Source organism: Carya illinoinensis, chromosome 5 (assembly GCF_018687715.1).
Source record: "Carya illinoinensis cultivar Pawnee chromosome 5, C.illinoinensisPawnee_v1, whole genome shotgun sequence".
Classification (NCBI taxonomy): Eukaryota; Viridiplantae; Streptophyta; class Magnoliopsida; order Fagales; family Juglandaceae; genus Carya; species Carya illinoinensis.
Genome location: NC_056756.1, coordinates 19,346,467 through 19,418,173, shown reverse-complemented (window position 1 = coordinate 19,418,173; position 71,707 = coordinate 19,346,467). Strand labels below are relative to the sequence as shown.

The window sequence follows — 71,707 nt, the reverse complement described above, 5'->3', positions numbered from 1 at the left end:
ATTCTTTTTAACAATAGACTTATTAAATTAAAATAGAAATATAAGATGAAAGAATGAGATTCTCCATATAAAAATCTAATTACATTCATTATAATATTCGAAAGAAGAGAAAAGTTTTCTATAATAAAAGAACATGTTTAGATTCATGTGATGACTTGGACTAAAACGTCCCTTTACAAATCCCATGTTGGACTAAAATGCCATTACTATAGATAGTGATCCAATCAAAGTGTCCCCGCAAGAAACCCAGGTTAGTTGAAATTCCCCTACCACATTCGAATTGACTAAAATATCCATACAACAAATCGAATTAAACAAAAACAACTATAATCCAAATCAAACCAGCTGACAATTAGAAATCGTCAAAACCAGCTTTATGTTAATCTTATATCGCACTCCACATTCTCTATCTATCCTTTTTCTTGTTCTTCATTCTTCTATAATTTCTCTTATTCTTCTGCTTCAAACTTCTTCTTCTCCAGAGAATTTGCAGATCCATGTTTATTTGTCCACCATGGTGCAACCCACAACATAAATGAACGATCGTGTCAATGTGAACATATTTGACCATGGCACACTCATAGTCACGCTAGAGATGGAAAAATAGAGTAATTATAAATATCTACACTTTGACACCAGAGATCCACAGCATTGTTATTATCGTTGGTCTAAGATGGAGATTGCTTATGGGTGTTTCTGCCATCGGCTTAATGGTTATAAGATGGAAACTTTTGTGGGTACTTGTTCCATCAACTTGATAGTTTGGAGATGGGTTTTGAGATGAAGATTTCTAGTTGTGATGTTATTGTGGGTTTGAGATAGGCTACAAGCACTCTACTAGGATGCAAGCAAAGTTTTCGCCCTTGGGTGTGAGACGTTATTTCTCTCCATGTAATCAAACAAATTTGATCGTGGGTTGAATATCCCAAGTCATCCAGTCAATTTGATCAAAAGTTAGATATTATTGGCAATTTGGTGCACTTTACATGCTCAGGAGCCGAGCTCCCATGTCATTTGGCCAATCTAAGCAAGGGGTCAAATACTTATGGAGATTAAGTACGCTTTTACATGCTCAGTTGTTAGAGTACTTTTGCTCGAGTTCTGAGGTGTAGGCACTTCTAATCAACATAGTCCTCATGCCCCTGGTGTAAAAGTTAAGGTATGTGATCACACCAAAAAGTGTATCACATGGATTGAATTCTCTCTATGGCGATGGTTCCCGTGTGGCGTATATGTTAAGGAAATGTTAAGAGATACAACCGTTTGATTGAGTCAAACAATTGTGTCACTTGCCAATAGTTGTACTCATTGCCAACTAGTGCCTCGTGGTCAATAAATAGAGACCATTTGTCCACAATTCGTTCACTTAAAGACTCATCTGTTCGTTACCAACTTGTGGGATAAATACCCTCATGGAACTATTACTGTTTTGTCAAAACACCATTCATTTTCATTCTATTTAATCCAACAGTGGTGTCAAGAGTCTTATCATGACAAATGGGTTGTTTTCTTGCTTGACCATCAATAGGCAAGTGTGGTGCTTTGTTTGGCAACCACATTTGCCTATCACTAGGGCTGCAAACAAACAGAACTGTTCGTGAACAATTCGATAGCGACTCATATAACTTCAACTCGAACTCGGTTCATTTAATAAATGAGTTGTTCGTGAATACGAATATTGGTTCGAATATTAAACGAGCAAAACTCGTATAATCTCGACTCGATTCGGTTTAGACTCGTAAACAATATTCGTATAAACTCAATTCGACTCGTTTTGAGCTCGTTACAATACTCGTAATATTTCTCACTCTCTCTATATATATTATATATATACACTCTTACATATATTCTTTTATTATATATATTTTATGTGTTATATGTATTATTTTTGCTACTTTGTATAAGTAATATATTTTGTTACTTTATCTATAACAAGGTGACAAAAGAATAATGTTGAGTATAATATGTATTAAGTTCACAAAAGAATTATTGAATCAAATGTTTATAAATTGTAAGCAATTCTAATTTGACCGCGACACTTTCTTATCTAATTTCATTGTGATTATTTGACCATATTTAATATTATTAGTAAGAGGCGCATGTGCATAGTGAAAAATAGAAATCTATTATAATAAATATTTACATTTTCATATGCTTTTATGAAAATATAATTATTATATAGCATTCACCTAAAATAATTATTAACTATAACATAAAAATGAATGTATGAAAAATAATTAATTTTGTTAAACGATTAATTTTACCTACAATAAAAAATATATATTTACATTTCAAAATCATATATTTAAAGAGATCTAATAAAAGAAAAAAAATAATATATAAGTAACTTAAAATATAAGCAAATAAAATATTACACAATATTAAAATTTATTTTGTTACATGTTAATTCTATCATATTTTTATCAACATTTGGTATTTATTTGAAAAAAAAAAATTATAGTAAGACTAGTAAACTCAAGGGCCTAGCCCGTGTGTTGTAGCCCAACCCTCTAAACCCCACCCAAAACTACATCGTTTGGGGGGTTAGGAAAACAAAAACCCTACTTCATCTTATTTTCCCCTCCCACTCTATGCGCTGCACGAGATCTGCCTCTCCTTCTTCCATTTGTTTTTTCTCCTCCCTGCCACCACCCATGAACTGCTCCCATCGCCCCCATTGCCACCACCGCTACACAATGTGGTCGTGCCTCCTATTGCCTTTAATCACCGCCACAACCTCCCCAATCCTCTGTTCGTTTGCAACACCAAGTGAGCCAAGTTTTCCGCAAGTTTTTCCTAGCCTTATAGTGAACTTGCATAACCGAGGATCTCAAATTCTTGGGTAAAGCAAACAGTTTGGAGTAGCTCAGACTAGTGAATGGCCAACTAGAATCTTGAAATGTTTCATTTGTAGAGAACATGATATTTGTAGTTCCGGAGATGGTAGTGTTCTCTACGGCTTATTTTGATTATTTGATATAATTTCTTCTATATCGCTTCTCTCTTGGTTTTCAATCTCTTTGTTGAAGCTCTATCTTTTCTCTATTGTGATTAATTTTATGTTATTTGCTCTCATCTATTGCTCTACATGCTTCTCTGAAGTGGCTGACCGGTTGGGGGTACTGGGATTCAAAATAAACAGAGCATTGATTTTTTAACAAAAACAGAGTATTTAAATCGAGTGAGTAGCTCGAGATCGAATCAGTTTGTTTGTCTAATTTATACGAATTCGAGTCACGTTTGATCTTAACATGTGTTAGGCGAGCCGAGCTCGATCAAAAGTTTTTAAATTTTGTCAAGCTCGAGTCGAGTTCAATCACATATATGTGCTAATCGAGCTCGAGATCCTCTGTTCGAACTCGGCTCGACTCGGTTCGTTTGCAACCCTACCTATCACAATCACTTATGAAAGATTTCGAACCCAAAGGAAAAACTCTTCCAAATTGTAATGAAATGCCTCAAGTAAATAAGGAATCTACAAAATCCGGTAACAAGTTGCTATTTTGAAGAAAATTATTGGAAGTTTTTATTCAAAGGGGCAAAGAGGCACTAACCGAAACAAAAGAATCCAGGAATTTTAAAAATTCTTTTATGTGCCGATCATTGGAACAAAAGTTTGAAAGTGTCAAAAAAACTTTGAACTAGAGTGGTCATTGTGCAACTCACCGGATGGAAATGAGGATCCAACATTTACAGACGCAGAAGACAGTCAGTGCAAAGAAGAAAAACACTACATTGGTCTTTTTGACCAATGATCAATATAATATAAACCACTCTTGGCTAAACGACATTGTTGTTTAGCCGGTTGAGGAGAAAAACGACCAAAATGACAATGCCGCATTTGAAAATCAAAATCCTACAGTGAACGACATCGTTTTGAGGAATTTGGAAGCTGCTTGAAAGAAACAAAATGATGTCATTTCGAACGAACTGAATGACACTATTTCATCTAGCCTGTAGTGGCATCAGACTGCCCGCAAGTGTGTTTTGATTTCAACCCACTTTGCTAAAACTCACAAAATCTGTTGGACTGGACTTAAAGGCAAGCCCAAGACCAAGTTTTAAGCCCACAAGCTGACCCATTATATCAAGCCACATGCATAGCCATGAGTCGTGCCACAAGCGAATAAAAGCACTGAGCCACTTCTTGCACTGCTGAACGAGCCGTTGACCATCAAATTTCTATGCCTAAACCTGATTTGAACTGCCGACTCCATTTTCTCAACTAGTTCAAACTAGTCTTGGTTTTTTCCTCGTTCTGAGTAATTTCAAGCCTAATTTGATTTGTTCATTATAGGGAATTTGTTGCTCAATAAAGTCGTTAGAAATTCCTTGAAAGAAGAGAAATATCAAAAAGAGTTCGTGGTAATACTCTCGATCAATGCACTGCTTCCATTATTCTCCATTTCTGAAGTATACTAGGGGGATTTCGAGGCTACACATTGGATTAAATTCAAAGATTATTATTATTATTAATTCTGTGATAATTTAATTTTCTCACATGAATTATTGTATTTTGTTTATTTACAATAGAACACATTTATTATTTTTACATTTTGTTGTTCATTTTTAAGGTGTGTTATTTATGGCTCAAAGAAAAGTATTGATCCCTTAGGGATAGAAAAATTAAATAGAAGAAATTTATATGCTTGAAAAAGACATAAATTTTCTTCTAACACATGAAAATGTCTTATACTTAATAATACTGAAACCACCTGAAAATGACATGAATAAAAGTGGAAGTAGTGTAAGAACCAAAGACAAATGGAAAGAATACAACGCATAGGCAAAAGTTTTGATTTTGCATTGCATGAATGATAATGTCATTCCTCTTTTCGAAGATTATGAAACTGCTAAAGAAATTATAAATGCAATTGAAGTTAAGTATAAATTAAGATCTTCTACTTTAATACAAGTATTATTGGATAAGTATAATTGAACATGCATGAAAGAGAATGATAACATAGGCGATCATACTCTAAATGGAATTGATTGGAAAAGAATCATAAGATGCTAGTCATCCCCTTACCAATAAAATTCAAGTTACAATCACACTGAATAGTAAGAGGAGGAATAGAGACAGTGAATCATCAAATTTATTATTAGCTCAAGATAAACGTTTTACATAGAACAAAATAAAGCTAAAGCAGTTTAAGAGAAAGAAATGGTCAAAAAAAATGCAAAGTAGACCATTTACTAGAAACTATTTCAAATGTGGTAAGAATGAGCATTACAAGTTACAATGTCCAAATAAGGAAAAAGCAAAGAAACTGTGATGACAGTTTCAGAAATAATGCTCTTAGATCCAGTATCAGATTCAGAGTGGTTTGACTCTGTAGCAACAAAACATATGTACAAGAACATAAAATTGTTTGCTAATCTTAAAGATGTACAAACTGGTGAGCATATAGTGTATATAGGTTACAACACATCTTGCAATGTCTTGAGGCAATGTACACGTAAATTTAATGTGAATTGTTCTATTATTTTACTTAATATTGTATTATATGTACTTAGTGTTCGTAAGAATTTGGTATCAATGCCTTCTACTAGATAAGAAAGTCTATACCGTTAAGTTTAAATCTAAAACCATTATCATTAGTAAGGGTGATGTATCAGTAAACTGTGTGAAAAATTACAATATATATGTACATAATATTGATATTAATAAAATATCTAAGTCTTATTATTTCTATATGTTAATCAATTGTACATATTTATTTAAAATTATACCATATAAATAAAAATTAGATGGTCAGAATGTATAAAAATTTATTAATACCATAAATAAATTCAAATAATTTTGATATATATGAACAATATATCAAAGGCAAAATTAGTAGTAAATCTTTTTTCAAAAGCTAGAAATCTATAGAATTTTCTTGAAATTGTACATTTTGATATTAGTGGACATTTTAAAACAAAAACTCACAGCAGAATGAAGTACTTTATTGCTTTCACTTATGACTATTCAAAATACTGTCATATCTACTTAGTCAAACATAAATTTAAGTAATTGAAAAATTTTAAAAATATAAAGTAGATTTCAAAACCTAGTTGAGTAAGGCCATTAAAAGTTTGAATAGTAATAGAAGAGGCGAATTTGAAGATTTGGATCATTTCTGCAAATTAAAGTGTATAAGATATATTTATACTATGTTGTATAAGACTCAACAAAATGGCATTATAGAAATAAGAAATAAAACTCTATTCGATATGACAAGATCAATGATGGCATGTGCTGATCTACCAACACATTTTTGGGGGAAAGCATTATCAACTCCAGCATACATATTAAATAAAGTTAAAATCAAAACAAAATCTCTTATCCCTTACGAGATATGGATGAGATAAAAACTCAGACTTAAGTAAATTCAAAATGCGGGGTTTTAAGGCACAAGTGCTCATCCCAAAGCTACTAAGAGATAAATTAAAAAATAAAACTTGAAAATGCAAGTTTGTTGGGTAAGTAAAAAATAAAAATGGCTACAGATTTTATTACTCCAATAGAGGATTGATAAAAAGTAGAGATGTCGTTTTCTTGAAAAATACATATCTAATTACTCTAGTTGATCTGATAGATTTATTAAATGATCATGAAAATCAATGAATCTCCTCAAAATCTAACAGTGAAAAGCTTAACATTACTCAGACACAAAATAATAAAAATAAAAGAAAGTCAGATAAAATCAATTTTCAAATATTGACGGTTGAAGATAGTGGGAGTAAAAGAACCATATGATCATTAGTATTGTTTCAACATCATTATGCTCTAAATACCAAATTGAAAACTTTAGAAAATGATCCCTGTAATTTTTCTGCGGCAATCAATAGAGTCTATTAGGATAAATGGCTTGAAACCATAATAGATGAATTAGAATCGATTAATAAAAACAATATTTGTGAATTTACAAAACTTCCAAAAGGAAGAAAAAAAGCTATTGGTTGCAAGTGGATTCTCATGTGAAAATTTAAAGTTGATTGAAATTTGGAAAGATACAAAACAATATTAATAGCCAAATGATACACTTAACAACTATGTATAGACTTTGTGGCTTTGTATTTGCCTGTGGCGAATTTCACATCTGTAAAGATAATCATGTCTATTGTTGTCAAGATGAATTTGAAATTACATCAATTAAATATAAAGACGATTTTTCTCAATGATTAATTGAAAGACATCTTTATGAATCATCCAGAATCATTCCAAATTGAAGGACACAAAGAAAAAATCTATAGGTTGAAGAATTCATTGTATGGACTTAAATAATTTTCAAGACAATGATACTTAAAATTTCACCAGACAATTTTAGAAATTGAATATGAAATGAGTCCACTAGATCCATGTGTATATATATGGAAAATGATAATAAAGTAATATTATTATCATTATATGTTGATGATATATTAATAGCAAGTAATTGTCTAGATATGATGGATAAAACAAAATAATTTTTTAGATCTAAATTTGTTAGATCTATTTGGTGGAACAACAATTTCTTGGTTAAGTAAGAAACATGGTTGTGTTGTCAAGTCCACAATAGAAGCAGAGTATATTGTTTGCAGTACTGCAGTGAGTAATATAGTGTGGATAAAACGTTTTATTGAAAGCATAAGTTTGGATACATTCACAGAACCAGTCAATGTAATCAGTCCGTCATCTCATTAATAAAAATAGAATTTAAAGGAAAGTACATTGTTGTGCATTATCACTATATTTTAAATATAGTGGAGAGAGGTGAAGTCAATTTTAGTTTTGTATCCTCGACTGAGATGGTAGCAAATCCAATGACCAAGAGATTGTCTATAGAGAATATGTGATCATAATGGGGATGAAAGATACCTAGTTAAAGTAACCTTAGAGTTAACATGCATAACTTAAGAAGTTTTGGGGACGCCTAGACAAATAGAGTTATGAGGAGAGATTTAAAAAAATTACTTTTATTTTTTTTTCTTTAATTTTCAAATCATTTTTGTAAAAAAAGCTTAACAAAGTGCTAGTAAAATAAAAAGATAGAGATAATGAACTCATAACTATTTTTTAGAAATCCCAATTTTATCATTACTCACCCAAAAAAAAAAAAATCTGTGAGGGCAGGGTGTAATTGGTCTAGTCCGGTCTAGGTGGTTTTGATCTGAACTGAAAATTTCAACCTACCCTTTTTTCGAGTTGATTATCCCTATAGATCGGATCAGATTGTTATCCATCGATCTGATCAGTCCAATTCGGTTAGAGCCCGTGTAAAATGGGCCAAACATACAAAAAGTCAAAAATCACTTATAATGTGTATTTCCAGCCCATCTATTCACACAAAAAAAAAAAAAAAAAAAAACAATATTTACACTTTTAAATATCAACTATTTATCCTCATTTGCACATTTTGTACTCGAATATTGCCTCAAAATTTAGAAAAATGATCAAGATTTGAGAATTAGCAATCATCATGATAAAGTTTAAAATAAAAAATTGAAAAATACGATATTATCCAAACTCTAAATATATATGGTCAATTGTGATAAGTTAGATGAAAATTACATAATTAATTTATATAACTATTATATAAAATAATATATATAATATTTTATTATATATATACTTCAATCGATCTGTCCTGGTCAGAAAAATCATACTCCAAGACCGGACCATAAACCAAAATTTTAAAGTTATATGAACCGGACCAAATCGATATACGTCCGGTCTAATCTAGACCAATCCAGTCCGATTAAATTTTCTGGTCGGACCAATAAACTAACACCCTTAGGCGAGGGGACTTAGGGAGTGACTTGAAAGACAAAAGGCGAGGCTTTGAGACAAAAGATGTATGAAAAGAATCTTGAAAAGAAAAGTAACGACTAAAGTTTTATTCCACTTTACCTTTGCCTTTAGGTAATAGGAAAATGCTTAGGCATCAAGAATGGTGCCCACAAGTGATAACATTTTTTTAAAATTTAATAATTGAAGAAGTAATTTTTAGTGAGTTTGTAATTTTTTTAAAATATTTAAAATAATTTAAAAAATATATTTGAAAAAAATACAATTTATACTATAGATACAATATAAGGATCACCTTTCTCGATAGCCCTATCATTACCGTAGGTAATATATTTTGAATTTTGCTACCCAACCACCTATGTTATACACCATATCTATTTTTATTTTAATTTTTATTACTATTAATCTAATCGAGTTATTCTATTCATTATTTTTATATCACATAATTATTAAATAAAAAAGAATAAAAATATAAAAAATTAAATTAAATAAGTAGTGTATGGATAATTAATATAATTTTTTTATATATATTTTATCCTCAAGAAAGACTTTCTAAACTCTCAGGTTCGTTTGGATGTTGAGTTAAATTAAGATAAATTGAATTCTCTATAAATAATAGTGAGTTGAGATGATTGAGTGAATTTTGTGGAACCCATCTAAAATGAGTTTAGATTTATTTATGAGATATTGAAAAAGATTGTGGATCCAGCGTGTAAAGTGATATTAAATTGAAAAAGGTTATGAAGTCTTACATGTAAAGAGGTTTTGAGATGAGATATGTTTAGTGATTTAAGAATTGAATATTTAGATATTAGACTGAACTTAAAATTAAATGTTAGATCGAATTTAAAATTAGATTGAACTGAATTTTTTTAAATAACTTTCAAACAGGGGATCTCATGGTCTAAATCAATTATTAGCCTGCCACGTGATTAGCGATTAGGTTATAAAAAAAGGATAATGATAGGTTTACAACTCTTTCACCATCACTTTACTAATTATAAGATATTTTTTTTCTTTATTTTCTAAAGTATTTTTTTAATATCTTTAATTATTAAAAAAATTTAAAAAATATATCATTTTACTGATAGTTATTTTCTTAATTATTAAATTAAAAAAAAATAGTAAAAGAATAGTAGAATAGTGTAGGCTATCATTATACCTAAAAAAAAAAAAAAAATAATGCCATAAGAAGGTACACTACAGCCTTTCACCTAAGCGATTCTCCTCTCTTCTTTCTTCCCTATCGCTCCCGCAGAAAGGTAAGGGTCAAAAGAGCGTTTGCAACTTTGCATGCACTGCACTCTGAGGGAAACCACACACAATCAAGCGCGCGATCATGGCGTCTGCGCTCGCTCTATTCTTCATTTTCAATCTCGCCTCGTTTCACGGTAAACAAATATTTATATTCAGTAATATACTTAACGGCGACCTTCATCGCATATCTACGACTACTTATTTTATGGCCTTTGAAGTTTCTGAAAATAGTGTTGATTGCCTGTACCGTTTCGCACCTAAACCTTTCGTTATCGTTTTCAGCTCTGCCCGACGTCGTTCTCGAGGACGGGTACACGGTGAGTACAGTGATCGACGGCCACAAGCTTCGCATGAATCCACACTCGGTTCTCCATCGATCTGGTTCTTCGGACCTCGTAGTGCTTGATTCTGCCAATAATACCTTCTACACTGTATCTTTTCCCGCATCCCAAGGTGCTGAAACTGAAACCGAAAGTCTTGGGTTTAATTTTGTTGGTGTTGTTATTTTATTGTATCTATTTAGCTGTGAGTATCGGTCTGATGGAGTAATTGCAGAGAGTGTGGTGAAACGCTTATCTGGAGACGGTCGTCCCGGGTATTTGGACGGGAAATTGAGTTCGGCCCGGTTCAATAGCCCTCGGAGCTTTGCGATCGATCTTAAAGGGAATGTTTATGTCGCTGATATTAAGAATAAACGTACCATTCGAAAGATTAGCGACTCAGGTCCCATCTTTCTCCCACTCTCTATTCGCACTTATACTTAAATCGTTGTCGTTGCTGTTATTGGTTGTTGTTTTGTTATTTTTGAATAATAATTTGGTAATGATTTGAAAGGATTATATAGAATGTAGCCATATAATAGTAAGTATAGGGTGGAATTAGTTTGGTTGTACAGCTGTCATCACCTCTGTCTGTACACGCGCCTTGTGAATCTGTATAAATAGATACATATGCATATGGACGTATGTAGCACTCCCTCATCCCCCAGTCCCAAACTTCTTGTCAGACTACGAGAGGTTCAATCAGCTATAGCCGCAGGGACGAAGCCAAGCCGCACCGCCGCCACCACCCCCCCCACACCCCCCCCCCCCCCCCCCCCCCCCCCCCCCCCCCCCTCTTCCTGCTCTTTCCAATCTTGTCCAATATGTATATCTCCCTTAGTTTTTGATACTTTTGTTCTTGTTCTCGTCCACAATTCATAATTGGGACTGGCCAAGGCCAGTCTTAAGGGGTGCCTTGCAAATTGCTAACAATTTTTTAATAGATCTTTATTATATATCATCAAATTAGAATTTGTTCTCATTTTAAAATTTTATGGTAACTATATTTTGTTTTCCTGTTTTATTTCAATAAGTTAAATTAGAATATAATATTTGCATTATATTATTTCTCTTTTAAATTTTGTAATTATTTTTTTTTCTAAGCAAATTTTGTAATTATTTGGGTGAAACATATTTAACAAAAAACCTCATGTTGACTGGACTACACAGTATGTAATTGTGATACTTAAAAATTTTAGACATATGACGTTATTACTATACATTATTCAGCAAAGTACAAAACTTGGTTTATGGTTTACATATATTACCTCTTTTTATAATTCTTATATAGAGTGTTTTTATAGTTCAACCTCTTCTCTTAATTGCAATATATGAAAAGCTTAGATGCAAAATTACCGGTATTCACTGAAGAATGCAAGTTCGAAATATATTTTTTTCTTTCTTATTTTTGACTTTTTTTTAATCAATTTGTTAAAGGCGTTCCTAAAAATTTTCAATTCAACTATTTATTCTACACCTAACCAGCCCCTCCAAACTTATAATCCTGGCTTTGTCCCTGGCTATAGGGCCAATTGGCCTCCAGTGAATCCAAAAAGAAAATAACTATATAGTATTCAAATAATATCTTGCATAATTGGTTGAGGTGATTCTGGAGGGTTAAAAAAGGATGTAGATTGGACTTTGGAGTAGTAGAATACCTCCTTAAACTTCATTTTTGCATTTGCTCTTCCACTTCAAATGGAGGTTTGGGTGATAGTTGGTAGGCATTTTGCACATGTTAAGCATTCAATTCAAGCCATTACCTTTATGTGAATGATCGCTAAATGGCTACTCTGTACACACTGTGTGCAGTAATTGGTGTTGACACACTAAGTAATTATGCTCTAGGATGACACTGATGCTATGGATGCTACAATTTTTTTGAAAGCGTTAGCAACTTAGCATGTCTCCTTATGGGCATGTGGTACTAAAAAGCTGTTTTATTAATGACTTTGATGTTTAGGTGTGACAACAATTGCTGGAGGATATTCAGAGAAAGCAGGCCATGTGGATGGACCTGCACAGAATGCATCCTTCTCAGATGATTTCGAGATATCTTTTATTCCTGAATTATGTGCCTTGCTAATTTCAGATCATGGGAATCAACTGGTCCGCCATATTAGTCTCAAGGCAGAGGATTGTGCTCGGGGTTCTAATGCTGGTGAGCTTTTAAGGACTATATGTTTCTACTGCAAATGTATGGGATGATTATATTGCATATATGGTGATAGTTTTAGGGGCAGGGGGTGCTTGTTTCGTAATGTTTATAGTTCTAGATTAGCTGTGAGTTTGAGGTCCCATCACAGCAAACTCAGTTAATCTGTGGTATTGCCCATCCAGTTTATCCCTTGTATCTACATATTGCATTTCACTTTCATGACCGTTGGAAATTCTTTTTTTCTTCATATTATGAGTGCATAATATTCTATTTTGTTTCTCAATTGTGAGATCTCTCTGAGAAAGACGCAAATTTCAAAACTTTTTTTGGTTGCATTTTACTTTATTGTAAAAAGACTGTTTTTTTAGTATGCAGGAGATCTGTGAAAAGCATGCGATTCTTTTGCCATTTGCCATCAGGACCAGCTGACAACATTCCCAATTCCCTTTGTGTGTGTGTAACTCATCATATTTCTTAAGGGCTTTTATGGCTGCTTTGTAACCATTTTCCAGTAGCAGATTCAGCCTCCTCACTTTGTTTGTCAAGAAAGAGAGAAAAAGAAAAGAGAGAAGGAAGAGAAAAGGGGGGGGGGGGGGGGGGGGGGGCGGGGTGGTTGTTGTTTGTGTTATAATTGTGCGTGTTATAATTGTGCTTCCTCTGTTTGTTCTTCATTACTGATCTCTTGGCTTCCCATAGTTAAAAAGATTTAGCATCTACTATTTTTTTTCTTCTTCCAGCAATGGGAGCAGTTTCAACATGGCTTCTGGGATTAGGACTTTCATGTTTACTTGGCTTAATTGTTGGGATTGCAGTTCGCCCTTATATCATTCCTAGTGTAAGTGTCGTTCGCATCTTTGTTTTTTTTTTAATAGTTGGCACAGCAAACAATTGCTTACACCTTGTCTGACTAAACTTTGTAGACAGGAAGGCTCCAGGCCCCTCCTTTTCAGCGAGACATGGAAACATCGCCTAATTCTTCTGGGGAAACCAGTACTGATACTCTGCTTCGACATCAAAAGCGCAGCTGCTAGCTCCCCACACTATGCACTCTTGAGGAGACTCTTTTGGTTGAGCCTCTCTCACATATCTCTTACGTTTAGGATTAATAAAGTAAAACCTCTGGTCTTGCACAAGGAAACTATATCTTTGATCGATTCTGATGACATAAGTAGTTGTAAGATAACAAAGTCAGAGATGTATGATGAGCAATTGAGGGATCTGATAACTCTTGATAGTAGTCTGGAGTTGTTAAATATGGCCGACTTCAACAACCATGATTATGATAGCAAGGAGGGAAGTCACGTTTTGTCCAGCCGCAGTGGAAGGGTCGATGCTATGATACAGGATAACATCATGGGTCTTGAGCATCTGGCTAAAGAGACAACTCCAATGGACGGTTCTTTGGTAGCCGCCACTTCAGGTTTGGTTAAGCGGAAATGAAACGAATTGAAAGGCAATTTCCTTGTGATGTGGCTTCTATGTAAGTATTTAGTTCCAATGACTTGTTAATGACTATTTTCCACGCTACTTGTACGCACTGGATTGCTTGGTTCTATCACTCCTTTGTCTGAGGTTTGTTGGTTTTATTGCTTCTTTTCAGAAGAGGTTCGGGCCTTGTTTGTGTAACGTGGTAATTCTTAGATATTTTAAGGTGGACTCAATTTCCTTCTCAAACTTTATTTAAATATAAAACACTTCAAATCTTTGACTTTTTTTATCTAATTATTATTTAATTACTATAATCTTCTCAAACTTCCTAATAAAACATAAAAATCAGGATAAAACTTTTTCAAATTTCAAAAAAGTATTTATATTAAAAAAATTATATTCGCTCTGAAATATTTTTATTTAATTTTTATCTCATTTTTAAAATTTAATAAAACATTTTTAATTTAAATTATTTTATTACTCAAGCCATCTCATCAATTTTCATCTCATTATCCGAACATGTCCTCAGTGTCCAAATAGGCGTTGATCTGATTAATTTACAGTAGAGTTGCCTTTCCAAATATTGACTAACTTGTGAGATGAAAATCAGAAGTTTGGCTTTTGCTGATGGATCTTTTCCAGACGAAGTTTTGCTGTTTGAACTCCTAGTTTGGAAACCCACGCAGTCGAGCTTTTTGGATGTCTTCTCTGTCTGGGCCGACGTTTGTTCTCGTTTAGAAAAAACTCTCTGTCCTTGGGTACCAATAGAAGCATAGCACCGTGAAAAAATAAAGAAATGATTTATTCAAATCTAACGTATAATATCAAATTACGTTTAATAAGATTTAATTTAAAAGGTCTTTTAGATTCTTTTCAGTTGTTTATAAACACACCATCAAAATAATAACTGATTTAATAAATTATACAAAATTTTATTAGACTATTGTTTTTAATTTACAATAAAAATATCTTGAATATTATAAATGATAAGAAATCAAGGAAATACACGATAATTTTCTATAGAAGCCAATCCAAGAATAGCACAAAACGAGGAGGGACAGACGCCAGTGCTCAAACTTCAAACAGTGGCCTTACAATATTTTCGCGCGTCAGAAGAAATAATCGATACCACCTATAACCTAAATATCGAATAATATTCTGATGGAATGGGATCAAAACTATGAATTGTTTATAAGTTTAGCATCAATAGCCATGGCGATAGCCCATAGAATTAATTCGAGAGTTAATCTTGTGATGATTAAACGTGGGATCTCCATAATTGACAGGCTTTATCACCACAGCTTCATGTTTTCCATCCTGCTCCTGAACTGCCCCAAAGACAATCTCATTGGTTTTCTCACAGCTTTGCTCATAGTAAGTGTATGGGATGGATGAATGATGCCTATGATGATGCAGCTGTTTCTGCTGGTGGTGGTGCTGCTGCTGCTGAAGATCACTATCCCACCCATTAGAGAAAACTCGACTTTGCCTCAATTGGTGCATCTTTTCTGCATCCTTGGACATGAAAGGGTAGGTTTTACGCGGAGTGGGAGTTCTGGTGTCAATTGAAGGGGGTGGTTCATCTTCATCAAGTATTACAAAGCTCTCTTGCATGGGCCAAGCATTTGCGTGCTTTTGTTGCTGCTGTTGGCTTTGATATTGATAGGTTATTGGCTTCTTTCTAAACCCCGGAAATATTCCTCCTAGAATCTCCACTACTGACACCCCTGTGTTGACAAGCAGCTTTCCAATAGATCCAAAGAAGCCTTCTTCTTGCTTCTCTGGTTCATCTTCTGTTGGGATTAATGGTGGCCTGACTGACTTTAGAGGCTTCTGATATGGACTTGGTGGAATGTTCTTCTCTGTTGCATCCTGATCCTTCAAAACCATGAGATAAAAGGTGAATGACTGTTCCATGTCGTCATAAAAGGTGCTAGGAGACTAGATTTATGCTAAGGGAATACAGGAGTATTTTGGACTTCAAAATATGTATCTATTTTACTCTCATGCTGGAGTTCCTTATGCAAAACAGTAATATGCATATCATGAAATCATGGTGTGAAACCAGTAATAAAAAAATTACTTTCCTACATCTTACCAAACAGATTTTGCTTACAACAGCTTTTTCTTTAGGTACAAGATGTAAAACTAGACTGGAAGGTATTCCTGGATAAAAAATTTCAACTTCCAAACACAGTCAAGATATCCCCAGCAAGTAGAAGACGGGATTAAATACTCACATTATGGATAGACACAATTGTACCCACTCTACGTTGCAGCAATGCAAGCATGTAACCAAAGAAGCCAGCCCCGACAAGCATTGCAATTCCTGTAACAATTGAAAAGAGTATATCGTTCTGTAGTATAGAAAAATATTGAAGGGTCAAATTTGGATGAACTAGATTACCAAGAGGAAAACCATTTCCATATTGATAAGCACAATCATCAAAATGGAGTTGGATCTCCCTGATAGCCTGGTTTCCTCTGTCGATGACAAGTAGGGAGCAACTGCTTCCAATGTAGACCACATCAAAGTCATCAGAAAATTTTGCATCTTCACTCGGTCCATCAACATGACCCCCTCCACGGCCCCATTTTCCTCCCGCAATTGTTGTAACTCCTACAAGTAGAATTACAACCATATTTGAAATAAATATAACTTCACAACTCTTATACCAATACTATAATCATTTTACAATGATTTAATGGTAATAAGAAAAAACATAAAAAAATGATTTCTACAATCAGATAAAATCCCAAGTCCTTCTGGATAGAAATTATAAAGATAAAAAGAGACGGGGAACATTTGGTCACGAAAACTTGGTTTTGGTAATGGAACTGTTAAACAATACACGTATAGCATTTACCAGCATCACTTATCTTCCTAATAGCCATGTTCATAGTGTCTGCAATATAAACGTTTCCTCTGTCATCAACTGTGAAGCCCTTTGGCTGGTTCAGCCTTGCCTCTCTGGGTTTCCCATCCACATGTCCAGAATAACCTTCAGGTGATCCTGCAACCAGCTTTGGCCTGCTGTCTGCAGTCTCCAAATAAATTTAAAAATCATTACAAGTATAGAAAATTTGCAGACAATAAAAAGGCCAGTCAAACATCAAATCAATTATAAGATAATGGAGTTTATGGTCATAATCATGAGATAAGCATGACATAAATCTAAAAGTGGGAAGCAATAAACATCGCAGATGCCAATTGACTTATACAACTTTTTTGCTTACTTTAGATGTCAGAGTGATCAAATCTGAAAGAATTGTAGTACGATTCTTATATACTTATGGGCTCGGTTGCGTTTATAATTTTTGTTGGCTAAGTCTAATTTAGAAATTATGGAACTAGAATGCTAATATAGTAGCAAATAGAACACATTCTAGGGTCTAAGTTTGTCCATTGTAGATAAGAAACTTTATAATAACCCCAAATTGATGGAAGGAGGTATTCCTTTTTTTCTTAAACTAGACTCCCAGATATAAACTACTGATGGTAATGTATTCCAAGAACATATACTGATACTGATATCTTGTTCTGGTAGTTATAAATATATAAGCCTCACGTTATTGAGGGGCTTGTTTGGAAAAAGTTTTCATCCCAAAATTCTCATCTCATCTTATCTCATCTCATCCCATCTCTTTCCCAAATATCACTCAAATACAAATACTTTCAAACTAATCAGTACCAACTTTCCCAAACTTTCAAACAAAAAATAAAAAAACAATTCAACCTTTTCAAATCCCCAAACAAAAACAATATTAAAAAACTATATTCTAACAATATTTTAACTTTAATTATAATATTTCTTATTCAACAAAACCCCATAAAACAATTCATACTATCTCATGACTATTCACAAAATTCTCATCTTATCTCACTCCCCAAGCCTATCTTTAAGAGCATATAAAAAACAAATAGCAAAAAAGTTTGAGTAAGAGTGCTATAGGAACTTTGCTATAAGACACATTGTACCTACCTACTGTGTTCAACAGCTAAAGAAAGCTCATGACCAATCATGTGTTCAACAACACAGCCGTTAACCTTGACATTCATATTTATGACAAGAGACTATAACTGAATTAATGAACGTCCGAGATCGAAAGATGCAGAGGTTTTGTGGTTAATTTTATCTAACAAATCAAACCCATTTAAATTTTCAGAATGGGTAGTAACCATAGAAGCAGAAACTCAAGGGAAACCACAACAAAACAAAAATTTTGAACAAAACAGAAACGAATTCACCAAAACATGATGAACCATCAACCAACAAAATTTTCACGCCATTACAGAAGCACCTACTTACATAGAGAAAGAGAGGAAGATATTCTGTAGATATTACTATTGGCAGAGTCCAGAATCAAAAGTTCTCCACTGGGCAACACCTCAACAGAGTAAGGCTCAATTCCAAGCTTGCTTCCGTCAAACACCGTCTCCACAGTATACCCACTCTCGAACTTCATCATCGGACGAACAGAAATCGCTGCACACAAATCCCATTGTCACCCACCATTTCAGATAACATATCGTGATCTCCATAAACCCCTTCATCAAAAACAAAAACCAGAACAGAAAGCAAAGAAAATGTTGCTGCTTCCAGAGATCTATACCTGTTTTGGTTGTTGCTTTGAGTGACCACAACCATTTCATAAACACAGATACCGCATTTGAGAAAAACCCACTAATAATCTCTGCTTCAAGAAAAAAGATGCATAGAAAACTCAGATCAAATAAAAGGCAAGCACTTGAGCTAACGTACACAGAGAAAAACACATAGAGAATGGGTCACTCACTTGCAGGAGAAGAAGTAGTAGCTGATGAGACGCCTCCAAACAGAACCAAAAGAGTAAGACCCAAAATCAACACGTTCTTGCCCATTGCTTCTGTTCTCAAAACGAACCCCAAGAACAGCTCAGACCTGCAGGATTCTAGTTTTCAGCATTACCAGAAACATTAGTCCATGAGCAGAACTGGGTGAGAAGCTCTAGAGCGTGGATGTGGTTTTGAGTTTGTAGCAAAGGGCACTGTGTTTAAGGGTGTGAGAGAGTGGAAGATGGCAAGGAGGAAAGAGACAAGGGAAAAAGATAGAGGAAAAGGAAGGTGAAAAGCAAAGAGTGTTCAGTGCCTCGGTAGGGACAGTGGCAGCGAGCGACAGTGAATGTGTGAGAGAGAATCATATGATGTGATTAATGATGTTGTTGGATTGTGTAATACAATACAAAATGGGCTTTGCTACACGCAGTCGGGAAACGCAGTCGGCGTGCAGTCGGCTGTACGGAATGAATAAAAAAAAATTATAAAAAAATTATTTTATATTCAGGGGGACCTGCATGAATTATAAAAAGCTATAAAAATATTTTTTTTTTTTTCACGTAGGTCCTGTATTAATTTTTTTTTTACAGCCGACTGCACGCCGACTGCATTTCCCGACTGCACAAATCATTTCTCATACAAAATTGTCAATTATATATTATGATTCACACAGCCAACCCTCTCGCATTTACTCTCGAGCTCTGCTATATGCAAGCAGACGGGGGACGAAAATGCGCACCGTTGATGACGTGGCAGTGAAAATATTATTTAAAAAAAATATATTCTTCAGTACCTTCTTTCTGCCATTTTATCTTCCGTTGCCCCTTAACCTACACCCGTCTTCAACCTGCTTTGCGCCACCAGTCCCTACTCTGCGTGACCAGTCCCTCGGCTCCTCCGCGCAACCACCTCGTCCGTACGACCACTATCCGGAAAGGTATTCGGGAAAGTTTCCTTTTATTTAAGAGATTAGTTCCCTCTTGCAAACCACCGAAGGGACGTCGCTTTGCCTTTTCTCCAGAGTTATATGGAGTATAAATGATGGACATGGCCAAATATTTTTTTGACTTTATCTTATGGCCACCAAAAAATTGTATCGGAAATATGCAAGAAGGAACCTTTATCTACTGCGAAAGAGTCAGAATCAGACAAACTCAAACGCACCACACCAGAAATGGAATCATGGAGCTCTTCAACCAACTGGACCGTCATCAGCGGCTCTCTCGTGAATTTCCTCGCTTTCGAGTCCTCTCTTTCCCCGATCGACGACGACAATGACCCAAAAATCACCTGCAATCCAACCCTCTTCAAATCCCCTCTTGTTCTACGCTCTCCTTTGCCAGATTCCGGCCCTTGCGAGATCACAAGTCAGTGCTGCAAATTTCGCTTCTTTACTCCTTTCTTTTGCTTCTATTGGAATATTTTGTCTGATAACTTCTTCCCGAGGAAAAATCAGTCGGCTGACTCGGCTTTTGTTGTTTCCAGTTTATATAAACTATAAGAGTTTTTTCCGCTTAAATTAATTCGCGAACTCTTTCCTGTATTATTTTGCTTTTGTTTTTCAAACGAATTCATGTTTGCAAAAAGGTTCGGTTTTATCCCTCTGTTTGAGAGAACCTTTTTTGTAAGAAAAATAAAATCCGGTGATTTTTCTTCATCTTCTTCTTCTTCCTTTTTATCTGGTTTTAGAAAAAGTATGAAAATGTCGCTTAGCGATCAAAATGAAGAAAGAAAAAACTGCGGAGTCTTCGAGCTTCAGTCTTCAGCGAGAGTGAGTTTTGGGGCAGATTGATGGGGAGGGGATTTTCGATTAGTAGTTTGAGATGGGGAAGAGAGTTGAGAAGAGAAGTTCAGAACCTGGGAAAAACTTGGAAGGAAAACGAAAACGCATGAGAAAATTTCATCTTCCCACTTCACATAAAACGCTTCGTTTCATTTAGTCCACGTCAGCTTTGGTGCGCCGTTTCGTCCGCAAGTGGCTTGCAACAAGAGTTTTCCTTTACTCTCTACCTAAATTCTAGCTGTGGCTTCCAAAGACCAAACACAAAGACTGCCCTTTCTATTCGGCAGGCCAGATTCTACCCCAGCCCTCATTTATTGTCGTTCTTGTTAAAATTGAAAATGCTTAGAGCTTAAAGGACGGGATATGATAGAGTTAATGATTTCGTGTCGACTTTGAACCTTGATAGATGCACAAAAATTTTACTATTATTCATGTAACCGGTATATAAATAATTATTTTAACCCTACACTAACCGCTTCATTTTCTTACAAAAAAATTCTTCTTATCATCTTCACACTTCACACATCATATTTATTTTAATTTTTTATTTTTTCTATAATAAATATGTAGTATATGAATGATAAATAAAATAATTCAATTAATTTAATAAGAATAAAATGAAATAATAAATAATATATAATATTTTAATATATTGAGTTTTGGCTTGATTTCCTGCTGAAAATAAGGTTAGCTCGACTCTCCGCTAGAGCGAACTCATCTAGAGAGTTCCACTCGACACTTCGCTCGATTGTCCGCTCGAGCGAATTCATCCAGAGAGTTCAGCTCGACCTCCGCTCGAGAGAGAATGCAACCCTAACGTGCGCTCGACACTTCGCTCGACGTCCGCTCGAGCGAATGTTCTGAATTAGAGCCATGTGCTATAAATACATCATTTTCTCTTCATTTTGAAGAGACCTCAGCAGCCAAGTTAGAGAGAGTTTTGAGAATCCTTTTGTACACAATCCTAAGAGTCCATTGGGTGTATTGGGGCTTTAGGATTAAGGATTTTGTGATCAATATTCTTGTACTCCATCTTTGTTCATAGTGAATTTGTTGAAACCGACCCCGACAGTTGACGTAGGCTCACATTGAGCTGAACCACTTAAATCTTGGTGTTCTTTGTATGGTTGCTGTTTGTTTTGTTGCTTCCGCTATTATTTACTTCAACTTAACCTTTGTTTATTCGGTTAATTTCCAACATAATATATAAAGTGTATGGTGTAGGATGATGTGTAGCCTTTTATTTGTTAATAGAATTTAGGCTCGTTACAAAATTATTTAATGCCCTTTAAAATAAGAAAAGAATTGCTACAACCATATCGAGATTCTACAAAAATAAATCCATAAACTAATATAATTTCATATGATATGTTATATCTACTATACAATAAAAATAATTTTACATGCTATCTAACGCATTACATCAAGTCATATTAATTTGTAAAATTATTCTGTGACTAAAGTATTTCTCATAAGAAAAAGAAAAAATTGATAACATATTTTCATGCAAAACTTGTAAGATTGCCGTTGAGGTAGAAGTGATTATACTCAAATGTCTTACACAATTAAATGGTTGAGCTTTGAAAAGTGATAGTCTTTTGGACTCTATATCATTCGAGTAATTGTACGTACAATTGTAGAGTGTATAAATACAATACAATTGTATTGAAAAATAGTAAGGTTTACTATTAAAAAATTAATTTTTTTCGTGTGGGTATCATATTTATCCACTTTTTTGAAAGAAATTGTATAGCACTTGTATATTATATGACTGCAAATATGATTTCTTATATCATTAAAGGGTAGTGCTACTGTACCGCCCAAATTTGACCACTGGGTATACCCCTAATGTAAATTGTACTCTTTATTTTTTTGTTTTTTTTTTCCAACATTTTCCATCGTCAAATGTTGTTTGTGTAATTCTACATTAATATTGTATCTATTTCTCATTAGATCGTCCAATTCTATAGAATAATTAGAGAGGATCCAAGTTTTTTTTGATAATATTTTTTTTTAAAAGAAACTATAATCATTTATTCATTAGAGAAACTTACATACATGATTGTATACATTATGGGACCCATATCAAATATGACATCATAAATCAAAATAATGCATTTAGAGCTCCACCAGTACATTATTTCCTTTTATGATTCGTCTAATCTTCACTATTGCTAATACTCTCTACAGATAAACGTCTAAAGACGACACTCTATGTGACGCCCCCAAATCCCCACGCCCGAACACGGGAAAATTGAGACGTCCGGATGGTGACAACCCGGGTCACCATCCCATCGACGGGTGCCGAGTGTGTGCAAGGCAACAGATGTGTACAGAGAAACACGCAGCGGATAATTAAAGTCATAACTAAGTACCAGAATTTTTCTTAACGTAATACAAACTGTTTAAAACGTACCTAGATAAAATATTACAAAACACAAATACAGTTTTAACAAATATAAAAGATAGCATCAGCAACCCGGCGGAGCCGCATCCTCGGGCTCAGCCTCCTCCTCATCGTCCTCTAACTCTGCACCAAAAGCTATGGAACCACGAATGGTACCGCAGGTAAGTAAAACCCAAACACTACCAGATAAAAACACATAAAACTCAAACAAGATGCATGAACCATGCCCAATGCACAAAGCCCATAAAACACCAGTTTTCCACACACGCCAAAAACCCTTTTGGCTCAAAAACACATCCTTTCCGAAAAACACGCCAAAAGTCACATTTGGCCGCCAAAAGTCCATTTGGCCCAATATCTCGCCAGAAGTCCATCCGGCCCAATATCTCGCCAGAAGTCCATCTGGCCCACGCCAAAAGTCCCATTTGGTTTCATAAACCATTATCCAATTTTAACCGTATGCACCATGACCTCCCCTAGGGGTCATCTGCACACCCTGGCTCCAGTGTCACACCGTAGAGTACCACCACGCATGTGACACTTAACGAGCGATGCCCAGTTCCGCGCCCCGCGCGTGCGTAGCCAAGCATCCTCTAGCCCTCGCCAGCGAAGGGCCACGGAGTTGGTGAGTAGGACGATGCCCGGTTCCGCGCCGGGCGCGTTCGTAGCCAAGCATCCCCTAGCCCCGCTCCCGTCATCGCTCTCGACAACTCAGGGGACATCACTCAGTTTATTCCGCTCCCGAGTGACCAGAGGAGCTCCACCGAGATAATAACTCATCCCGGCTTGGGCTCGTGATACACACGCACCCGCAATACACTTACGCCAAAACACAGGCTTTTCACATAAATCCTCAAACTTTAGTAGAGATGGTTAATGCCATGCTTACTAATTCTAGTTTAAAAAATAGTTTTTGGGGAGAAGCTATGCTTACAACACGCTATATATTGAATAGAATACCTCACAAGAAAACTAAATTTTCTCCATATGAACTATGGAAGAAAAGAAAACCAAACTTAAATTATTTTAAGGTTTGGGATTGTCGAGCCATATTTAGATTACTTGAACCTAAGATAAATTAGTTAGGACAAAAAGCCATTGAGTGCATTTTCTTAAGTTATGCACATCTTAGTGTTGACTGTAGGTTCCTAGTTGTGGAAACTAACGATTTTGTTGATGTCAATACAGTGATTGAATTTAGGGACGTCTCATTTTTCAAAAATATATTCAATAACACGTGCATGCACCATGTAATGCCATAACAATGCATAATAAAATAATCCAACAATCATAAATCAAATAAACAGGCAACTCCGTCCTCCATCCATCCGACCCTCGAAACTCCTCGGACTCAGTCCGGAATCAACAACCAACAACAGTAAATAATTGAATGAGCAATATATATTAAAATCTGAAAATAGGGTTTGGAAAATACTTACAGCGCTATATGGCAATTTTAGAAAACAAGCGGCGTTGCAAACGGCGGAAAAACAGCAACGTCACAGTGAAAATTCACTGTGGCCGTGGGTTTGAAAAACCCACTTTTGAACGGGGACAAACTAGGACACGAAATTGATAGGGAATGGTCTAGAGATGGTTGTGAAACTATTGGAAGTGATGAATGGCCGTGGGTGGCGGCGGAATCGCCGGAAAATGGCCGAATTACCCAAAACGGAAAGCTAGCTTGTAGGAGTTGTTCCGGTGGTCGTTGGAGGCCGGAAATGGGTGGGTTAGGACGGCAAGGAGTCGGTGATGAAGTGGTGGCCGGAGGTGGAGCGACGGCGGCGGATCGAAGCCAAAACCGTGCTGCTTTGTTGGGCTTTTTTCGGCCAAATGGCCGGCCGGTTGGGGTGAGCTTGGGTGGGGTGGTGCACCGGAGGGAGGGGAAGAGAATGGGACCGGTGGGGGGCCGAACGGTGGCCGGACGGCGGCGGTCTGGGCTGTTGAAGGGACGCCGGCGTGAGGGAGAGGGAGGAGAGAGAGAGAGCTCGGGGGGGGACCGATCGGGGAGAGAGAAGAGAGAAAAAAGAAAAAGAAAAAAAAAAGAAAAAGAAAAAGAAAGGAAAAAGAAAAGAAGGGAAAAAGAAAAAAAGGAAAAAGAGAAAAAGGAAAAAGATGTAAAAAAGAAATGAGGTACAATCCTCATTCCGGGAAACGAAACTAAACCGCCAAAAAGATTAAAAACCACAAAACAACTTAAAGAAATAAAACACAATATCAAATAAATTAAATTAAATTAAAAACTAATTTTAAAACGCAAATAAATTAAAATAAATAACTGATATATTAATTAAAATAAAAACACTTATTTCAGCGAAAATACACTTAAAAGCGGGGAATCACATCCTCCCCTCCTTAAAAACAATTTCGTCCTCGAAATTGCAAATCAACCACCAACTTAAAGCAAGCCACATAAACGCTCATAAACCAACTGAGATCAAGATTAAAATACATACCTTCATCATTCGAACAAATACGGGTACTGCTCCTTCATGTCCGCTGCTCGCTCCCAAGAGAAGTCTTGAGCTAACGGATCTCCCCAAACCACTTTAACTAAAGGTATCGTCTTGGACCTCAACTGTTGCTCCTTCCAATCCAAAATCTGCGACGGAACAACTTCGTAAGTGAGATCCGGTTGCAACTGAATACCTGCTGGGTCGACGAAACGTGGTTTTTGCTATCCAAAGCTCTTCTTCAGGGATGATACGTGGAAGACATCATGAACATCTCCAAAATAATCTGGCAAAGCAACTCTATAGGCGACGGACCCTACTCTCTCCAGAATCTGAAAAGAGCCGAAGTACCTCGGATCTAGTTTCCTCTTCTTACCAAAACGCTTAACACCTCTCATGGGAGAGACTTTAAGATAAACCCAGTCACCAACTTCAAATGACAATTCTCTCCTCCTGGTATCAGCGTAGCTTTTCTAGCGACTCTGAGCTGCCACCATTTTATCTCTAATGATCCGGACTTGGCTTTGCATTTCTTGAATTATTTCGGGTCCAATTACCCTACTCTCCCCAACTTCATCCCAACACAAGGGCGACCTACACTTTCTCCCATAAAGAGCTTCATAGGGAGCCATCTGAATGGTCGCATGGAAGCTGTTATTGTAGGCAAACTCAATGAGCGGCAAATGATTTTCCCAACTCCTTTGGAATTCCAGGACACATGCTCGCAACATGTCTTCCAGGGTCTGTGTGGTGCGCTCTGACTGGCCGTCTGTCTGCTGGTGATAAGCAGTACTGAACTTCAACTTAGTACCCAAAGCTGCCTGCAAACTCTTCCAGAACTGCGATGTGAACCTCGGGTCTCGATCCGACACTATACTCTTTGGTATGCCATGTAGCCGCACTATCTCCTTGACATACAAACGGGTCAACTTACCCAAAGAGTCGGTGTTATTAACAGGCAGAAAATGAGCGCTCTTCGTTAACCGGTCCACAATCACCCAAACAGAATTCTTTCCACTAGGTGTTCTCGGCAAACCCACTACGAAGTCCATCGTGATGTCATCCCATTTCCACTCAGGAATTGGGAGGGGTTGGAGCATACCTGCGGGTCTCTGATGCTCGGCCTTTACCTGACGGCACGTGTGGCATTTCTCCACATATAAGGCAACGTCATTCTTCATTCCATCCCACCAGTAAGTTTTCTTCAAGTCTCGATACATCTTTGTACTGCCGGGATGAACTGAATACGGGGCCGCATAAGCTTCCGCCATGATCCGTTCTTTGAAATCTGAGTCCTTTGGGACCACTCTGCGATCTCGGAACCGAAGTATCCCATCACTATCCATGCTATAGTGCAACGGCCCTCGAGATTTTCGGACTCTTTTCCTGATGTTCAACAGCTTCGGATCCTTTCTTTGGAGAGCTTTCAATTCTTCAAAATCAATTACCCGAATATCAAGAACTGAAGACAAAATCTCTACTTGCTGCGAACTCTCTATAAGGAGCCTTCTCATCCCATAAAGTAACGAATCCATTTCTGACGGTTCGGCTTCATCCTCCAAATGTGACTTCCGGCTCAAAGCATCAGCAACTATATTAGCCTTCCCCGGGTGGTACTTGATCTCACACTGATAGTCACTGATTAGCTCCAGCCATCGCCTCTGCCTCATATTCAGATTTTTCTGGGAAAACAAATGCTTCAAGCTCTTGTGATCGGTAAATACCTCGCAAGTTTCCCCATACAAGAAGTGCCGCCAGATCTTAAGGGCAAAGACAATCGCAGCCAATTCTAGATCATGCGTCGGATAATTCTTCTCATGGTCCTTAAGCTAACGAGATGCATAGGCTACAACCCGTCCTTCCTGCATAAGGACACAACCCAAACCAAACTTAAACGCATCACTGAAAACTACGAATGGCTTATGCGGTTCTGGGAGTGCTAACACTGGTGCCGTTGTCAACCTGTTCTTCAATTCCTGGAAGCTTCTCTCACATTTCTCTGACCAAACAAATTCTGTATTCTTCCGAGTCAAAGCTGTGAGAGGTCCGGATAGGCGAGCAAAACCCTCTACAAACCTTCGGTAGTATCCGGCGAGCCCCAAGAAACTCCTAATCTCACGTACTGTAGTTGGGCGTGGCCATGACAAAATGGCTTCTACCTTACTAGGATCAACTGCCACTCCGCCCCGGGAAATTACATGCCCAAGAAATTTAACTTCTTCCAACCAGAACTCACACTTGCTGAGCTTGGCGTATAGCTGGTGTTCTCTCAATCTCTCAAGTACCAGACTAAGATGATACACATGCTCTTCAACATCTCGGGAATAAATCAGTATATCATCAATAAATACTACCACAAAGGAATCCAGGTAAGGTTGAAACACCCTATTCATCAAATCCATGAACGCTACAGGGGCATTAGCTAACCCAAACGGCATCACCTTAAATTCATAATGCCCATACCTCGACCTGAAAGCAGTTTTAGGCACATCCTGGTCTCTGATTCTCAGCTGGTAGTATCCCGACCTCAGATCAATCTTAGAGAACACGGCTGCTCCTTGAAGCTGGTCAAACAAATCATCAATCCGCGGGAGAGGGTATTTATTTTTGATGGTCACCTTATTCAATTCCCGATAGTCAATGCACATACGGAGGGTTCCATCTTTCTTCTTAACAAATAAAACTGGTGCACCCCACGGCGACGTACTAGGCTGAATAAATCCCTTCTCTACCAGTTCTTGCAACTGAGTCTTCAACTCTTTCAATTCAGCCGGTGCCATGCGATAAGGAGCTTTATGCACAGGAGCCGCTCCAGGTTCCAAGTCTATAACAAACTCCATCTCCCGAACAGGAGGTAGTCCGGGCAAGTCATCCACAAACATATCGGGGAATTCTTCCACAACTGGAATGTCTGCCAAAGACTTCTTCTCAGACGGCGTGGACACCATCTGCACCAAGAATGCATCCGCTCCCCATGCAATCTCTCGTCTTGCCTGAATCGCCGATATAATTATCGGTTTCTCTTTTAATCTACTCCCCACAAATTCCAGACAATCACCATCTGGAAGCTGAAAGCTAATTATCCGACTTCTGCAATTAATACTCGCAGAATATCGGTATAGCCAATCCATTCCGAGGATAATATCAAAATCCAACAGCTTGAACACCACCAAATCCGCATCCAAGAATCTTCCCTCAAAATTTAACGGGCATCCCAAAGCAACCTTGGAACACCACACCATCTCGCCATCGGGTAAAGCCACTACCATAGCCTTCGGCAACGGTTCCGTGACCAAATTACACACCCGAGCAAACGTGGAAGACACAAACAATCATGAAGCACCGGAATCAAACAAAGTACAAGCATAAAACTCATACAAACAGACTCTTCCTGAACCAAACACACAACCCATGAAATCAAAAAAAAAAACAACGAAGAAACCAAATGCACCAAAAATTAAATCCAACTTAAAAATTAAATTAACCCATACCTGTGATTACTCCAGCATCATGGGTCGCTGGTGCCTCATCATCCACCTCTCCGGGTGTGACAGCATAAACCCGGGCTTGCACTGCTTGTCTCGGGTTGGTTCTTCCACCGTGTCTACCTCCACGGCTTCCTTGAACTCTGACGGGGCAATCCCGAGCAATATGTCCCACTTGGCCGCACCGATAACACTGGAGTCCGCTACTCGTCCGACACTCGCCCTCATGAGCTCTATTACAAGCTCCACAAATAGGCATACGTCCTCCCATGCGAACACTTGAGGATGCTTGAGGTCGAGTTCCGGTCCGCTGAACAAACTTCTGAGGCGAACCCGAGCTGCTTCCTTCACCAGAAAAACTCCGCCTCTTTTGCCCTGGAGGGGAGCCCATACTCAAATTATTTTCCCGCTCTATAAGGGTGGCCACATCCACTAACTCCTGAAAAGTGGATATCCGATGGCTGACCACCATACGGCGTATGTCATGACGCAGCCCCTCCTGGAAACGATCTGCTCGCATCTCCTCAGTGGCGACAAGGTGAGGAGCAAACCGCTCAAGTTCTATGAACCTCCGGGCGTACAGCTCCACTGTCGCGCCCCCTTAGACCAGATTGGAGAACTCTCTTGCCTTTTGCTTCCTTACCGATGCGGGAAAGAAGCGGTCATTGAACTCCTTCTTGAAACGCTGCCAGGTCACCGCAGCGAAACATCCCAGTTCAGATTCCAACAGCACCCTCTTGGTATCCCACCAATCAGAAGCAGTGCCTTGCAAGAGGTAGCTGGCGTAAAGTACTTGCTGTGCCTCAGTGCACCCACACACCTCAAAAGTCTTCTCCAGATCCTTGATCCACTTTCCAGCCTGAAGTGGATCCTCATTTCCAGTGAAGTGTGGAGTCCGATGCATTAGGAAGCGCTCATAGGTGCATCTGGCTTGCACCATGCTACTGGACCCTCCTGGATACATCCAAGGCCCTCCCTGATATGGCCAGGGACCTCCTGGTTGTGGCCAATACCCTCCTTGTTGCGGACAAGGCTCTCCTAACGGTGGATAAGGCCCTCCTGATGGTGGACAAGGTCCTCCTGATGGTGGCCAAGGACCCCCTTGTGGTGGCTAAGGTCCTTGTGGTGGCCAAGGCCCTGCCTGTTGAGACCTCGCACTCTGTTGCATAAACTCCGTCATCTGCCGAATTGCTTCGGCTATGGAGTCATCCCTGGAGGTATTGTCCTGTGGTTCCTGAGTATTTTTCCTTGGTCTCCCTGGTTTCCCCATACTCTTGCCACAACACCACTCTTGACCCTCCTTTACGAAAACAAATAAAACCATCATAAAACCAACAAAAACAAAAACAGCACTACACAGCAAGAAACAAAAGAAACCAGCATGCCAAAACATAACTAAATAAATAAAAACAAACAAACAAACTCACACAAATAAAACAAATAAAGCAACTATACTCAACATAATTTTCAAAACACAACTTTAAAAACATTCTGGTACTACCTACGGGACATGTGGTTTTACCTAGAGCCAAACCGATCTGATACCACCTGTGACGCCCCCAAATCCCCACGCTCGAACACGGGGAAATTGAGACATCCGGATGGTGACAACCCGGGTCACCATCCCATCGACGGGTGCCGAGTGTGTGCAAGGCAACAGATGTGTACAGAGAAACACGCAGCGGATAACGAAAGTCATAACTAAGTACCAGAATTTTTCTTAACGTAATACAAGTTGTTTAAAACGTACCTAGATAAAATATTACAAAACACAAATACAGTTTTAACAAATATAAAAGATAGCATCAGCAACCCGGCGGAGCCGCATCCTCGGGCTCAGCCTCCTCCTTATCGTCCTCTAACTCTGCACCAAAAGCTACGGAACCACGAATGGTACAACAGGTAAGTAAAACCCAAACACTACCAGATAAAAACACATAAAACTCAAACAAGATGCATGAACCATGCCCAATGTACAAAGCCCATAAAACACCAGTTTTCCACACACGCCAAAAACCCTTTTGGCCCAAAAACACATCCTTTCTGAAAAACACGCCAAAAGTCACATTTGGCCGCCAAAAGTCCATTTGGCCCAATATCTCGCCAGAAGTCCATCCGGCCCAATATCTCGCCAGAAGTCCATCTGTTTCACGCCAAAAGTCCCATTTGGCCTCATAAACCATTATCCAATTTTAACCGTATGCACCATGACCTCCCCTAGGGGTCATCCGCACACCCTGGCTCCAGTGTCACACCGTAGAGTACCACCACGCATGTGACACCTAACGAGCGATGCCCAGTTCCGCGCCCCGCGCGTGCGTAGCCAAGCATCCTCTAGCCCTCGCCAGCGAAGGGCCACAGAGTCGGTGAGTAGGGCGATGCCCGATTCCGCGCCCGGCGCGTTCGTAGCCAAGCATCCCCTAGCCCCGCTCCCGTCATCGCTCTCGACAACTCAGGGGACATCACTCAGTTTATTCCACTCCCGAGTGACCAGAGGAGCTCTACCGAGATAATAACTCATCCCGGCTTGGGCTCGTGATACACACGCACCCGCAATACACTTACGCCAAAACACAGGCTTTTCACATAAATCCTCAAACACACGTGCATGCACCATGTAATGCCATAACAATGCATAATAAAATAATCCAACAATCATAAATCAAATAAACAGGCAACTCCGTCCTCCATCCATCCGACCCCCGAAACTCATCGGACTCAGTCCGGAATCAACAACCAACAACAGTAAATAATTGAATGAGCAATATATATTAAAATCTGAAAATAGGGTTTGGAAAATACTTACAGCGCTATATGGCAATTTTAGAAAACAAGCGGCGTTGCAAACGGCGGAAAAACAGCAACGTCACAGTGAAAATTCACTGTGGCCGTGGGTTTGAAAAACCCACTTTTGAACGGGGACAAACTAGGACACGAAATTGATAGGGAATGGTCTAGGGATGGTTGTGAAGTTATTGGAAGTGATGAACGGCCGTGGGTGGCGGCGGAATCGCCGGAAAATGGCCGAATTACCCAAAACGGAAAGCTAGCTCGTAGGAGCTGTTCCAGTGGTCGTTGGAGGCCGGAAATGGGTGGGTTAGGACGGCAAGGAGTCGGTGATGAAGTGGTGAAGAAGTGGTGGCCGGAGGTGGAGCGACGGCGGCGGATCGGAGCCAAAACCGTGCGGCTTTGTTGGGCTTTTTCCGGCCAAATGGCCGGCCGGTTGGGGGTGAGCTTGGGTGGGGTGGTGCACCGGAGGGAGGGGAAGAGAATGGGACCGGTGGGGGGCCGAACGGTGGCCGGACGGCGGCGGTCTGGGCTGTTGAAGGGACGCCGGCGTGAGGGAGAGGGAGGAGAGAGAGAGCTCGGGGGGGACCGATCGGGGAGAGAGAAGAGAGAAAAAAGAAAAAGAAAAAAAAAAAAAAAGAAAAAGAAAGGAAAAAGAAAAGAAGGGAAAAAGAAAAAAAGGAAAAAGAGAAAAAGGAAAAAGATGTAAAAAAGAAATGAGGTCCAATCCTCATTCCGGGAAACGAAACTAAACCGCCAAAAAGATTAAAAACCACAAAACAACTTAAAGAAATAAAACACAACATCAAATAAATTAAATTAAATTAAAAACTAATTTTAAAACGCAAATAAATTAAAATAAATAACTGATATATTAATTAAAATAAAAACACTTATTTCAGCGAAAATACACTTAAAAGCGGGTTATCACACTCTATGCCTAAACAGAAACTCAATCTTTACAGATAAATGTCTGAAAAAATGAACTCTTTTTTTCATTTTAACTAACAATAAGAAAACCAAAATGAAAACAATAAGATATATACGAAAAATGATGGATTGCAGTTTAGACCAACTTCGATAGATTTTAGAATCTATGACGACTCATGAAAGCAATACACTTGTGTCTTTTTAACCACAAAAGTCAGATCTGAAAGGTTTGGGGGTGACGAGTCTGATGATTTGGCGTATGTGTCGAGAAGAGCTGCCGGAAAAGGGTAGCACGTGAGAACCACACAATATGATTTTCGTAAAAACACCACTTTCCTCCAAACAATTTTCGACCTATGAATCTACTTATGACGTATGTCTTATTGGGAGTTGTCGAAAAGTTGTAGATCCGTCTTTTTCGACCTTAAAGAAGGCAAAATAAATTGAGCAAAATAAATCTTGATAGACAAAGTAGGTGAATGGAAGAATGAGGAAATGAAAGGGACAATGAGGAGGAAGCCAGGGCCTCATCTCCCTCTAGCAAAAATCCTATCTGGAGTCCTTAAATTTTTAAGTAGGGGTGTAACCGATTCGGTTTTGGATAAAATTTAGGACCGAACTGTTAACATTGATTTTGTATTTTTTAAAACCAGTGTTTTAAGTACCGTACCGTACCGGCCGGTACGGCCAGTACATTCTGTACTGGTCATCAGGCCGGTACAGGTAAGGTACCTGTTTCGTATAGGCCGGTATTTCGGCTTTTGTTTTTTTTTTTTTCATTTTTTAAAATTATAATCTCATTTTTTGACCTCCAATTCATATAAGACTATTTACAATTTATATATACATATGTATTCATGTATAATTTATTCATATATAGATTATTATTTTGAAATATAATTTTTATATATTTATATATATAATTTATTTATATATCGACTATCCCAAAACGGTACCGGTATTGAAATATTTCGTTCCAATGCCTTGACCGGTACGACATCCGGTATGGTATTCAAAACATTGTTTAAAACCGATTAAACACCAATTACTCATTTAAACCGGTAAGTACTGGTTTTACCGGTTCGGTTTAATTTTTCGGTTTTAATATATTAAGTATATTAATATTACCAATATATTTATAAAAAATATATATATTGAGAATTTATCAATCAATAAAATGGATTTTATATATATTTTATATTTAAAACATATGATCAAATAAATATTTATGTTTAAGATTAAAATATTATGTTATAAATTATAATATGTCATACATAATTATATATATTATATATAATATTAAAAATTAATAAAATATATATAATATGTGAACTGGTTCGGTCCAGTATTGAAAAATATAAAATCAATTCTAGATTGAATTTGATCAATTTTTAAAATAAAATAACCAATTTTAGACCAAACCAATTTTTCAATTTTTGAGTTTATTTTTACACCCCTACTTTTAGGGGAGGCGGAGGATTTAAAACCTAGGGAGGACCCAAGTTGGCAGCACTCAACCCACTCGACTAAATATTTTGCATTGTCGAATAATATATTTGCTGTAAATTATTAATCAGTTATTAAGATTTTGTGTTTAAGATGGGCCAAAAAACGTAAAAATGACAATAAACATTCCCAATAAAATCAATTGGCACGATTAACTCATGCCCTAAAATTATTTGAAAGACAAAAAAAAACTAATAATTATACGAGAAAGAGAGAGTTGGTAATATGATATAGATAAAAGATCCACTCTTTTACTATTCATTTAAATCCTTTTTTAATTTATTTTTAATTTTTATTTAATGGTTAAGGAAGTGACTATTAGTGATATTGTATATTTTAAAATTTTTTCTTAATGCTTAAAGATGTTAAAAAAATACTTAAAAAAAAAATTCAAATACACTATAGAATAGTAAAAAAGTAGTAAGAATATAGTACGCCTATTATTATCCATAAAAGATTCTAACATAAAAACAATATTAATTATATGACATAATGGTAACAAAATAGAAAAGTAGTGTTATTTAAAAAATTTCACACCACACCCTAATCACATGACTTAATGTAATTTGAATAATGTTATGTACAATCGTGGAGTACGTAAATACTGTGTAGTGGTTTTGAAAAAGAGTGAGGTTAATTATTAAAAAAATTAATTTTTTCATATAAGTCCCGTATTTATTCACTTTTTTCAAAAGTGATTGTGGAGTGCTTGCACAGTCATAATTATAATTATCATTTCTAATTTTATTTATAAGAAAAAATATACTCAGCATCCCTACACACCACAAACTACATATAGTTTTTTAATTTTTAATTTTTTTCTCTTACCAAATATGTGATGTATGGATGATAAGTAGAAGAATTCAATTAATTTAAGAATAATAAAATAAAAAATAAAAATAAAAAAGACTGTGATATGTGGTGTAGGAATGATGATTAGTAGCGGTGTAAACCAAAGGCATCGGTGCGGTTTTGGTCCAAAACCGAAACCAAACCACACCGATAGATTATTTGAACTATGATGAAGACCAAAACCTATCTACAAGGAGGGATAGAATTGATCAAAAGCTTATGGCCGGTGGTGATTGGTTCGATGGTCAATCCGTTGGTGATTAATCCATTCCCAAATTCACATCATAATTTCAAAACAAATCAACTCAAAATTTACAAAAAAAAAAAAAAAAATTCAAAAATTCAAAAGAAATTAATTCAAAATTCACAACAAAATCACAAATTAAAACAAACAAACAAAAAGCAGACCTTGAGTCACAGAGACGTTGGAGATTGAGAGTAACAGAGTTGAGAGAAGCTCGGCGATGTGTGGGTTTAACAAACGAAGAGTAGCAGCAATGTGGGGGTCTGCGGAACTGGGGGGCAGCGACTTCATTTTTGTGTGGGTCCTAAGAATCGAGAGGAAGCTGGGATAGTGGAACTTGGGACCTGGGAGGGACAACATTGAGAGGAAGAGGAAGAAGAAAAAGGGGAATAAGAAAAAGGAGAAGAAGAAGAAGAAGAAGAGAGCTAGGGGAGAGGGGGAGGGGGAGGACTAGATGGTGTTATTAAACCTTACTTTGAAACGGTGCCATTTGACCTTTTTTTTTTTAAAAAAAAAATTCATGTTCAAAACGACACGTTTCTTTTAGTCAAGTGAAACAATGTTATTTCATATATAACAAATAAACATATATATACCATCGGTCGGTTCGGCAGTTTGACATTGGTTCAAACTAGGGCTGAATCGACCGACATTGGTTTAAGCAAGTTTCTACTACCAATCGATCGGTTCCGGCTGTTTCTTGACTTCGACTACCGATTCCTGTCAGTTACTGTTGACCTGATTAATTCTTGTACATCTCTAATGATTAGTAAACCCTAATTTATAATATTTAAAATTTATCTTTTAAATTAAATTATAATAAATGAATCATGTACATAGTAATTACTTTGAAATAAATTTTCTCAAAATAGAAATATCGGTAAAACAGATAAATTTGATTGATAAAGGGGAAGTTGATGTGAGTGAGGCAGCGGCCAGTCGTGGAGGGCTGAGCTAGGGGGAGAACAGGCCAATCATATGAATTGAATGCTAGTGACGTGGCAAGTTTCAGTTCCCCACCCCACAGAAAGTCGGCTGGAAGATTCTGAAACCATCCCATGTGATATGAAACAGCGGCAACAAACAATGTGAATGGCTCCTGCATTTTGTTTGGCGTATCCCCTTACGCACCATACCTTTCCTGTTTCGGCTCGAAAATCGAGAATCTCATTCATAGCCAGCTGGAAATAAAGCTTTTTTTTTTTTTTTTAATAGAGCTTTGAGTTTTACTGAATAAAAATCATCTATTCAAAATTATTTACTATTTAATAAATCATATGTATTTTCAGATATAAAATTTAAAATGAATAACGTCATTTTTTAAATCTCTTTGAATAAAAATTTACATAAAAAATTTACTCTCTTCAAATGAAAAAGTATTAATATGTTTTCGTCTAAATTAAAATGTCACTGGACACTAAACTCAAGGGCATGTTTGGTAAGTAATATGAGAATTTTGAGATGAGATAAAAGTTTAAAATATTATTTTTAAGTATTATTATTGTTTTGAAATTTTAAAAAGTTGAATTGAAATATGAAAAAATTGAGTTGTATATTATAATCTGTGTAAAAATTTAAAAAAATTGTAATTATGAGATGAAAAATTTGAATTGAAACATGTTTTTATTTCTGCAGAGCATGATTTTGATTTAAAAAAAAATAACGTTAGAAGGCATGAAGATTACACTTATTGGTACGACTTTTAGAGTACAGTAAAAATTAAAAAAACAAATTAAAAATAGACATCAAAATGTTTAAAAATATTTAAGAATTTTAAAAATTTGTTTGAGATTTAAAATTATGAACTACATACATACATACATACATACATACATACATTTAATTAAAGATATTGAGAAAACCATTATGGCCAACCAAGTTGACTGTTTTAGCCTACATGATGACCCAAGCGAATTGAAATTTGTCAAATTGGCATTGAAGCCAAGCAAAAATCATTGTCAACAAAGGGTTAAATAAGTATACATTGCAGCCGACACCATCCATGATTAAATATATTAATTATAGTTTCAAAGAAACTTTGTGAAAGGCTGAAAGCTATAATCTTGCCAGTGTTATGCTTGATTTAACATCTTGACTTTTTTTTATTTAAGAAATATTTTAGTTAATTTTATAAAAATAAATTTAAAAAGTAATATATTTTGATGTAGTACATCATATTATAAAATTATTTTTATTATAAAGTAAATTTAATAAATCACATAAAATTACGTTAATTTGTGAATTTACTTTTATATAATTATTTTTGTGTTTATAGCATTTTTGTTTGTTTTGGTGTTGTTTTTTACCGTTTGCATTTGACATTATGAAAAAGAACCTCTGTTAGAAGTGGTACCAGTACCATAAGAGTCAGTATCCTTTTTCTTTTTATGGGATTCCCTACCCCACCCTGTCTCCCATCCACTTCTAAACAGGTTAAGTTTTGTCTTGCAATCCAAGATATAAATATGAGTTTAAAGCATTAGCATCCCGCTCCCTAAAATAAAACTTTTAGGGATGCTATTGAGCGTGCAAAGCTACATATTTTCACTACACTTTAGGATGGCTGATTGGAATACTCTTTTTTATGGCTTTAACTAAAGTTTGGCTGAAAAGCTACAGATAATGCCATCTCCAAAATTCATTTACAACTTTAACTGAATTGCTTTTACAAAGTTACCGAGCCTATCAGATTGAAGCAAATAGTTTCTTCCCAACATCAACCTTATTAAGAGGACCATGAAATCAATCCAAAAAGTGGATATATTTACTTTCTTGATCGTGTTTGTGTCGTGTCAAATCATAATTTGTGTCGTGTCAAATCCTGTACAGTTTAGCCGCTAAACTGTTGCATTAAATTTGTTTTTGGCCCAGATAAAAAACTCAGCCAACTTTCAAATTTACGTAGAAGAGAGTAAGTATTAGATATTCTTGGAGTACAGACAAGTGGTACTTTTATCATATCGTAGGATGTCATATCAATTATAATTTATACAGATTGTAATGAAATGATAATATTACACCATCCATACTCCATGAGTACTTAATAATTTTCCAGTAAAAGAAGCTTGTGCTGATGTAATAATCCTTGTTTATAGTCATCTTCGATATCACAATCATCAGCGATATTCAAGAAGAATAAAAATAAGGGCACAAAGAAAAAGGTAAACTAGAATTAACAAAAGTTAGAAATAAGAGACCATCATTTTCACGCCATGAATGGTTGTTTCCATGTCATTCATTCCTTTCACAAAGCGAGGACTACTTTAGGTTGAATGATGCAGAGTGAATCAGTAAAGATCCTTTCTGCTTCTTTAGAAGCAATAAGAATCAGGAAATAAAGCATCTTTGTCCACACAAGACAAAACTGAAAAGACACAAAAAGCCGTGAGCTTAAAATATTTACAAGACATGTATGCTAATTCGGTGGGCACCTAACGCAGATGATTCAGATAACAGCAGACACAGAATATGGTTGGTTTTAACTGTTAGAAATGAACTACTGTGTATCAGATCCAATTGAGTTCATGTATTGATTGTGACAAAGGCAGTGTACCTCCTATACATGTAATGGTGCCCGATCAATTGCAAACAGCCATTATAGACATCTGGAAATATAATCCCGAGGGCAACAGGCAGAGATACAAGATTGATGTCACCATATACAACGACAAATTACCATCAAGTTCTCCATGATCCTCACAAGCCCACCAAATGAACTTCTAGCAAAGTGAAAAACGCCTTTGGGACATCATGAAGGATCAGAATTGCATCCCACAACGTCCTGCTATCGTGTCAGACAGATTAAGTATACCAAAAACTTCTTTCTTTCTTTTTTTCCCGGTCATAGATGAGATCCCTCGGAGCCAAAAAAATAGATCATGTATATGGAACTTGCATATCTGTGCCAGTCACTCGGCTTTAACTTAAACAGTACTCTCAAAAGAAACCTGGATATGGGCAAGATGCCTAGGCTTTGGACTTGAAGCAGTAGCCAGTCCTTGAAGCAACTTCACAACATCGGCAGCATCATCAAGATAATACTTAGCCTTGCTTGGTTTTCGGCCAACAGTGCAAGCATAGATCTCAGGAGCCGTATGCAAGGATGGACTAGAGACTGTGCTTAATATGCTCTCAAACATGTCTTCATCGGATCTATCGTCTCCAATGCACATCACAAAATCTGGTGGCGTCCCATCATCAAACATTCTCAATAGAACCTTTTCTGCAACTAACCCTTTGCTTACTCCCTGCATGTATCAAGACGTTAACCATAAATTTCAGCCAAGCCGGTACAGGTTCACATGTAACAGAAAAACAAGAAAAAGGGCAGGGAGTTGGGTTTGAGGATCAATCATACCTGGGGCTTAACTTCAACAATATGCTGGCCCCTGTTCACAACTGCTGGTTCATTAGAAAGTACACTTTCCAGGTGATCCAACAACTCCTTTGCTTGGCATGATCCAAAGTCAGGGTCTGCATCTTGATGGTGCCATACCAAAGCACTCTCTTTAATTTCTATGTTGGAGCCATCAGTTGCCTCTGTATACAATTGCATCACAGGTTCCACAACATTTTTCCAATCGAGATCAGCAGCCACTGGACTGGTTTCCCACTCAGATGATCGATTCCACCTGCAACAAGAAAAGAGCAAAAGGCATCTCAGATTCTATAGAAAAGAGGCCTACTGGATGTCCAAAGCTCAGTACTAACATACCTCAGGAAGTATCCATGTTCGGCCGCTATTCCCAGCTTCTCCAGTGGAACAAACCACTCACTCAGAGAACTCCGCCCTCTCCCACTAACAATGAATACAGTGTTCTTGGGATCCTTGCACAGAACATTGAGAACGGAAATGACTTCAGGGCTGGGGGATTTAATAATAGAAGAATGTGGAACAACAGTGCCATCATAGTCCAGAAATATTGCTCTTCTGTTGGTTCTTTTATATGCCGAGACAATGTGATCAATGGACAACTTCCTAAATCCAGGAGAAAGAGAAACAACTCTAAATCCCAGACCCAAGCCAACCCCCCAGCATCGCTTACTGTAATGATCCCGGCACGCTCTCTCCAAGTCCTGCATAAAGCTGCGGGCCCAGTAAGCGACATCGTGAGAACTGACATACCGATAGTGTTTCTCATGCCGCATCTGCTGCTCAGAACCACGCATGGTGATGGCCGTTTCCAAGGCATCAGCCACAGCATCAATGTCCCAAGGATTAACCCTGATTGCTCCACTTAAAGAAGGCGAACAGCCTATGAACTCAGACACAACAAGCATGCTTGTTCGAGGAGAATCGGATTTTATACCCATAGTTTCATCCATACAAGCAGTACCCTGTCTGCAAACAATATACTTGTAAGGCACCAAGTTCATACCATCCCTCACAGCATTCACAATGCAACATTCTGCTACTGCATAATAGGCAGACTTCTCAAAACGAGGAACATGACGATCAATAATGACAACCGGTTCATAATTAGGGGAACCATACACCTCATTGATCCTTTTAGCGGTTAAGTAGGTCTCTCTCTTTGCTTCCAGGACATCTTTCCCAGATCCCCTGGCAGGATTCACTATCTGAACCAGAACGATCTTTCCCTGCAGCTCTGGGCGTTGCTGCAATAGCTGTTCCATAGCTAGAAGTTTCAGACTGATGCCTTTAAATATATCCATGTCATCAATACCAATAATCACCTTTTTGCCCTTAAACTGCTCTTGAATTTCTTTAATCTTGGAAGATGTCGAGGGAAGATTAAGCACAGATTCTAGCCGACCCATATGAACACCAACAGGAAGAATTTTAATGTAAACTGTGCGGCCAGAGTAATCTAGTCCAATGTGTCCCCGTTTTGATTCATAGTCCAGGCCCAACATTCTACTGCAGCATGAGAGGAAGTGACGTGCATAATCAAATGTATGGAAACCAATTAGATCACAATTTAGCAGTCCCCTCAAAATCTCATCTCGAACTGTCAAAGTTCGGTATATCTCTGATGATGGAAATGGGCTGTGCAGAAAGAACCCAAGCTTGACTCTATTATACCGCTTCCTCAAAAATGTGGGAAGAACCATTAAATGATAATCATGAACCCAAACAGAATCATCCTCAAAATTAATTATTTCCATTACCTTGTCTGCAAATATTTTGTTTGCGGAAACATAGGCCTGCCAGAGCAAGCGGTCAAAACGATCACCGTGGTCTGGGCACATGGGTAGCATATAATGAAAAAGAGGCCATAGTTGCTGTTTACAAAACCCAAGATAAAACTTTTTCTGGAGGTCTTGTGGTAGAAATGTAGGCACACAATTGAAATTCTCGAGCAGTTTTTGTGCAACCTCTTCTTGTTCATTAGCATCTATTTCAATCTTAAGGGAACCCACATAAAGTACTTCTGTTTCAGGAGAAAAACCATCCTTCAATTGTAACAAAAGTGAATCCTCATCCAAACTGAAGCACCACTTGTCTGTTTCTGCATCCCTTTTGGCATGCAAAGGTAGCATATTAGCCACTATAATTTTCCTCTCAACACAAACATCAGAATCCCCATCATTACTGCCATAACCATCCAAATCAGATATGATTCCTGGTACAGTCATGACCCGTGGAAGAACTCTGGGGGTATGAGGAACATCCAATAGGTCTCCAGAAGCCAAGTCTAAAAAGTTCACACGGGATCTTGATGCCATGAATGACAAGCGATACAATCCTTTCTAGTAAATCATACAAAAGAACACTTGCTAACAAAAATCTTTTCAGCAGAGCTATCCAAAACCCTAGAAAAAAAAAAAAAGATTGCACACATCATTAAGTGGTTATAATCAGAACTCTACAATCCACACAAATATTTTCATCCAAATATTTATTTTAAAAAACAATTTAAAATGTCTGTTGTTTGATTGCTCGGGTGTAGTATCAAGGTGGCCATTCTCAAGAGATATTTTTCACAACTACACCAACTACAATAAATCCAATAAAGATTTATTAAATATTAAAAAAACAGAAAATGTGATTTCATACTTCATATGGCTGCTCATTTTTTACAAGCTCCTTCTGTTCAGTGTGAGTACTGAGTTATAAAGAAGGATTGAGAAGTTATAAAAGAAGCACCATTCACTGATGCACTTCTGAAAATTACTTAAAACAAACCAGGAAAAGGATGCACTTAATTTGCTCAAAGGATAAAGCGGGAAGTATCAGAAAGAATTTCCATTTTGCTTCAAAAGAAGGAAAACGGAATTAGCCAGGAAAAGGTGCTTAAACAAACTATGAACTTTCATCATCTCAAAGAGAATACAGATTTTTTTTTTTTCTTTTTCTTTTTCTTTTTGGTGACAAGAGAAGAGAATACAGAATTATGTAATTTGTTTAACCAATTATCAACATCAGTCCAGTAGGAAAATGTTCAGAAAACCAAAGTAGAACTCGGGATGCCTTATATAAACTAAGGTTAGAGAGCCACCACCAAAATAAGATGGTGCCCATCATGTGATTGTTAGACTAATCATAAATTTAATACGTGCGCCAAAGCTAAAGGGTGGTGAGCAGATATGCCATGTGATGTTAAAAGAAACTTCTAGCTCTTTTATGAGTATCATAATATGGTGATGCACAGTGAACTGAAATACACTCCGGTGATTTCCTTAACTGTGATTTTAATTCTAATCAAATCCACCTGCTTTGAACATGAGACCCCTCTTTAAATTCACTAAATTATATCTTGGTTTCCCAACCTGTTGCTTCTAAAGGCTGCCTCTGTTGGCTGGATGTTGGTCCAGCCTCGATGGTAAACAATTTAACCTCAAAGAGGATAGCAAATACTTTACCAGTCATCAAGGTGGTTGAGTTGGGGTTTCAGACCCATTCGATGATTTGACTTCTGTATTGTAGACATTTTACAGATTAACGTAAAATTCCCCAAATTAAAGGTAAAAGCCGAAATATATTGGCACGACTGCAACGAGAGAAAGCTGATCCAGGTTAGAGGCCAACCCAGGCTCAGCCCAACCTTTTGAACTTAACCCAAACCAACAGAACTAGACCTTCAGGCTGCAGCCTGTACAACTAAGTAGTGAAGTAGTAAAGTTGGGGTGGGTCAGGCTGATTTTCAACTGCATCGAGTTTGGGCTAACGGGGTAGTATTCTGTATTTAGCAAGAAAATAATTTATAAAAGGACTAAATCATGAACTTATCATCTCTTAATTGTCATCGAAATACATTATCTTGACAATATAAAATGGCTGCAAGGAGATGAACTCGAGGACAAAACTTTAAATCTAACATTAAAAAAACCTGTCATATGAATTCTAGACTTGAATATTGATGCTACAGGCTGGATGATGGATTGGGAAGGTTGAGTTTGGGTTGCCCCAAGACCCACCCCACAGAAAAACCCCAACCCAAGCTAGTCCAAAGTCCAGGTTGCGCTCAGTTTGGGCTGGATTAGCGAGCACAAGTTGCGAATGCCTATTTGTTTGCACCAATTTCCAAGTTCAAATTGAAACTAAGAACTTCACAAAATTTCTCACAATACCTTTCATTTAACAATTTTAACTTTATTCAGATGCTAGAATTACATCACATTGGTACCTATAGAATTTAATTTCTATAGGAATGCTTAAAGAAATGGAAATTAGCTAATATTCTCTAGCAAGTTGAAATATGGTCCAAAACTCGAATAACTATTCAAAATGACATTGGAGAAGTGGAGTTATTACTAATTCAGTGTCAACACAAAATGAATATGGCCCTTCCTCTGAAAAAATAAAATACTGAATGCATATATTGAGAGAGAGAGAGACAGAGAAGGATTGGTGTAAACACAATCGTGATATACTCCAAATATGGGAAACAAAGCAAAAGTAAAAGTGAAGAGATAATAATAAATACATACAAGTAGCCAGTTGCGGGTTTTAAAAGCCAAATATATGAAGTTCCAATCTTTAAAAAAAAAAAAAAACTTCAACATTTACTTTGGCCTGAAGCATCACAATCTCTTGTTAACAATTAATATCATGCACGAATGTACATGAGAATTAGAACTCAAAATTTATTATTTATCCTATCAAATAACAATCATCCCACTAAAACACAATATATGCCACGCATAGACAAGCAAGTTTGAGTGTGTTCGAGGACATTAAGGTATATAGTTATTTTAAGCTCCCACCCCCCACAAAATAAGCAAGAACAGTTTCCATCTTTCCACATTTTCCTCAAGAGATGATAATGAACATGAAGAAATCTCAAATGCAACTTATTTAACATTGATCTTAATATTGAACCTCTAAAAACGAACAATCTACCATGTAAAGGGGAAAAAGAATCTTTAAAAACGGTTTATGGCTCCATTTAAGTTTAAGGATGTCTAACCTTGATCGTGCAGGTAATAAAAATACATCCACACATGAAGATTTTTTTTTTTTTTTTATATCAAAAAATAAAGTTTATATGAGAAGTATTTTCCTCAGAGAACGTTTTCTGGCTGCATTGAGGTTAACGGATCTCTAATTTTGAATCTTGCACAAGAGAAATCTTTTCTAACGTAGTAACAATAACTCCACACCAGAAGTTATCTTTTTGTGAACTGCAGTTCTTTCGGAAACTTTTTCCCTCAAAACAAACGGAGCCATAACCGAGAACAGCACAAAACTATGATGGCTCGTGTATCAAAACAGTAGTACTAAACCAAAAAACCACGCAGAAGTACCACAATTCATTATTAAAGCTATCCACTACGATAAAACCTTCAAGATCTCAACGTAACAGCAAGAAAATTATGTTATTGGAAATCAAAGATCTTACCTGAACAAATTCAAACAGATGTCCAATTTTTAAAGTCTCGAGGACACCTTGGTTAGATAAATTCCTGCCAAAACAGTCCATATTACCACATAACCCAGCGAATCCAAACATATAACATATAATATGCGTGTGTAATATATATACATACACGTGTGTGTATATACATACACATAGGGATGTAAGTTTTGGAATCATAGAAAACGCTCTTACGCCCCGTCAGGTTGCCAGGAAACAAAATGAAGTGAGAGACCCTTTATTCTCGTACTTGTGTTCTCCGATGAGACACCAGAGATTAAAAAACGTAAATTTTCTTTCGGTATCTTCGTCTTTTTTGCAGCAATTTTCTCGGCAACCGTACGGGGCGTGAAGGAAATTCAACAAAACAAAGCTCATACCAACTCAAACGTAGATCAGAGGAAAAACACGAGCTTCAACGGTCAAAAACCTGAGCCACAGCTATCCCGCGATCGAAGAAGGTTGCGGCGGCGATAATTTCCGGCCGTAGTTTGAGAGCGGGTTTGGGAAAAGAAGAGAATCGGGAAGGGTGCGTTTAGATCGCTGGAATAATTAGCCAACGACAGAGGACTCGAAATGTGAAGAAAATGGAGATTTTTAAATTTTCCTCGGACGTATATTTATATATAAATATATATTATATATATATATAATTATTCTCTTGGATAAGCTTTAGCCAGTTTTGGCTTTGGGCTTCGGATTGCCTTTCCCATTTTCAACTCTGAGGCTACGAAATTACCAGAATATCCCTCTGTCTTCCCGATCGTGGATTGCCATTTGTCAACTATTCTAATCGACCATAATACGTGTTCCCTTCTTTACCATAGTGGTGGAAAGAAAAACGTAATGGAATTAGTTTGGTTATACAATGATAACGTTAAAATATAATTTTTTAATATAATTTTATTTTAAAATTTTAAAAAATAAATTATTTATTATATTTTATGTAAAAATATAAAAATATTATAATGATTAAATTAAATGAAATGAGATGATTTATATAACTAAACGAGACTTAAATTCTCAACAAACGATATCATAAATTATAATTTTTCTATATTATTTCAGTTTTATAAATTTAACTTTTAGATTTGTGTAAAATGTGAGTAATTCAAAGACCATCACTGTAATTATGAGAACGAATAAAATAACTTTTAATTCATCCTATTTTTTTAATTCATAGCACTAAATGATATATTGTAAAAAGAATTATTTTATCATCAAGTTGGTAGGTAGAGCATACTGTTTACATCACTTAAATAATAAGATTTAATTTATAAAATATAACAAGATGTGGTATAGAGATTTTAAAATAACAATATATGTATTCTTATGAAAATAAGACAAGCAAACATTTTATATTAATAGAAAGTTAGGCCAAAGGATGTAATATAAGATAAAAATTAGAAAATGAGAAAACTCGTGGTAGTTGGGTTAACCTTATACCTATAACCTACTATTTTATAAATGCAAAGGTGGGTCTCCTAGTTGATAAAAAACATTATCCTCCACTGCTTTTTATTTCTTTTATTTTTTTAATTTGGTTTTCAATTTTATATAATATCTAAGGGGTTTCTTTCTCGACTTTATAAATTTTTTAATAGTCTACATGGTTGGTCAAAGTGGAATATGCGGAGATAAAGGCCTTTTTTTAAAATGATTTTCATTATTATATATATATATATATATAAATATATATTTAAATATGATTCCGAACCTACGGCTTGTGGCTCGTGCCAATGAATGTATCTTTTATCGGAATCAAGGAAGAGAAAAGCATCCTTCTATCTTATCATTATATTAATATTATTAGCATAGCATAAGATACAAAAATTCTAGCTAGATTATGCGCAAGCCATCAGTGACCTTTGGAAATATTATATTCTTTTAAATAAATAAAAATAATTTTTTAAAAAAAAGCAACCAGTTATTCAAACAATTTAATTGAAACTAATTTTTGAAATCATTAAAAATAAGTATATTGTAGTCACAAAAAAATTTATAAAATAAACTTACAAACTAACTTGATTTTATATGATATTTTAAATTTAAAAATTAATCTTTTAATTTGATGTATTACATAAAATTGTGTTAGTCTATAAACTTATTTTTTTTAAAATTTTTTTATGCCTAAAATATTTCTATAAAAATAAAAAATAGAAAAACTCAACTCCCTTTTGATTTTTCATATTTTTCAGTTTGGCATTGATTTGGTAAGATACCCAAAGCAAAAGAATAGTTAAATAATGAGTGGAGAAGATGAGTGATGCGTGCGCGATTGTTAAAAATAAACAAATAAATAAAAACCGGAGAGAGAGAGTATATTTATATTTTAATAAATATAATAAAAAAAAGGTAAGTGTGTGAGTGGGGTAAGCGGGGGAGGGAGGGAAGGAAGCAGACAGCATGCCGATGGGACTGGCCGACCGCGCACCACTTCCTTCCTACCTGTCTGTCTGCTCTCTCTAAATTTTGGATATGGATAAGCATTACCTGGTTCACACTCTCCCTCCCAAATTATTACTCCCGTCTTTTCCACTATTTACGAAATTACCGTTAGTCCAACTGCACCGTTTCCCAAAACAGTAGTTCTATACGCAGTCGCCCGATGTAATCGGGATGCAGTCGGCTGACGTGGCGTTGCGCCACGTCAGCCTCCATTTATTAAAAAAAAAAAAAAAAAAAAAAAAAAAAAAACGAAAAACGAAATACGAATGAAAACCAAAACCGGTGCAGATTGAAAGCATTTCCGAAAGGATAGATTTCCCGCTTCTTCCATTCGCGAGCCCCCCAGAACTGAAAGGAGGAAGAAATCCGATCGGCGTGGGTGCAGAGAGCTGTTGCCGTTGGGTGGGTTGATTTCGGGGTGGTCCGGTCTGCGTTGGAGTGGGTCAAAGGCCTGATCTTGTTTGGGTCAGGTTGGTTTCAGTTGAGATTGGGTCAGATCCGTGGGCCATCTGCTCGGGTCCGGTCCGTGGGCCATCGCTCGGGTCAGCTTCGTGGGTCATCAGCTCGGGTCAGTTGAGTGGGCCATCTGCTCGGGTCAGATTCGAGGGCCAGCAGTTCAGCCCAGCATCTCGGGTCAAGGACGTGGGTGGTCAGTTTCGTGGGTCGGCACCACCATGGCCGCACCACCACGGCCGCACCACCACGGCCAGGTTCTGGTTCTGAGATGGATCCATATCTGCATGCTTCAAAAAAAAAAAAATACAGATTTTCATAATTTGTTTGATATATATGTGGCTCTGTTTTGTGGGATTTGAATGAACATGGTAAATATATATTGTTGAACGTGAATCCATAGAGGACTTTGAAAATGTTGTATGCTAATGTGGTTTGGTTTTGGTCGGGTTTGTGTCGTGTAGGAGGCCAATGATATTGGTTTGATGTTTTTTACGTTGGTTGATGACTACAAAATGTAAAGGTGTGATTCAAGTACAAAACCGTGGCTTTAATATTCGGTTATTGATGGCTTTAATATTTGGTTAATGATTTGAATATATATAAATATTTTTAAAGAAATCTTTGCACCATTATTTATTGGCACTTTTCTGTTGGATATGATTTGGTTTAATGAACTTGTTATGCAACTAGTTGGTTAAAGGAGTTTATGTTACAGATTTTACTTGTTGAACGCCATAAGAGAAGAAATTTTTGAATGGAACAATGCAGATATTTAATCAACCAAGATATAGGTTATTTCATAGGAAAGTTACTAATTCCTCATTGTTTACTTCCACTACCTAAATTATAAACTATTAGCATCAATGTATAGATTTGATTACGTCAAAAGTGGGCTGAATACATCAATCTCTGGTAATGAGTTTAATGAGTTTCTATTGTGGTGAAGCTTACATACAAAATTTTTATTTATTTGATAGTGCCATAAAATGATACCAGATTTATTATTTTGTTATGGTCAATTTTGGTTTTTTTTTTTTTTATTTAGTATGCCATTACCAAGTGTTTTCTCGTAATGTGGAGATAAAAGTGAACAACTTTTACAGGGCATGGGAGAAGGGGAAGAACATGCATTTGATAGACAAGAAGAGAGGGAAACTTCATATGGCAGTCCAGGTGAACGTGAAATCGACGATTGCACTCCAGGTACATCACATGTAGTGCCATCGTCGAAAGGTGATGATATGATTGAGGAGCCAAAGTCGGGCATGGAGTTCAATTCATTTGAAGATTTGTTTAGCTATTATAAGCAGTATGCTAAGAAATGCGGGTTTGGGGTGATGACACAAAGGAGTGAGAGGTCAGAAGATCAAAGTGTCAGATATGTTACTATTGGTTGTGCACGGGGAGGGAAGGCACGGATTAAGACATCCAATGTTGCCAACCCACGTCCGACGGGAAAGACAGACTGCAAGGCAAGGATAAATGCGTTGAGAGTCGATGGAAAGATGCAGTTGACAACAGTCAATAATTCACATAATCATGTTATCAGCCCACAGAAATCTCGCTTCTATCGATGTAACAGAGAAGTGAGTGAGACAGTTAAAAGAGTCCTTGACACCAACGATTTAGCTGGTATCCGACTGAACAAGAGTTACGGATCTCTTGTAGTTGGCGCAGGTGGCTTTGAGAACCTGCCATTTCTGGAAAAGGATTGTCGCAATTACATCGAGAAAGCCCGTCATCTACGACTTGGTGCAGGTGGTGCTGGAGCACTTCGTGATTATTTCTTAAGGATGCAATACAAGAATCATGGATTTTTTGCATTGATGGATTTAGACGATGACGGGAGATTAAAAAATGTTTTTTGGGCAGATCCACGTAGTCGGGCAGCCTATAAGTATTTTGGTGATGTCGTGACATTCGACACCACATACCTGACTAATAGGTATGGGATGCCCTTTGCACCATTTGTTGGTGTAAACCACCACGGGCAGTCGATTCTTTTAGGAGCTGGGTTGATTTCCAGTGAGGACACGGAGACGTTTATATGGCTTTTCCAAACCTGGTTGCAATGTATGGACGGAGTAGCTCCGAAGGCGATTATTACTGATCAAGACAGAGCAATGAAAAATGCAATTGCTATTGTCTTCCCAGAAACTCGACATAGATTTTGCCTATGGCATATACTGAAGAAGGCCCCTGAGAAGCTTGGGGCATATGCTGCATATAAAAGTGGGTTGAAAACCGAGTTGATGAAATGTGTATACGACACACAAACTATTGAGGAGTTTGAAAAATGTTGGTCCGTGTTTATTAATACATACCACTTACATGAGAATGTGTGGTTGAAAAGTTTATATTTGGAGCGTGCGCATTGGGTACCCATTTTTCTAAGAGACCATTTTTGGGCGGGAATGAGTACCACTCAGCGCAGCGAGAGTATGAATGCTTTCTTTGATGGTTATGTCCATTCAAAGACAAACCTGAAAGAGTTTGTCGACCAGTTTGACAATGCGCTAAAAAGGAAAATTGAGAATGAAAATCAAGCAGAGTTTCTTTCCTTTAGTGGCACCATTCCCTGCGTATCTAGATCGCCAATTGAAAAGAAATTTCAGGTGTTGTACACGAACGCAAAATTCAAGGAAGTTCAACAGCAAGTTATCGGTGTGCTTGATTTGGATCCATCTTTACAGACAATGGATGGTGTAATGAAGAGTTATTTGGTAGAAGATGAAGTTCGTATTCATGAGTTCACAAAACAGGTTACATATTTTGTGGATTTTAATGTCGATGACTGCAATGCAAACTGTTCATGTGGTTTATTTCAGATGAGGGGAATACTGTGTAGGCATATTTTGGCTGTATTCAAGACAAATGGTGTAAAATCATTGCCAGATCGGTACATTTTAGACCGATGGCGGAAGGACATCAAGAGAAGATACACGTTAATCCGATCTAGCTACGATGCGCAGGATGAGAGGCCAAATGGTAATAGACAATCAATTCTTCTGAATATGTGTTATGAGATGATAGATTACGCGGTGGAATCTGATAACTTCTTTGAAGATGCCAAGAAGAGGATACATGAGATGACTGGATTATATCGTCAGAACCATCGACCCAATTCTAGCGGCCAAACAGGTTTAATACTTTGTATTTTGTATTATTTTATTATTTTGTATTTTGTATTTACAAAAATGGGTTTACAATTGCTATTTATGATGGATTGACACCAAGTGTCGCTTACTTTTTTTATTATATTTTTGCAATGCAAAGTTTCGGAACCTGGGGTTACAATACTAGATGGGGCTGTAGTTGGTAGCTCACAACAAGTGAAGAGTCCACTTGTTGTTAGAGGAAAAGGAAGACCTCCATCTCTTAGAAGAGCATCCAGGATGGAGACAGAAATGCGGAAGATTAAAGCCAAACAGAAGAAAGCACAAGTGGGTGGAAAACGAAAACAGGTGCATGTTTTAGCAAGCTTTAATAAAAACTGGTCTATAGGGATTTGGTGTCATTATGATAAAGGTTCACTTATTTCTAATGACGTTAAAATTAACTATTTACTCCACTTTTAGCGAGATGACAATCATACAGTAGCTATGGGCACATATAGGAATTTATTTGGGCCATCAGAAGCAGATATAACCAATGATGGACAATTTACGGTATATTTTTAGATATAAGCTCTTTTGGCATATTTTTTGAAGGAGGTCAATAGGTGTCATTGTGATAAAATTCACTTATTGTTTAACAGGTCATGGACAGTAGTGGGACCACGCAAAGTGTTCAGCCTATGTTTTTTGGTAGTCAAGAAAGTGTTCATCCTATGGTTGGTAGTCAAGAAAGTGTAAGATTTCTCACTTATCTAGGCCATTTTTGTAATATTATTTATTATTTGATAAAGATTTGTTTATTTGGATTAATCATAGATTTTTTATGATTGGATGACACACAACCAAAGCTCCCTGGGTGGAGATGGGTCAGGAGCATTGATGTAATGATTTTGTATAATTCACAAAAGCATTGTATTTACAAGGAGGAGAGCTGGTGCATGTTTTGTACACCACAAGATGTGGTGTATTTTTCCCCTTTATGAACTTATTTGGGCAAGTTGGCTGTAATTTGTATATTTTGTATTTTGTATATGTAAATGACATCTGAGAATTTGTTCGTCAGAAAGGAGGAGGCAAGCTGAAAAATGTGTGATGTCAGATTCGGATGTATATACATAGATCACATTTTGAATTTGTGTTTTCTAGTCGGACATGATTTGATGCCAAAAGACTATAAGGGGTTATTTTTTTGTTGATGTGATCAAACGGTATAAAACGGATTCTTCACGTCTTTTGACTTGGTGCAACGTATTGTAGTTAGTGTATCCAACAGGTGCAAGAAATAACAACCAAATCTTTGTTAGGTGATGCCCAGTTCCAGTTGTGGTCAAAAGCCGATTGGGCAGGATTTGTCTTATACTCGTTGGTCTATTAGGAGTTGTCTTATATGGATTGGTCTATTTTCAGTGTAATAAGCTCTTGAGGTGTAATGAGAAGCCAAAGGCATATTTTTCGTAGTTTCTTGTAATCTTGTGTTGCTATTTGATATTGAATACTAAGTATTCAATTGAGGTCAAAAGTTGGTATCCAATAATTCACTGCCTCATGGGTAATGGATTTTGCAATATGCTGATTCGAAAGAAACCCAAATAGGCATGCTAAGAATACTGGGACCACATAAAGAAATGGTCTATATACAATCAATTGAGGTTAAAGTCATTACAAAATTCACCTAAAATTTCAAATACATACACAAGTCCCAGGAAATTGGAAAAGAAATTGGCTAATACATACAAAAGTCCCAGGAAATTGGCTACAAATTTTAAATACATACAAAAGTCCCAGGATGAAGAAATTACATATGACACATCTAATACATTAACTAATCAAAGTGTCAAATACATCAAAAGGGGTTGAGTTACATGAGCTGAAGCATTGGCCGAGAGACATTACAACCACTGAAGATGGCAAAAAATACAGCACAAACTATTACAAAAAAAAGCCATGAGCCTTTTAATACTTTCAACGCTCCCTTGTACTTCTTCTCCAATGCGGTAAATTTGGCTTCCTCCATACGCAGCGTGTCATGAAGTACCCTTTCGTGTCTCCGTTCAGCTAACTCCAACGTCATCTTACAGCAAGTGTTTTGCTCACTTTGAAGATCAATCCACTCAAAAAAGCCACATTGTTTATTCATCTTATAGTTTGGACAATTGAAAAATCTTCTACCAAAAGATTTTGCTTTTCCCGAAATCCGTAGTTTCGCTTGGGAGCCACAATAGCAAAGTGGTCTCTCCAAGCTTGACCCGGAATGAGAAGCAGAACTCATTTTCTATCATAATATTGAAGTAAAAATAGCCCCCAGTCAAGAGTATATATTAAACAGTGTATATATGCATGGGAGAAGAAATATACACATGAGGATATGGCATAATATTTTGCAAAGAGATAAATTGTCTAACAGAAATATGTATATAAGATGTTGCAATTGGGTGATAATTTTAGACAAACAGGAGGATATGGCATATTATCCTGCAATGAAGATATATAGTAACTGATATTTCCATAAGTCTAAACAGAAAATAATATATTCAATTGAGCATCTGTTACACCAACATGTCAGAAAATACACAATATATAGTAGCACCATTCTCAATTTAATGTGCTCATAAACCCATCCACTTCAGTTCACAAAAAAACACCACATTCTAATTACCCACCAACTTAACCAAAGTGTCACAATAGACCAACATATTATAAGCACTTCAACGCCTCTACAGGGCAATTCAATCCCACAAAGCAATGTATATAAGATGTTGCAATTGGGTGATAATTTTAGACAAACGGGAGGATATGCAATGTCGATATATAGTAACTGATATTTCCATAAGTCTAAACACAAAATAATATATAACATTGAGCATCTGTTACACCAACATATATGGCACCCAATTTAATGTGCTCATAAACCCATACACTTCAGCCAGTTCGACAATGCACCACATACCAATTTGGGCCAACTTAACCAAAGTTTCACAATATACCAAATAATCATAGCACATAAACTCAAATTCACAAACTAAAAACAGAAATCAGATTTAATGCATCTACTGGGCAATTCAATAACACAAGATGAACAAAAATATATATAAAAATTATAGATCTAGTAACTGAACAAGACTCATTATACGCAGAAAAATTAAAGAAGCATACAGTATTATGATGAACTAGTGGACAGAGAAATCTTACCTTAATGCGAACAGACCGAACAGAAATGAATTTAGGGTTTCCACTTCTGAGGGGTGAATCGAGAGAGAAGCAGAGAGGGAGGGAAACGTGAATCCATACCAACAGATTCCAGTTCGACAACCAACAAAAATAAATGACAACCAAACAAAAACGAAAAATTGTAAGCAGAGGGATTTAGGGTTCGGAGTTCTCGGGATGAATCGAGAGGGAGTTTTGAGGGAGGAATCGAGAGAGAACCAGACCAATCGCAGAGAGTGAGAGAGGGAATCGAAAGTGCTTCGAGAGAGGAGAAGCAGTCTAGGATTCGAGAGATCTAGGGTTCCAATCGCAGAGGAGAACCAACCAGAAAAGCCATCTCCAGATCTAGGGTTCCAATCGCAGAGGAGAACCAGCCTGAGTGGGCCATCTCTAGATCTAGGGTTCCAATCGCAGAGGAGAACCAACCAGAAAAGCCATCTCTAGATCTAGGGTTCCAATCGCAGAGGAGAACCAACTAGAAACTGGTTCGAGAGGATCTAGGGTTCCAATCGCAGAGGAGAACCAACCAGAAAAGCCATCTCTAGATCTAGGGTTCCAATCGCAGAGAGGGAGAGAGGGTCTCGACCAGAAACTGGTTCGAGAGGATCTAGGGTTCCAATCGTAGAGAGGGAGAGAGGGTCTCGGGATGATCTAGGGTTCGAGACGATTTGGGGTTCCAATCGCAGAGAGGGAGGGTCGAAGAGAGGGAGAGAGGGTCTCGTGATGATCTAGGGTTCGATGCGATTTTGGGGTTCCAATCGCAGAGAGGGAGAGAGGGTTTCGAAAGTGGTTCGAGCTCGGGTCAGTAGAGAGTGAGAGAGACTTAGGGTTCCAAAACGGTGAGTTCTGTTTACAATCAAAACGGTGAGTTTTGATTTCACATCCACGTCAGCAGCCGACTGCACGCCGTTTACACCAGGCGACTGCACTCAGCATTTTTCTTCCCAAAAATAAACATCCCACCATTTTACTTTTAAAAAAGGATAGAGTGCTATTTTTTTATTTCATAATTAAGAAAATATTTTTAATAATTTTATAATTGATTTATTTATATATATGTTTAAAGGGGTTAAAAATGATTAAAAAAATAAAGAAAAAAGAAAAAACAATCTACATTATTTGGTACTCATTCAGTACTGAATTTTCGGTGAGAAAAAACAATCAACATTATTGAGTATTTTACATTATTTAAAAGAATTATTCCAACAATCATAAATGTTGGAGATCTCATTGTATGTATCTATCTCTCTTAACTTTAAAAGTTTGACAAAAACTCTAGAACATATAAACTCTTAAGTCCTAACTTAAATGAGGAGTGGCAATTCATATTTATGGGATAGTGTCGTGTCAAGCCACATGTATAGGACTATATAGGTTAATTCAAACATAATCCGTTAAGTTAAACGTGTCAAACTTTTAAGTCATAACTTATCTCATTTAAATAATAAGTTGTGTTATCTGTTTTGACTTGTTTAATAATTAATTAGAAATAGGTTAACATGACATGACTCATTTTAATTTATTTCATGTAAATGGGTTGAACTAATATGCATAACTAATTTGACTCGATTAATATAATTTTATATAAAAGTTAAAATTTATATTTATTAGTAGCCACAATATATTAAGAAAATAATAAGATAATCTACTAACAAAAAATATGTTTTAAATTTTAACTATAATAAAACCAATATTACAAACCCTACAATAACAAAATTGAGTATAGGTCCAAAATTACAATGTCAATAATAAAAATATAAGCATATTGAGAAATATTAATATTATAACTTACAATAATAAAATTATAATTTTGAAATAAGATTTAAAAGGATTATTGCAGGTTGACTCGTTTATTAATCGTATTTTAATGAGTTAATCCTTTTCGACTCGCGATTTATATCAAATCCAAATCTGTTAATTTCATATCGTATTTGTGTTGAGTTCATGATTGTGTTACATATTCTTACCCCTTGCATGAATCGGAGGTGTAAAAGTGTCCCTTTTAAACTAATTTACAAGCAGGAATTTTTTTTTTTAAAATATAAAAGTTCTCTCTAAAGTATCAAATTAAAAAAACATGAAAAATAAAAATATAATAACATAAATAAATTTCAAATTAATTAAAAAACTAAAATATGAGTAAATAAACAATAATAATTCTAAAATATTTTTATTTGTTTAAAACTGAAGCACCATTTCTTTTGTTGAAATGGTATCTACCCAACTATTCTGCAACCTTTGAACACTTTTTTAATTAAAATGTTATGCCAAACAAAAAAATAAAAAATAAAAAACTAATAATATTTTCTTAAAGAATCTTATAAATTAATTGTGTCTAGATTATTTTCATTGGTTAGGAATCATTCTCCATCTGTAATAAAAAGTTATCGTTACCACAACACAATCGATGATGGCACTGGGAGTGATTCCGTGCAACAACCTTGTTATTATTCAGCCCCTCTCTCCTAAGCAGATAAAATGGTCAAATCACTACTTCCTCCCATTTTCCTCGTCCCAACGACTACCCCCAGCCCCAGGTACCGACAATCTTTAACACGTGTAACACTCTGGAGTCCCCCCACCCCCCAAAACACGACGTCCCAATTACAGTGGACCCACCAACCCAACCCTATCCACGTCATATAACCTCAAGGCTACGATGCGGATGATGGGCACCACGATCACGTGAGAGGCGATAGTTCAGCTAATTTTATTTTATATAATTATTATAATTTTTATATAAAATATAATAAATAATTTATTTTTTAAAATTTTAAAATAAAATTATATTATAATAATATATTATTCAATTTTTAATAAAAAATATTTTATCTCATCTCATTCAAATTATATAATTAAATGAAATTTTAGAATAAATTTATAAGAATACTGTTGTAACATTCGAAAAACATTATCGAATATTTTAACCAAATGATATTTTAAAATAAATAATATTATATAAAATCGTGAAATCATAATTATTTTAAAAAAATAATTTTTAATAGGATTGTTGCGCCGTGTGGGACCAGTTTATCCAGTCGCCGCGTTTAACGGAGCTTTGGCCTTTGAGGAGGTTGGGGTGGAGTACTCGTTCTTATCCAAAAGCCATGGGTGGGACCCACCCCCTTATTGGAATGTTCCAAATGTATCTTTCACGCTACTCGTTCAGGATCTTTGCTCTGCCTTTTATTTTGGGTCTTTTTTTTTTTTTTTTTTTTTTTTAATTTTTTTTAAAAAAAGAAATTTAATTTAAAAAAAAGTCCGCTGAACACGCCTGTCTACCAATCACAACCCATCCACCAAAACAATTAAATACAAGAGCATGCTTCCAACTCAGATTTAATTATGTTTAGTCAAATACAAAAAAAGGAGGTTTGAATTGAATAAAATACTTAAAGTGGGGTTTGGAGAAAATAATGAAATTGTCATGTCTATTTTCATGGTATAGTAGAGAAGATGTCACTTGCACGTTACCTCTTTTGATATCTAATTTTAGCCATTTTTATCAAATTTTCAACTCAATTGGATGAAATGGGTCTAACAAATCAACCTCAAATCGTAATGCCAACCACCAAACCATTCTTTAGAGACGTGTTGGACAACATATGGGCAAATTATTCAATATGTCAAAAAGAGTTTGAAAGATATGCATATTTAAAAGATCAATTTTATAAGAAGAAATGAAAACGAGATAGCACATATCTTAACAAAATTAGTGTTGTGATTAGAGAAAATTCAATGTTGGATGGAAGATGGGCCTCATATGATCACTTGTAAGCTATTAGCTGAAAAACATTATATTGAGTAATTCTTATGAATGAAAGTTGTTTTGTTTCAAAAAATAAAAATAAAAAATTGTAAAGCCAACCACCAAACCATCCTTCACTTGATGTGTTCTACATTACTTTGAATGAATTATTTCTTATATTTTTGTAAAGATGTATGAAATCACATCGTTGAACTATATATAGTAAACAATATTATAAATTAGTAATGTTACATGTAGTCGTAGAGTGTGTAAACGCCGCGTAAACATTTTAAAAAAGAGAGATTTATGATTAAAATGTTAATTTTTTTTTTAATTTTTTAATATGAGTCTCTTATTAATTCACTTTTTTCAAAGAAACTGTGCAACGCTTGTACAGCTACGACTGCAAATATCATTTCTCATTATAAATTACCCTTAAAAGAAAAAAAATAAAAAAAAGGTTGCTCATTAAATATATGGACAAATTAGTTCAAGACGATGTAGCCATACTTATTTTATGGAGCCTTGTATGTCTGGTTAAGGTTACACAAAAGAAAAATCAAAATGATTTTGAGAAGATATAATAATATTGCCATTGCTTGCTTTCTTCGACGGAAATGGATCAATCAAAATAACCAAAAAATGGAACAATTGCGGCCATTTTCCCCTCCAAATTTAAATAAAAATCAAATATTTGAGATATGAAGTTCTTAAAATTTTTTGTAATTTTCTTTTCAAACATCACTCATATATATATATATATATTTTTTTTTTTTAATTTTTAATTTTCAATTTTTTCATATAATCATTATCCAAACACAAAAATTAATACAACTTTTTTAACCTTTGAAATAAAAATAAAATTAAAACAATTCTTTAATTTTAGAATATTTTAATTAAATTTGTTTAAAACCCAATAAAATATCTTAACTCAAACTATTTTACTATTATGAATAGAATTCTGATATATTTTCAAGTGTACTAACTAACCCTCAATTATTATTTTTTATATTTTTATTTTAAGCATAATCCCAAATAGAATACGACTAAAATGATAAGAATTTCGGCCCCTTATTAAGAGTCCTATATCTTTGTTCCATTGACTTAATTATATACATACATGTATATATATGTATATGTAGCACATTGTAAGTGTGAAGTGGCCTGGTCGGCAATATGGGGTGGGGGCGAATTGATAGCTCTATCTCTTCGTCCACTTGTGTAGGAAAAATAGTATAATAATAATTGGTTTGAGAAGTGGATAAAAGGAAATGGAGACCTGAGCTCCCTGATTCATGTAGATGAAATGAAAGGATAGATAGGACGAGAGCAATACAAATATATATATATATATATATATATATATATATGGTGATCTACTGTGCAATATGGTGTGTGCGCCACAAAGCATGAACCAATAGATGAACAACAACTCGTCAAGACTTTTGTGCCATTGAAAGAACACATCACGCACTGTATTCTTCCACCAGACTACAATGCAAGAATAACGGTGCATTTTATTAATTTTAAAAGCTCCACGGATCATTCTCAACACGCACAAAGTTGATAATGTTTTGTTGATAATGATTATTATTAGTATTACTTGAGGAGAAAGTAAAGAAAAGAAAAGAAAAGGAAAATACTTGAGATAGATATACGTTGCAATACTATAAGTTCTCCACCCGAGGCCCCATTTTCATGAGTGCCTTGGAGATTTGCGGGACCCTTATCATATGCATTGTGTATAAATATACATTTAATATATTTGCTATTTGTGGGGAATTGGAATTAAGGTCCTTCATAAGAGTTGATAAGGAAGATGAGCTAAAGAAGGTAAATTAAGGATTCCTGATTACGTGCTTGATGGGAAATAACTCTTCGGCTTTGGAATCTATCCATGGTGGGTAGATGCTGACAGAAAAGAATCAAACCTGAAGTTGTAGAGAAAGCAACGAACAAGACCCACCTTAAACTTTCACATGACTTGCAAGGATACAACGGATTTATTCATTTTGAGTTGTTAGGGGCAACCATTTTCAGTGCCATGCAATGCCCTCTAGGCTTTGTGCTAAATATGATGGAAAGATTCTCCAAGAGCAATTTATCATTCTGACAAGCCCCCAGGATCATAAATCCCCAGGGGAGAAAGTTTAGTATAAGAATCTATGCCACCTTTCTATAACCAAAAACGAAAAAGTGGGGGGGACCTGTATAGTGAAAAAAAGACTCGGAACTGTGTAAGCTCTTCCATCCACCATCCAACAGTGGTGGTCTTCACTATTGCATGATGCTACAAAATGTACACTATACGTTACAATATTTTTGTAAGCAAAATCAAACATGGTAGACCATCCCTACCTCCAAAGTAGATGCATGCGGATGACTAAATGCATAGGTCTCTGCACGGCTGTTCCTCCGCAGGAATTCATACCCATAGTTGATTACAAGTTTCTTCAGCATGCTCGATCCTCGCTTTGCTTTCATGTATGAGTGCCCCAGTATGTAAGCTATCCCAGCTTCTCTAGCTTCCATCAGCTCCTGCAATTCTTCCTTGGCACTTGCGTCTATCTTTGGGCTCTCCGGCACGACAAACCTTACCCTTTTTCTTGGTTGTATCACCGGTGGTGACTTTATCTCCCTATGTTCTGATGTACCAGCTGACTCTATATTGCTCACATCATCCTCGCTTATTTGGATTCCATCTGCATGAGTAGAACACATCCCAACGACTGTCATTTTATCTTCATCCTTCCCCAAGTCTTCAACTGTTTCCTTAGGTCCAGTGCTCCCGGAGCGTATGAACTCTGCTATACTGCATACAAGATCCTTCTCAAACTCAGTGTCATCCTTGTGAATATCACGATATCCATATCTTACAATGCACCTGTAGAGCCTGAACTCTTTGGGGCCAATGTGGCCAACTAGAAACCGCTCCTCAGGCTTCACATGCGGGACAGGGACATATTTGATGCAAAGAAAAACTAAGACCTGGTGGAAGGCAGGAAGGTTGGTGACAAAGTGGGAAAAGATTGCTGGGATTCCAGAGACCAGATCAGTATGTATGAGGCCAATGCCCCGGACTCGTACAATGCCTAGGCTGGGACCCAGGCTAAGTAGCCAGTTGATGGAGACCTTATTTTGCACATCAAACTCATACTTCTTCACAGTGCCATAGTACCAAACGAACATGATGATCATGAAGATGAACGCAATGGCGATAGCGACCCAGGCTCCCTCATGGAACTTGATGATAGAAGCTGAGAAATAGAGAGCTTCAATTGTTCCAAAAAAGAATACGAAGCAAATTGCAAGGAAGACATTCTGATGCCAACATAGGACGATAATTAGAGACATTAAGCAGGTGGTGACCAACATGACAGTGATGACTGCTAAACCTGTTTCACACAAAGCATCTGGTTAATGATTTGAGCAGAAAGAAGTAAAAAGACAAGGCAGAATCCCAAACTTTACTCTTGACCAACAGAGAACTGCTAGCATTGGACTATAATTGTTGAGAGGTATCAATAAGAAATCAACGCTGGCACAGTTAAATCATTTCGACACAGGCAAATCCTTGTGACAAACTTTGACTGGAAAAGGAACTGCATAGGGTCCAACAAATTATGATTATCGTCATTGATTGCCATACCTGATGCATTACCCAAGCGCTTTGTGTCTCTGAAACCAACAGTAACAGCCAAGCATAACAGCATCAAGATCCAGTTGATCTCAGGGATGTAAATCCTTCCATGAACTTTGGATGATGTGTGGACAATTTTCACTTTTGGGAAGCAACCCAGTGCGGAACATTGTTTAATGATAGAGAAAGTTCCAGTGATGATGGCTTGGCTTCCTACCACTGCAGCAAGTACAGCTATTACCAGAACAGGCCATCTTAAGTTCTCTGTAAGAATAAGCATGGGAATTTCAGATTCTGCGTGTAATCCAAACCATATAATTTTTATGGAGAACTCAAAAGGACCTACCAGGTACAGATACATAAAATCCGACAGTCTCAATTAAATGATGCTTAGATAGATATGCAGCCTGCCCCATGTATGCAAGAATCAAAGCTGGATAAACCACAGACGTGAAAGCAATCTGCAGAAATGTGAAAATCTATTATTAGCCCAAATACAAAAGACAGACCTTATTAATCTGTCACAATTGGAGCTCAAACTCTTTATCTTTTCTCAAAAGCCCCAAATTTTGCCACTAATGACAGCCAAACCACAAAGGCAATCCATTCAACCATAAACATCGACTTTACTTTTCCCAGGGAAGCTATAAATATTAATTAGAATATGATGCTTGAGAAACATTAGGTTTATCCTAAAACATTGCTATAATCTTTAGCATATTGCGAGATACCTAAATATACTTTATTTCTAAAAAATGGGTGAAAATTTCATTAACCAAAGGAACTTGAGGGGTGTCTAAGGCCACATCCCATTTTACAACGTTCTTAGGGACCAGATTCCACCATAGATAGAAGTCGTTGCTGCCCATTTAGCCACCATACAGGCCTGTTTATTGTCCTTTCGTGGAATCCAATCCATTGTACAGATCAGCCAGGATAGTTCTTCAAATAAGCCCATGTTTCCTCCACGGTATTCGTAATCCTCCATTCAGAGGCCCCTGTTGATTGCAGACCACTAGTGCATCCCCTTCAAAAACTGCATCGGTTAATCGCAACTCAGAGGCCATCTGTACAACAAGGAGTGCTGCTTTGAATTCTCCCAACAGTGAGTTTCTACAATCACCAATTTAAGCCAAAGTCCATTCTATAACAACCGCCATTCCTACTCACAACCAGCCACCAAGATATTATCAGTAGGTACCATCAAAATTAAACTTCCATGTGGCAATTGGAGGATGAATCCATTTCACCTCACGATTAACATCCTTTTCCACCCAAAACATTCTGTCTTCTCAAAGATTTTCTTTGCCAAAGCAGCCATATTTAGCCCCTTTTGGATATTGAGATGGTCCCATCTCATCATTAAAACACCACTCAAACACAAACACAAACACTTTAATTTCAAATCTTCAACCTTTTCATCTAATCATTACCTAATCATTACAACTTTCCCAAACTTCTAAATAAAACACAAAAAACAATTCAAAGTTTTCAAATCTCCAAAAAAAAATTATATAAAAAAATCATATTCTAACAATATTAACTTTATAATATTTTTATTCAACTTTTTCTCTATTTTTTCCCAAAATCCCATAAAACATCTTAACTTAAACCATTTTATTGCTATTCACAGATTTCTCATCTCATCTCAACTTCCAAAAGAGGTCTTAGATCATTTCAAATCTTATCCCAGTGTACAGCTTCATTTCTATTGAGCCAAAATATATCCATATTAATGGCAGCACAAAGGATAAAGTCACTACTCATTCCTCCTCCACTCCGAGATCCTCCAGTGGGACCTATATGCACTTGAAAACTTTAACATGAACTCTTTCTTGAACGATCAAATTGCATTTTCTTTGTATGATTGAAACCATCGCATAAAAAGAAACTTATTAAGGGGGAAATTCAGATACAACCGACTTCTGCTTTTCTGCACTTCGATATTGAGACCCTAATTTCAATTTGATAATTTTGAGAGCCAAGTATACACTAAACAAACTTCCAAGAACTATATCACGTTTTTCGTCAATTTATTGACAGAAAGTTGCTCACATGGACCTCATTTTCTGATGTTCAATATATAAGTCATAACGAGGCCCTAGGTGTAAAACAAAAACCAAAAAACTAAAAAAGAAGATGAAGGATCCATCACTTCTGCCGGTGCACAAGAGGCCCACCCCTAGGTTTGTTTACTGTGCCGACCTGATTCATACTTCTGACCCAAATTGTTGTGTTGGGATCCCCAACACATGTTGACTCAGGTGATGGAAGGATTGTTCCATAGAAAACCAATAAACCTTGTGCAGCTGACACCTATTTTCCAATGCAGTTTCCCCCCTTGGCACTCACTAATTCATATGTAATCTGACTTTACCTAGTGGTCACTTCAATCCTAGGCAATGCATTCTGTCAAGCCACAGGTATGAGGGCATCTATTTATGTGTCTACTCTCAACCACTTCTGTAAGTTAGAGTTCTGGATAATAATTCAAAAAATGCACCTGTCTGACAACTCTCTCAACTCACTGAACTTTCTGTGGCACCAAGTGACTGTAGCTCTCATGTGATGGTAGACTATTTTTTATAGGTAACTGTAGATTTCCTGCAACATGTAGAGCACCACTGGGTCAGCGCATCCCTCGGTGGACACAATTCCAGCTCTTGAGAGTGACAGGCTCTTTGAGGTGTGCTAAACCTCAATGGCAAATGAGACAACATAATTTCTGACCTTTAAGACAAGCGAATCAGGGGTTAGAAATCAGCACAACCCTGTGAGCAACTTTCTGTCAATAGCTTAAAATCGGGACTGTCAGTGTCGAAATGGGAGAACCCCCCCGCGCCAGGGAGGGGGGGGGGGGGGTTTGGGGGGGTTCTGTCTGAATCATGTTCCGGTCTGTTTTGGCCATTCCAGTGAAATTCCTGCCATTCTGGGCCCTATTCCGTTTCGGACCTTTTTTGTAATTTTTTTGTGCTTGAATGACATTTTTGTAAATTTTAAATCTAGATAGTATTTAATTAATTTTAGAATATAAAATGTATTTATATAATTTTAATGTTTTGTAACTTTAAATATGTCCCCTCATCCTCTATTTTTTTAAATATCATTATTTTTAATAATTTCTCTATTCTTTTATTTATTTTCTTTGATTTTGTGTCTCAACTCAAGTTTGTGATTTTCTCAACGTATGTTCATTTTATAAATCTTCATTTATTTCATATATATACACATATACATGATACACACTTACATCTATATGTATTTATTCTATTAGTTGTTAGTTTATATATTCATATAAATATTTATATATAATATATAGTTAATCTAGAAACGGTGCACTAGAATGCACCGGTACCGAAATAGTCCGTTCCAATACTTAAACCGTAATGATCACCGGAACATAATTTAAAACAGTAGTCTGAATTTCCTGAGAAAAGGTAGGCCAAGTTTGTTCTAGTTAAGTTGAACAACATTTGAGTAACATAGAAACAATTCATAAACATGCATGCCTATGCAAAAAGCTAAAAACAAAATCTGATCCTTTTTTTCCTTAATTTTGAGAATTATCGTGAGAAAACCATCATCAATCAGATTTCCATCAAACCAGTAGCTCATGTTTGACAAAAAAATTACGTAGAACCATTAAACCAAAATTTTGACATGTTGCTCCCAGCCAGGAATTTAAATTCATGAAACAGCTCTAGTTTTTTATGTATATTCTCAAGTCGATGGATACTTTAGGGTGCCAGATTTTAGCAACTACTAATAAAGATTGGTCAATTTAAATTCTCAGTTGGAGAAGGTCCACATTGGCATCAAAGTACACATATATTCCAAGAAATAACATGGTACAAGATACAAGACATAACAAGAGTGAATCAAGATTCGCTTCATCATAGGTATTGAGTGGTTGAAATGCATTGTATCCAGGATTTTAGTATAGAAATTGATTCCATATGCTGAATGGGATACTAACATGGCTAACCAATATTCCTTGAATTTAAGAATTCTCACCACATTTTTTTGGTAGGGGGAGGCCAGTAGAAAATTACACTTTTGAAAGGATACAACCATATATGCAAGGGTTTGGTTTCAACCCTATATTTCTAAGAAAATGGGCCAACGGAGAGGAGATGAGTTACTAAATTTGAACTGTAACAATGAGATAATGAGCATAGTCTGAAAAAAGGTTTGATAATATTGTACAAGGTCGACCCTCAACAACACTCCAAAGATCATAAAATTGACTTTCAGATGCTAAGAAATGCGGTCCAGTCACCCCTTCGAGTTAATTTGACCCTTAGTGTAATTTATAAAGTGAGTAGTTATTAAATGATTTACCTTGATTGATAACTGTGAAAAGTGTCCAAGATCGGCAAACATGGCTTCCGAACCTGGAAAAGTGAAGATGCTGTAAGGGAAACAAACAAAATACTCTCTTGTAGTGGCACTAGGATCAAAGTTAACTGTCAGAAGTCCATACCTGTTATGCACAAAAGGATTCCACCCAGGGACATCCAACCTTTGCTTTGAGTTTTCCTTAAAAATCGATACATGTAACATGGAGAAAATGCCTGATAGATATGCGGGTTCCAATGAAATATGTTATATATCCCAATGGCACTAATGCACAAAAGCCATGTCAAAACTATAGGAGCAAACAAGAACCCAATCCTGTGGGTGCCATAATGTTGAAGAGCAAACAAGCCTATCAGTATGATGCATGCAACTGGAACTTCAACATCTGCAAAAAGCATCAAACTTTCAGGAGGGAAGGTGAAGGCAGTTGCATGAATCTTAGGGTAAAAGAAACTAAGAGGTGAAAAATTTAACTGCTAATGCTAATGCGAGAAGTTAAATAAAAGATCTGTTAAGTTAAAAACCAAGTATGAAGCAAAACCTCTCAATTTATTAATAGACCAAGCTTCTGAATTGATAAAGAAAAAAACGTGTTGCATTTACCAAAAAAGGAGTACCATATGCTGTTTCAAAAGAAACATTTGAAGGACAATTGCATTAAGATATGAATCACGGAAGCTCTTTTTTTTTCATCTACTCTTTGCTTTATTTTCTTTTATTGCTTTCTTTATTTGCATCAAGGTTGTGACGTTTAGAAAAGCCAAGAGATTACCAAACTTCAAATAAGTTAGGCGTATCAGCACTAAGTAGTGTACTGATAAAAAAATTCAAGCATGGGTATATCACCACATATTTCACTTATCTTCTCGTTAATCCTGCTTTGTGTGTTGGGCTGTTACTGTTCCTACTCCTAGATAATGCAGCCGCTAAATCTACCTAACACCAAACTGAGCCCACAACAGAGATGATCTACCTGCCATAAGTGCATATCCAGTCAGACAATATATGAAAGGTAAAAGAGGCTGTCAACAAGACAAAATCAAAACCTTCTTTTAACAGGTTCTGGCTTCAAGGGACTAATTTCTGAAGCATGAAAGTCTCTTGGAACTTGGTCTTCCCTACCTTTAACAGTACCTATATCATAGTAATTTTAGTCAACCAAAGAGCTTTGGATATTCAGGATAGCTTCTCTTATTTTATGGGTTCAGAGTCATAAATAAGATAAGCATAGGAGTGAGTTGGAATGTGGACAAAGTTGAGTTTCGTTCTTCTCCTTCTCCTTGAACCCCTTGTAATCACCCTTATTCCACCTCAGGCAGAGAGGTATGAAGCCAACTTCTTTTGTTTGTTAATTCTCACTATCCACTCAAACTTATCCAAAAGATAAGGAAAGGAAAGAACCATCCACTCAAACGAGAGTACTTTTGAAATCTGATACACTCCAGATAGTGAAATTAGAGTTTAACTTCTCCACTAGATGAACCAGTGCCCCCCCCAAAAAAAAAAGAAAAGAAAAGAAGAGAACACTGAAAAAGGAACAAAAAATAAAGAGAAAAGAATAGGATAAAAACTGGCTGCTCTATCCATGCAGTCAGTTTACAATGTTTGCGGACATAGTTTGGCCACCTAAATGCAAAAAATAGGCGATGGGTCCACAACACAGCACTTTGAGAGCAAGGATGGATTGGAAATTAGGAATAAATAAACGCAATTCCAGGGGACTGAACAGAGAGGAACAGATCATGATCGTTGCGCAAATAAAAGTGCCTATCATAAGACCAGTAACATATTTGCCGAATGGAAACTCAGAAAAATATGCGCAGATGTTCAGCCTCAAATATTGAAAATTTTAGTAGATTTCAGAGAAGTTAGACAAAACAACAGGAACTCAAAATTGACCCTGCCGAAATCCACCAATTCAGATGAAAAGAGATTCAACGAAGAACTTATTTTCCCTTAAATCATTAAAGGAAAAAAAAAAAAAAAATCCAAAGCTACTCAATCATCAAATATCTACAGAGGGCTTAACAAACAACTCATAATCAAACAAAATCAGAGACATAGCTGAGAGTCTTACATTTGTGATGCTCTTTTGACACCGAAAGCTCGAGTCCAGATATCGCAGAGAAAACTGCACCAATCAAATGAAACCCAATCCAGTTAGTCACAAACATCCAATATTTCAAGTTTGAATCAAAACCCAGAAGAACAAGGTCTCGTATACTTTACCAGAAATAGCTGGTGTGAGCACACCATCTCCAATCACCATGCAAGCACCAATCAAAGCCAGAACAAGAAGAAATCTTTGCAAAACCTTGTGCTTCTCCAATGTAGACTTCAATCTCGACCCATAACCGGTCTCTGGGGCCGACCCAATGCTTTCCTTCTTGTATTCCGAGAGCTCCTTGTCTGCCACCTGGCAATTGGGCAGTGAGCTGACTCTGGCGTGTCGACACAGCAACGAGTACAGAGCAAATGTTCCTCCCTCGCCATTATCGTCAGCTCTAAGCACAATAAACACGTATTTCAGCAAAGGAACCAAAGTGAGGGTCCAGAACACAAGGGACAGCACGCCATAAATCTCTTCATTGGTTTCCGAGTGTCCGATATCTTCAGCGAATGTGTTTTTATAAACGTATAGAGGTGAAATACTCAAATCTCCATAGACAACGCCAATACTCTGATAAGCCAGAGTCAGTAATGTCTTCCATGACTCTCTCTGCAACAAAAACAACAACTCGATTACAAACACTGAATTGGGTTTCTTTCAAAAATTAAAAAGGAAAAGAAAAGAGAAATTAATGCATGTTCATAAATATTCCCAGCTTACCTTAGCATGTTTTTGATAAACCCCAGGTTCCAGATCCATGCTAAATGGACTTAGAAATTCAAGATAGCCATTTTCAGTGTGAATTTAAACGATTCAATGAAGGCCCATTTGCCAAAAATGCAATTATGAGTTATATCTAGAAAAAAATATGATTCTTTAGCAAAGGAGGCGACTTTCGAGATCAACGATGAGTTGCACAAATTGAAGAAAGCGATGTTTTCACTGCAAATAGAATTCAAAGATGACCCAGTCACGAAACCTCCCAGTCCCTGCCCCAGTTTCGTGCTCTGCGAAGTACTGAGATATACACGAAATTAATTTATTCTATTAATAAAGAAAGAAAAGAGAAAAATATTCTTGATTTAAATTTAAGAAGTAAACGTGGGTAGCAGGTGAACAACCATGAGACGGCGGCATAAAAGGAACAAAACACGGAAAGCCACACGGCTTGGAATCTGGACTGAGAATCTTGGAATATTTTGCGCAATAGTTCTACAGATATTTACAGATAAAAAATTAAAGACAGGGAGAGCTCTGCAGTTGGTTGAGGGGTTATTAGCGTTTGGGTACACACACTAGGGTGTTGAGACTCGAGAGTCTGAGAAAGATGGGTGAAGGGGCAAAGTGGTCTGAAACTCGGTCGCAAAAATTGGGGATTATGGATGCATATTATTATTATTATTATTTTTTACAAGGGTTTGGAACTTCGAATCCAAATTTTCAATCGGATTATATGCCTCTTGATAAATTACATTCTACTTAAACCATCATGATTCATGGGATGGAATCTAAGCTGCTATTTTCCTTTTTAATATCTGCTCTAAAATACAGTATTATAGTCGAAGATTTTAGTGTCCATTATTGTATATAAGTTTTGTAAGGACTTTTCAACCTGAAACCACAAACAAAATGAGTGCCTGTGTGTGTGTTTGGTCTTCTACGGCATTTCTAACCACGACAAAAATACAACCCACAAAGAAAAGAGTCTTGCTATAAATCAGTTATTATTCACCATTCATACTCTATACTTATAACTTTTAATGGAATGTAGGGTACTTTTCATAAGGTGTACAGGTTATATAAATATTTTTTATAAAATGTAAAGTGAATGGTAAATAGTGAGGGATTATAAAAATTTTTCTAAAGAAAAAAAGTGCATCTGACGGTCAAATATTCAACATCATGATTTCTTTTCAAATAAAAATGACGACTTTTCGCTTTTGGTTTCTTTCTTTCTTTCCCAGTACGTTGCCCTTTTGCAATTTTTCTGAAACAGCGGATTTGACGGCTAGTGCAAGTTATTTTCTAAAGTCAAGATAGCATATGGTTTTCTCGACAAGTTATCTTGCATGTCTTTGAACTTGTTTCATTCAATATGCAGTGTTAAGGATGATGATATATCAATTTAACATATTTAATATTGATGTCGAATAGATTTCCTGCAAAGATTAGCTTGGTAGTTTGGAAAACCGTGTGGGTAAAAATTAAAAAAAAAAAAAAAAAAAAAGACCAAGAAAAGCAAAGGCGTAAGAAAAATTATATTTTCAAAACAGTGCATAAAATATATCAGATAAAAAACTTAAATTTTAAAGATAAATTTTAAAATTTAAATAATATAAATTGTGTACTTTATACACAAAATTAAAAATATAAGGAAGAGAAAGACAACATTCGTATATGTTTGGAAGTAAGAAGAAATTTAAAATTTTTATCTCATCATTATAATTTTTTAAAATTTTTACAAAAAATATAATAAACAATTTAATTTTTTTAAATATCAAATAATAATAATAATATCAAAAAAATAATATTTTATTTAATTTTTAAATTTTATTTCAAATTAAAAATTCTCAACTCACGAAATACGTTTTCTTTTAGATAATAGAATTCGAACAAATAATTAGAAAAAATCTGTGTCCCAAATAACATAATATCTATAATTGGATAAGGAATACAAAAAATTGAAAGTGATGCGCATCCAAGACACCATTGTAATTATTGGTTATACTTTTGGTTGTCCAATTATCGTAAGTGTCTTTTCTTTTCTCTCTGAACCCAAACACTCCTCACCCAACATTATGTTTTTCATCATACACTAAAAAATTATCGATCTATTATCTCCCCGAGTAACACGTGCAGCACCACTCATTTTTATATTAGCATATAAGAAAAAATAAACAAAACCCTACATTTTGGCCCAATAAAAAAAATAAAGAAAAAGAAAAAAGGAGAATAAAAAAATGAGAAAAAAGATAAAGGAGGAGGGCAACCTGTTGATAAGAAGGCTGTCGGTTCATAAAATTTCCAACTTTATGATTTAGTGAAAGTTACAGATGAAGACTAATTAGAACCTATCATCATCAGGATGATTAATTAATTGTCAAACCACATATATATATATATATATATATATGTATGGTTTGGTTTTGAATATGATATATATCTGATAGCCTATCACTGATAATTAATAAGCAAGAGGGAGTTGTTAGAATCTCACATGGCATCCTCTCTCAGATTCCATTATACCCTTTTTTTTTATTCTTTTTTTTATTTTTAATGATAAGAAGAGTAAATTTCATTAAAATATCAGAAAACACATTACAATCCTTGTTTGTCTATCTATCCAAACAATAGACTTCACACAATCGGGTATATATGAACCCTTCCCATACAATCAAGTCCTCAATGTGCCAAGCATATTTAGCTAGTTTATTTGCCCTTTCATTGCCAAGACGCCCCACATGCTGAATACTGCACTGAGGGAACTTCTGCATAAGCCACTTAATATCTTGAATTAAATTTCCCAGCAGTTATAAAGAGGTTCTTTCAGCTTGAATTGTTTGCATGATCATAATCAGAGAATCACTCTCAAGAATTAAGTTG

At 36.3% G+C, this 71,707-nt stretch overlaps 5 protein-coding genes across 12 annotated transcripts; 2 read left to right on the top strand and 3 right to left on the bottom strand.

Annotated features, from left to right (window-relative positions):
• Positions 1–9,955: 9,955 nt before the first annotated feature.
• LOC122311273 lies at positions 9,956–14,094 on the top strand. 3 transcript variants are annotated; one of them, XM_043125755.1, is made up of 6 exons: positions 9,956–10,164; positions 10,313–10,483; positions 10,586–10,753; positions 12,443–12,511; positions 13,246–13,343; positions 13,433–14,094. In XM_043125755.1, the coding sequence occupies exons 1-6, from the start codon at positions 10,113–10,115 to the stop codon at positions 13,946–13,948; spliced, it is 1,074 nt and encodes a 357-aa protein (XP_042981689.1). In that variant the 5' UTR covers positions 9,956–10,112; the 3' UTR covers positions 13,949–14,094. The 3 variants fall into 3 exon arrangements, with proteins under 3 accessions (XP_042981689.1, XP_042981688.1, XP_042981690.1); XM_043125754.1 differs by having other exon boundaries at positions 9,958–10,164; positions 12,314–12,511; XM_043125756.1 differs by having other exon boundaries at positions 9,958–10,164; positions 12,314–12,511; positions 13,429–13,765.
• Positions 14,095–14,930: 836 nt separating this feature from the next.
• On the bottom strand, positions 14,931–19,117 carry LOC122311712. 4 transcript variants are annotated; one of them, XM_043126349.1, is made up of 7 exons: positions 18,734–19,117; positions 18,551–18,634; positions 18,247–18,423; positions 16,804–16,974; positions 16,344–16,556; positions 16,177–16,265; positions 14,931–15,808 (listed from the first exon to the last, which is right to left on the bottom strand). In XM_043126349.1, exons 1-7 carry the CDS (start codon positions 18,816–18,818, stop codon positions 15,140–15,142), a joined length of 1,488 nt encoding a protein of 495 aa, XP_042982283.1. In that variant the 5' UTR covers positions 18,819–19,117; the 3' UTR covers positions 14,931–15,139. The 4 variants fall into 4 exon arrangements, with proteins under 4 accessions (XP_042982283.1, XP_042982281.1, XP_042982284.1 ...); XM_043126347.1 differs by having other exon boundaries at positions 14,931–15,814; positions 18,734–19,115; XM_043126350.1 differs by having other exon boundaries at positions 18,551–18,631; positions 18,734–19,115.
• Positions 19,118–38,705: 19,588 nt separating this feature from the next.
• Positions 38,706–45,632, bottom strand: LOC122309680 (probable alpha,alpha-trehalose-phosphate synthase [UDP-forming] 10). 2 transcript variants are annotated; one of them, XM_043123246.1, is made up of 5 exons: positions 45,401–45,632; positions 45,006–45,069; positions 39,914–41,976; positions 39,557–39,830; positions 38,706–39,446 (listed from the first exon to the last, which is right to left on the bottom strand). In XM_043123246.1, the coding sequence occupies exons 3-5, from the start codon at positions 41,887–41,889 to the stop codon at positions 39,123–39,125; spliced, it is 2,574 nt and encodes an 857-aa protein (XP_042979180.1). In that variant the 5' UTR covers positions 41,890–41,976; positions 45,006–45,069; positions 45,401–45,632; the 3' UTR covers positions 38,706–39,122. The 2 variants fall into 2 exon arrangements, with proteins under 2 accessions (XP_042979180.1, XP_042979181.1); XM_043123247.1 differs by lacking the exon at positions 45,401–45,632 and adding an exon at positions 45,216–45,384.
• A 2,082-nt stretch (positions 45,633–47,714) lies between these two features.
• On the top strand, positions 47,715–52,274 carry LOC122309186 (protein FAR1-RELATED SEQUENCE 5-like). 2 transcript variants are annotated; one of them, XM_043122569.1, is made up of 6 exons: positions 47,715–48,178; positions 49,028–51,065; positions 51,201–51,388; positions 51,503–51,592; positions 51,682–51,774; positions 51,857–52,274. In XM_043122569.1, the coding sequence occupies exons 1-6, from the start codon at positions 48,143–48,145 to the stop codon at positions 51,923–51,925; spliced, it is 2,514 nt and encodes an 837-aa protein (XP_042978503.1). In that variant the 5' UTR covers positions 47,715–48,142; the 3' UTR covers positions 51,926–52,274. The 2 variants fall into 2 exon arrangements, with proteins under 2 accessions (XP_042978503.1, XP_042978502.1); XM_043122568.1 differs by having other exon boundaries at positions 51,682–52,274.
• Positions 52,275–60,070: 7,796 nt separating this feature from the next.
• Positions 60,071–69,404, bottom strand: LOC122309753 (potassium transporter 6-like). Its single transcript, XM_043123387.1, has 9 exons — positions 69,226–69,404; positions 68,825–69,121; positions 68,224–68,713; positions 68,072–68,125; positions 66,119–66,379; positions 65,977–66,029; positions 61,982–62,096; positions 61,645–61,899; positions 60,071–61,390 (listed from the first exon to the last, which is right to left on the bottom strand). The coding sequence occupies exons 2-9, from the start codon at positions 68,861–68,863 to the stop codon at positions 60,330–60,332; spliced, it is 2,328 nt and encodes a 775-aa protein (XP_042979321.1). The 5' UTR covers positions 68,864–69,121; positions 69,226–69,404; the 3' UTR covers positions 60,071–60,329.
• Positions 69,405–71,707: the final 2,303 nt, after the last annotated feature.

Bases quoted from the DNA above. Each gene is read 5' to 3' on its own strand.
- LOC122309753 (XM_043123387.1), bottom strand. From the start codon at position 68,863: ATGGATCTGGAACCTGGGGTTTATCAAAAACATGCTAAG. The intron at 66,380-68,071 runs GTAAGACTCTCA...TGCTTTTTGCAG, and splicing joins GTCAAAAGAGCATCACAAAT to ATGTTGAAGTTCCAGTTGCA. The intron at 66,030-66,118 runs GTATGGACTTCT...TCACTTTTCCAG, and splicing joins AATCCTTTTGTGCATAACAG to GTTCGGAAGCCATGTTTGCC.
- LOC122311712 (XM_043126347.1), bottom strand. From the start codon at position 18,818: ATGGGCAAGAACGTGTTGATTTTGGGTCTTACTCTTTTGGTTCTGTTT. The intron at 16,557-16,803 runs GTAAATGCTATA...TTCTACTTGTAG, and splicing joins TAGGAAGATAAGTGATGCTG to GAGTTACAACAATTGCGGGA. The intron at 16,266-16,343 runs GTAATCTAGTTC...CAATTGTTACAG, and splicing joins TGGAAATGGTTTTCCTCTTG to GAATTGCAATGCTTGTCGGG.
- LOC122309680 (XM_043123246.1), bottom strand. From the start codon at position 41,889: ATGGCATCAAGATCCCGTGTGAACTTTTTAGACTTGGCTTCTGGAGAC. The intron at 39,831-39,913 runs GTATGTTAGTAC...TTCTTGTTGCAG, and splicing joins GAACATGGATACTTCCTGAG to GTGGAATCGATCATCTGAGT. The intron at 39,447-39,556 runs GTATGATTGATC...TGATACATGCAG, and splicing joins TTGTTGAAGTTAAGCCCCAG to GGAGTAAGCAAAGGGTTAGT.
- LOC122309186 (XM_043122568.1), top strand. From the start codon at position 48,143: ATGGCCGCACCACCACGGCCGCACCACCACGGCCAG. The intron at 48,179-49,027 runs GTTCTGGTTCTG...CAACTTTTACAG, and splicing joins GGCCGCACCACCACGGCCAG to GGCATGGGAGAAGGGGAAGA. The intron at 51,593-51,681 runs GTATATTTTTAG...ATTGTTTAACAG, and splicing joins CCAATGATGGACAATTTACG to GTCATGGACAGTAGTGGGAC.
- LOC122311273 (XM_043125754.1), top strand. From the start codon at position 10,113: ATGGCGTCTGCGCTCGCTCTATTCTTCATTTTCAATCTCGCCTCGTTT. The intron at 10,165-10,312 runs GTAAACAAATAT...TATCGTTTTCAG, and splicing joins CAATCTCGCCTCGTTTCACG to CTCTGCCCGACGTCGTTCTC. The intron at 12,512-13,245 runs GTGAGCTTTTAA...TTCTTCTTCCAG, and splicing joins TGCTCGGGGTTCTAATGCTG to CAATGGGAGCAGTTTCAACA.